Source organism: Pteronotus mesoamericanus, unplaced genomic scaffold (genome assembly GCF_021234165.1).
Source record: "Pteronotus mesoamericanus isolate MK-2021 breed Mesoamerican mustached bat unplaced genomic scaffold, CSHL_Meso_final contig_94, whole genome shotgun sequence".
NCBI classification, from domain to species: domain Eukaryota; kingdom Metazoa; phylum Chordata; class Mammalia; order Chiroptera; family Mormoopidae; genus Pteronotus; species Pteronotus mesoamericanus.
This window is the reverse complement of record NW_026555285.1, coordinates 51,344,451-51,412,725: the sequence shown is the minus strand read 5'-3', so window position 1 is coordinate 51,412,725 and position 68,275 is coordinate 51,344,451. Positions and strand designations below refer to the sequence as shown.

The 68,275-nt window shown below is 54.3% G+C and overlaps 3 protein-coding genes across 8 annotated transcripts; 2 read left to right on the top strand and 1 right to left on the bottom strand.

Moving 5' to 3' along the window:
• Window positions 1-7,766: 7,766 nt before the first annotated feature.
• Window positions 7,767-38,961, top strand: SUPT20H (SPT20 homolog, SAGA complex component). 6 transcript variants are annotated; one of them, XM_054586570.1, is made up of 26 exons: window positions 7,767-7,836; window positions 9,833-9,922; window positions 12,196-12,231; window positions 12,884-12,942; window positions 13,209-13,275; window positions 15,585-15,711; window positions 16,670-16,773; window positions 18,732-18,848; window positions 18,936-18,989; window positions 21,094-21,233; window positions 22,686-22,842; window positions 22,936-22,992; window positions 24,548-24,619; window positions 25,870-26,021; window positions 27,014-27,040; window positions 27,520-27,552; window positions 28,099-28,216; window positions 28,875-28,977; window positions 29,084-29,242; window positions 31,185-31,254; window positions 31,645-31,799; window positions 34,119-34,174; window positions 35,385-35,528; window positions 36,397-36,502; window positions 37,810-37,916; window positions 38,625-38,961. In XM_054586570.1, exons 2-26 carry the CDS (start codon window positions 9,920-9,922, stop codon window positions 38,766-38,768), a joined length of 2,367 nt encoding a protein of 788 aa, XP_054442545.1. In that variant the 5' UTR covers window positions 7,767-7,836; window positions 9,833-9,919; the 3' UTR covers window positions 38,769-38,961. The 6 variants fall into 6 exon arrangements, with proteins under 6 accessions (XP_054442545.1, XP_054442542.1, XP_054442544.1 ...); XM_054586567.1 differs by having other exon boundaries at window positions 30,948-31,254; XM_054586569.1 differs by having other exon boundaries at window positions 15,582-15,711.
• A 75-nt stretch (window positions 38,962-39,036) lies between these two features.
• EXOSC8 (exosome component 8) lies at window positions 39,037-44,833 on the bottom strand. Its single transcript, XM_054586571.1, has 11 exons — window positions 44,789-44,833; window positions 43,670-43,706; window positions 43,375-43,438; window positions 42,715-42,788; window positions 41,520-41,565; window positions 40,896-41,001; window positions 40,773-40,818; window positions 40,104-40,200; window positions 39,711-39,831; window positions 39,521-39,627; window positions 39,037-39,253 (listed from the first exon to the last, which is right to left on the bottom strand). The coding sequence occupies exons 1-11, from the start codon at window positions 44,803-44,805 to the stop codon at window positions 39,138-39,140; spliced, it is 831 nt and encodes a 276-aa protein (XP_054442546.1). The 5' UTR covers window positions 44,806-44,833; the 3' UTR covers window positions 39,037-39,137.
• A 1,063-nt stretch (window positions 44,834-45,896) lies between these two features.
• ALG5 (ALG5 dolichyl-phosphate beta-glucosyltransferase) lies at window positions 45,897-66,911 on the top strand. Its single transcript, XM_054586564.1, has 10 exons — window positions 45,897-46,030; window positions 49,044-49,215; window positions 49,559-49,605; window positions 50,528-50,596; window positions 51,758-51,850; window positions 55,502-55,615; window positions 58,610-58,669; window positions 63,030-63,181; window positions 64,248-64,333; window positions 66,118-66,911. The coding sequence occupies exons 1-10, from the start codon at window positions 45,953-45,955 to the stop codon at window positions 66,231-66,233; spliced, it is 987 nt and encodes a 328-aa protein (XP_054442539.1). The 5' UTR covers window positions 45,897-45,952; the 3' UTR covers window positions 66,234-66,911.
• The last annotated feature ends 1,364 nt before the right edge of the window (window positions 66,912-68,275 follow it).

Here is a 68,275-nt window from a genome sequence, read left to right as displayed (position 1 = left end):
GAAGTATCATGTTACCTGATATCAAACTATACTACAAAGCTATAGTAATCAAAACAGCATGGTATTGGCATAAAAACAGACACATAAATCAATGGAACAGAACAGGAAGCCCAGAAATCAACCCATGTCTATGTAGTCTATTAATATTTGACAACGAGCCAAGAACATACAATGATGGGAAAACAATATATTCAATAAGTGGTGGGAAATTTGGACAGATGCATGACAAAACATTAAAATAAACTACCTTCTCACACCATATGGAAGAATAAACTAAAAATGGATTAAAGGCCTAAATATAAGACTCAAAACCATAAAAATCCTAGAGGAAAACATAGGCAATAAAATTTTGGACATTTCTTGTAGCAATAATTTTTGTAATATATCTCCTCAGGCAAGGGAAACAAGTGAAAACACAAACAAATGGAACTGCATCCAACTAAACATTTTTGCACAGCAAAGGAAACCATCAACAAAATGAAAAGACTACTCCATTGACATATTCACCAGTGATATCGATATTTAAGAGAGGGGAACCCCCCAAAATTGGAATTACCTGGTAGGCAGGTCCCTGGTAGCAGGCTTTGCCTGCTAGGTGAGTGTTCTAAGAACCCATCCGGATCGGGGCACCAGCGGGCGTTGTTGTGAGAGGCTGCGTTCAGCTTCAGTGAATTTTGTTTGAAGACTCTTTCAACCTATTTGCCCATGTCATGACGGGAGAGTTACAAGCGCTCCTGCCCACACTGCGCACTGAGTGTTGTTGACCCAAAACAGCATGGCCCCTGTGCCCCGCGCTCCCTGTTCACCCGATTTCTCCCAAGTGACTTTTTTTTTTTTTTTTTTTTTTTTTTTTACTGGATGAAAATAACTTCTTAAAGGGAAATGTTTGCCAACGTGGATGCAGTGAAACAAAAAAAAGCAGAAGCACAAAAAGGCATCCAAAATGACAAGTTCAAAAACTGTTTTGAGCAGCGGAAAAAGCATCTTGATAGGTGTATGGCATCAGATGGAGCAGACTTTGAAAGGGACTGAAGTTTAAACATGTGAGAATAAATACACAATCTTTTATAAATAAATTCTAGGCTTTTGGGGATCCCCCTTCATACATACCATATCTTATAAAGGCCTAATATCCAGAATATATAAATTATTCTTCTAACTTAACAATAAAGAGACAAATAATCTAAATAAAAGATGAAGAAAAATCTGGGTCAACATTTCTCTAAAGAAGATACAGAAATGGCCAATAAGCACACAATAAAATGTTCGATCAACATCATCAGCCATGAGGGAAATGCAGATCAAACCTGCATTGAGATACAAATTCACATCCACTAGGATGGCCGTAATTAAAAAGACAGACAGTCATAAGTGTTGACAAAGATTTGGAGAAGTCGGATCCCCCTCCAACAGTGGCGAAAGGAATATAAAATGATTCCATCGTTTGAGAAGCAGCCTGGCTCTTCCTCCAAAGGCTGAACTTAGAGCTACCGTGTGACTCAGCAATACCACTCCCAGGCAAATACCCAAGAGACGTGAAAACGCACGTACACACTAAAACTCGCACGTGGATGTTTCTAACAGCATTAATCCAAATAGCTCAAAAAGTGGAAACAGCCAAATGTCCGTGAACTGATGAATAAATAACAGGTGATCTATTCACACAATGGAATATTATTTAGCAACAAAAAGACATGAGGTTCGGGCTGTGCAGGAGAGCCAGCAAGAAAGCCCAGGCCTGCCGTTGGTCTCCCTGGAAGCACTGGGCCGTCCTGGTCCTGCTTTACTCAGACACAGACAGAAGCTGGAAGCGGCCCCGCTGCAAGGGGCCACGCTGGGCCGGGCCGCAGTCTAAACCCTGCGCTGTCCGGGCGCGGCTCCTGCTTCTGCACCCCCGCAGGACTGTAACTGAGCAAAGGACACGACTCTCAGAGTCTCTAAGTTGTTACAGTCACAGACATCCATTGTTTTGAAATCAGGCTTTTTAGCCAGTAATTTACCCTTAGCGTTTCTTGACTGACTTAAATCTCCCTCCCCCACTTGCGAAGAACACAAGCAACAGAGGGCAGCGTCCCCCATCAAAGCCTCCATACGAGGACGTGGAAGAGCTTCGGCCTCCGCGGCTCCCCAGCCAAGAGCGAGGCGCGGTTCCCGTAAAGGCCTCGAGAGCGCGCTGGGCGGCCGCCCGGAGAAGGGTCCCAGAGAGCAAGCCGGGCCGCAGGCGCCCACCACAGCGGAGGTGGGGAACATTCCTCGCTGCCCCTCTCTGCGGCCCGTGCCTTTGTGCCACGGTCGGCTTCCCTGGTGTCCCTGCCACCGTCCTCTCTGTCCTGCTGGCCCATTTGAACCCGAGTGCTGTGTACAGTTAGAGCGGCATATAAATGGACTTAAACTTCCAGGGCACAGGGAACAGAATGGTTGAAAAAGGAAAAATTATATTGCAAAAACTGTATTTAACTTTTTTAAGCAACCAATATTTATATTTAAGAGTCACGTGTATCCGAAAATTCCTAATGATGACACCTTATTAATATAGATTTTTTTTCACTTTTAAAAAAGTCTAGGCTTTTACCAAGTACTTATTTTTCAAAGGAAGTCCTGACCTCTAGTGGCTAAACTGATTTAATTCAATATGTGAATCTACTGAAAATTTTATCATACAGATATTACAGTCTCCCTAACGTAACACAACAGGCAATATACACAGATCCACCTATAAAATATTTGTAGAAAAAAATCAAACCTGAATCTGATGTAGTCTGCAGGTCTAAGCTAACAATCAGGTTAGGGAAATAAGCAGAAGATAAACACCTTGAACAATATGCAACAAGAATGGGAAATTCTACCCAAGAAAAGACCCAGCCTTTTTTTTTTTTTTTTAAAGAAACAAAGAGTATTAAGAAACCTGATGAGAGAACTCTTAATTATGGAAAGGAAGAAGTAAAACTGTCATTATTTGCAGATAACATGATACTGTGTACAGAGAACCCTAAAGATTCCACCAAAAAACTACTCGAACCGATAAATGAATTCAGTGAAGCAACAGGATACAAAATAAATATCCAGAAATGTTGCATTTTCATACACCAATGATGAACTATCAGCAAGGGAAATTAAGAAAACAATCCTATTCCCAATTGCTTCAAAAAGAATAAAATACCTAGGAATAAATTTAACCAAGATTGTAAAAGATCTGTACTTAGAATATTATAAGACACTGAAGGAGGAAATTGAAGAAGATACAACTAAATGGAAGTATATACCATGTTCATGGATAGGAAAAATTAACATCATTAAAAAGACCATACTACCCAAAGGCATGTATAAATTCAACATAATTCCCATTAAAATAACCAAAAGCATATATCACAGAAGAAGAACAAATATTTCAAAAATTTGTGTGGAATCATAAAAGACCCCAAAGGGCTGCAGCAATCTTGAGAAAGAAGAGCAAAGTCGAAGGAACTCCTGAGACTCCGGGGTACGTCAATGGTATAACCCTTGCCGCCCATGTGGGAGATTGGGGCCCCTTCCTGGGCTGTGTCCCAAGCTCTGTGTTGGCTTCCAGGGATCTCTTTTGATTTCTGCGCTGGAAGATAAGCCCCCAAGGCGCCAGGAACACTGATAAGAAGAGACAGCAGAGCTCGCTCTCCTTCCCCCTCCTCCCCTCCCCCGCCCCCGTGAGGAAACAGTGAGAAGGCAGCCAGGCAGAGCACTCTCACCAGAAACCAAAGCAGCCAAGACCTAACCTTGGACTTCCCAGCCTCCAGAACTGTGAGGGAGAATTTTCTGCTGTTTAAGGAACCTGGTCTATGACATTTTGATATTTTGTTAAAGAAATCCAAGTAGACTAAGGCATCTTTCAAAAAAAAAAAAAAAGGAATGCCTAGAAATAAATTCAACTACGGAGATTAAAGACTTATACCCTGGAAAATACAAAACATTGCTGAAAGAAACTAAAGAAAGCCTAAATAAATAGAAAGACATTATGTTCATGGATTAGAGGACTTAATGTTTCAAGATACCAATACTTGTCAAAGTGATCTACTGATTCAATGCAATCCTCACCCAAATCCCAGCGGGCTTCTTTTTTCTTTTTCTTTTTCTTTCTTTCTTTCTTTCTTTTTTTTTTTTGCAGATGGAAAAGCTGATCATCAAATTCACATAAAATTGCATCCAAAACAATATTGGGAGAAAAAAAAATGGGAGGACCTATCAACTTCAAAATTTATTACAAAGCTACAGTAATCAAAGCAGTATGGTAATGGATAAGATAACCATCTAGACCAATGAAATAGAATTAACAGCCCAGAAACAAACCCATACATTTATGACTTTCTGACAAGGAAGTCAAGACTATTCACTGGAACAGAGAACAGTCTCTTCAACAAACGGTTCTGGGGCAACGTGCAAAAGAATGAATGGGACCCCTACCACACAACGTATATGAAAATTAGCTGAAAATGGATCAATGACTTAAGTATAAGAACTAAAACCATAAAACTCTTAGAAATAAGCATAGGGGTATATACTGTACAACCAAAATTAAATTGGAGTCGCTTATATTGGGAACAAAATGGAGTTGGCCAAGACAGGCACATTGAAGAAAATGAAACTTAACCTTACCGACATAAGTTTCATGAATTTACCGCTCTTTTCATAAATCAGGATGCCAGCCAAACCCAACACCCAGGTCTGTTCATGCTGTCTTTGGACTTTCTGTTCTTTTGACTCAGCTGCCTTGACACCAATAAGGAAGAAGACTGCTGGGCAAACAATAAGCCGAAGAAGCCAAATAACTTGAGCATTTACTCATAAAAACATTCTGGTCTATGAGCATCTTGAAACACATTGTTCCCCTAGTCTTGATATTCTGGGCTTGTAGGTAGAACCTTGCAACGCATTCCTTTCTGCTGTGTTTTACTCAGTGAGCAGAGTTGGGTTTTTGACGAACTTGGATTTGGCAACGGATTCTTACGTATGGCACCACAAGCACCCACAAGAGGAAAAAAAACCAGATAAATTAGGCCATCAGAAATTTCAGTGTGTGCATCAAAAGGCATTTGCAAGAAAATGAAAGGACAACCTACAGAATTGGGGGAAATATTCGCAAGTGATCTATCTGATAAGGATCTGGTGTGCATACCATATAAAGAACTCATAACAAAAAGACAAACAGCCTAATGAAAAAATGGGCAAAGAACTTGGCTCAACAGTTCTTTAAAGGAGCTATCCGAGCGGCCAACCAGCCCATGCGAAGAGGCACAACATCGCTGGCCATTAGGGAATGCCAATCAAAACCACAATAAGACGCCATTTTATACCTGCTGGGACGGCTACAATGATAGTGATTTAAAAAGCACGTGTTGGGGAGGCTGTGGAGAAGTTGGAACCTCGGGACATTCTATTAGCATGTAAAATGTCTCAGCTACTGTGGAAACAGTGTATCGATTCTTGAAATTTTTAAGTATAGGATTTGCCATACGGCCCAGCAGTTTCATCCCTAGGTACGTATGGACCAGGAGTCTCTCCTTCACTAAACGTCAGCCAGGCCCCTGCGAGCCAGCAGGCGCCTTGTGGGCCTTGCATCAGCCAGGTGGAGCAAGAGTCCTGCTAAGGCACTGCGGAGAGAAGCCCTACTTCGATATGGGGTCACCCTTGCCCTCGGGTCAAATTGTTACCCCCCCGCCCCCCCGCCCGCCGGAATCCCATCGGCCTGATCTGCTCGGAGTCAGGAAGCTGTCAACCTTGTTTGGCCAGAACGGCCCCCTTGCCCCTGATAGTTCCCTTCCGAATTTTCTGCCCACTGACCCCACTCTGCTCTTTGGCTAATCGTTCCTTGTCCAAGCCTTGCGTGTGTGTGTGTGTGTGTGTGTGTTTTAATTGTCCCCTGCTGTCTTTGGAATTAAGTCCCATTCTATATTGAGGTCTCTTTTCCTCTCATTGCAATAGCTCCTGACTAAAGTAATAAAGTTCTCAGCACTAAAACGGCCGCCAGGCTCTGGTTTTCTGTAACAGTACACACTCTAAAGAACTGACTCACATACTTCCGCACAAGTAGCCATAGCAGCGCTATTCCCAACAGCTCAAAGGTGTCAACAATCCAGATGTCCTTCAGTGGGCGGGACGGATGGGTGAAACAGTGGTATGTACATATAGTGGAACGGAATATTAGCCATAAAAAGGAATGCAATTCCAATAGCTGCTACAAGGTGGGGTAGGCCTGGAAACCATGCTGAGTGAGTGAAAGGCAGACACAAAACGGTCACATATTTCATGTCTACAAATGCTCCAGCTTAGGTAAATCCATAGAGTCAGAAAGGTGTTGGTGTCTGCCAGGGCCTGGGGCAGGCAAGAAAGGACAGGAACTGCTTTCTGGGGTGAGAAAACTATTTTGGAACTAGGTGGACCTGCGGATTGTACAACACTGTGAATGCATTAAATACCACTGACCTGAACTGTTCAAAATGTTTATGTTCTGTGAATTTCACTGCAATAACATCTTTAAATTCATAACTCCACATACAGACAAAGTTGATTACGGGTGCAGAAGTGTTAGGGATGGGGAGAGAGCGAGAGACCCCAGAGTCAGGAGGCCCTTCTCGCCTGCCTTGGTTCTTGTCTCGCCACACAAGAGTAATTCAGACGAGAGGCAAACACGTACAATGGGTATGAAATAGTAAGTTCATTTATGAAACACATACAAGCGCCAAGCTGTAAGCAGGCACTTGGCTTATCTAAATGCCCCACACATAGAGGAAAGAAACTTGTGTTTGTTCTACACACTTGAGCCAAGGCTACAAGTGGGCACTTAGCTAATCTAAGTACCCTGACTATTGGGGTTCAGAGGTTATGCACTTCCCCTCGTTTCCAGGTACCCCTCCTCCTTCCCTTTGGGAATAATCTACCGCTACAAAGACTTTCTTTCTCAGTCAGTAAAAGCTCTTTGTCTTAATTAGTGAAATTGTTACAGAGGCCCCCCTTTTCCTACTCTGTAATTCTCACTTGTGATGTTCAGAGCATCAGGCAAGCTTGGTAACATTGTTACAGAAGCCCCTTCCTCAGCGCGGGCTCAAGGGCTCTCCCCTCTTCCTGCGCTACTTTTGCTTGCCTGGGACACCAGGCAATCTTATCAAACGGAGCTCAGGGCTGCTGAGTCCATCGGTGAGACACGTCTTCCTTCTTGCTTCCAGCCTCCTGTGTTAAGTTCTCTGCTAGACTGTAATGGCAAGGGCCCTGCATCTATTTCCCCTCTGGCCGCTCGTCCCTAGCTGCTGCCTAATAGAGTTACAGCCATTGCAATCCGTGCTGTCTATTCAATGTCTGAATTGTGAACGCCGTTCAGTGAGGGTTTTGTTGTTTCGGTTTTTTATTTTCCTAGGGGTTTTTGTTGTTGTTGTTGTTGTTTTGTTTGGTTTGGTTTGGTTTCTTGGCCACCATGAAATTCATTGGCACTTGATACACTATCAAAGGCTGCACGGCTTGGACCAGCAATGCAGGATTACGGTGTTCCCTTCCCATTGGGCAGGTGGGCCAGCAAAGAAAGGTAGCCCCAGGTTTCCTCCACCGTAAGTTCAGCAGGACCCCCTCCCTGCCCCTTAAACAGTCCCGCATCCTTCCTTGCATAGCAAGGACCTGGAACGCCGGGAGCAGTCCCGCGCGGGACGCCCCCTGGCGGCCGGGCCTCGCCTCTGCGCCCGGGCGCCCAGCTCCACCGCTTCCGCCCGCGGCCTCCGAGGCCCCGCCCAGCACGCCGGCCGGAAGTGCGGGCGGCGGTACGGGCCCCGGGGCCTCTGAGGCGCCGCGCCGGCGGTGGGCGTGCGGAGCGGGCGGCCGGTGGGTCTCGCCCGTCGCGACTAGGCCGGGTCCCCGGCGCTGTAACGGGTCCCGGCGGACCGGGTCAGAGGGGAAGGGCGGCTTCCCGAGTGGCGTTTCGCGCTTTCGGGAGCGCAGTGGGGAGGAAGACAGTATCCCCGGAGAGACGAGCTGGGCTCAGCCGACAGCCCCGGGCCGTCAGCTCCGTTGTCTGTCACGGTGCCGGGAGGCCCGCTTTCCGTTTCTGTGTTGGCTTCCGGGGCCCAGTCGCAGGTATTTGGAGACGCGCGCGAGTTTCGCGAATGCGTCTTCGGGGGAGCGGGTGTCTCGGGGTCCATGTTAAAGCGAGGCCGTTGGCCCGAGTGGTTTCCAAAGGGCGAGCAGTTGGAGGAAACGCCGGTCCGTCCGAGAAATCGGCGGCGTCGATTCCGACGGTAACCGGGATGGGTGACTGTTCGTCGCCATGGTGACAGGGGGGCTCGGCTGTGAGCCGGGGGGCGGGTCCCGCGTAGGACTCGGTCCGCGGCGGGCAGCGGGGTGTTCTCCGGTAGATTCAGGACAGCGCGGCGGCTGACAACCGTGATGCAAGCGGATATCCGAACTCAGGAAAGATGTACATTCATATGAGCAGAAGCGCGTCTTTATTTTAAATGCCTCGCTTTGAACAATGTAAATAGCGGCGCTGGATTGATTGGTCTGAAGGTTGTAGGATTCCGCAGGAAGAGTCTGAGATTAAAAATGGATAGAGAGGCGTCTTCCCGTCGAGCGCGGTCCGAGGGCCCCGTGCCCGAACGACGGGAGGGTGCGGCGGGTGCCCCGCACTTCCGGCGCAGCCTGCGCTCCGCCGGATGTTTGGGCGTCCGCGGCGGCCGCTGGATTCCGTCTGCGGCGCCGACCTCCGTGACGGTCGCCCAGCCTTCCTCACCCCGCCCCCGCCCCGCCCTCCCAGCTGGGTAGCCGGAGATGTCCTTTTGCACTTGAACTTGTCCAAAAAGCGGAGGGAGGCGGTCGGAGACCTCATTTCGAAGGCGGCCCATTCTACCTGTCTGCTGAGTGTCTTCAGCTTTCGATTCCCTGGTCAGAAAAGTCCCACCTTAACCTGAATTCGTGTGAACTCTCTTGTGAGGTCTTGCAGGATGAATGCCTTAATCATTTTCTTTTTTAAGATTGTTTCTGGTTTGGGTCTTTTTTTCCCCTCCTGTTTTCTCGGCCCCCCCCCCCTTTTATTTTAAGTAAAGCTGGCCGAATCTGAGCTTCGGGTTCACCAAACACCTTTTATATAGAAAATACTGTTTTCTGTCCCTTGAAGATGTGCTCTCAGCTCACCTGCATGGACAGACACGCAGGGCACAAGGAGTTAGGTAAAGAATTCGATTAAAAACAAGCCTTATGTAGCGTCTCTCAGCGCGAACAGGCGCCATCTCTGGGGGAGGCAGAGGGGGCACCCCGGTGGACCTCAGGGCAGGCAGCCGCTGGGGACCCGCCCGGACCAGCTCCTGAGCCCCTGGAGCGGGGCGGCCCCTGGTTGGCGCGGCAAGGTCCTGCGGTGTGTGCAGCCGGGGGGCGCGTCCCGGAACCGGGCTTTGCGGGGAGTGGGTCGGGCTGGTGGGAGGAGGGCGGGGCCTGCGCGGCTGCGCTGGGGACACGCGTCGCAGGTGCCAGCGGGTACAGTGAGCGCGTGGGGTCGGGCGGCGGGGACAGGGAGCCGGAGGAACCGGGGGGGGGACGTCGAACCCTTCGGCCTCTTCTCTCCCGGATGGCCTGGCCTGGCCGGCGTGTCTGGAGGAGGCGTGGCGGGGGCCGCCCCGGCACAGGCCTGCGCTGTTCCCCCAACCCAGGAGCTGCGCTTGTCCACGGCGAAGGCTGGGTCGTGGGACGTGGGTTTTGTGGCTGATCATTTAAAGATGTGTTAGAAAAACATCTACCTTAAATAGTTTTCCTCCTTAATTACTGAGTCATTCCGTTTCTTTTGAGAGCTTTAGGTTAATGTGGAGGGTTTTGCTTTTGTTTTCGACAGTGCTGTGAAACCGCCATCGAAGGCATGGTTCTCGCCCTGCTTCATCGGCGCAGCTAGGCCCTCCTGTGGGCCCCTGGTCACCGCGCGATGGTAAGCAAGCTGAGCTCGGCGGCCGCGCTCGCGTTTTAGGGCGTTCGCTCCCTTCACCTCCACAGAAATACCCGTGTCACAGATACGGAGACGCTCTTGTAACCTGTTCAAGGTGCCGCACTGGGACATGACTGAGTAACCACTTGCAAAAGTTTATGCAGATAATCCACCTTTATCCCTGTGAAATACTTAAAAATGTGTACTTCTTCTTACCACAGTCCAAATCATTGGCAAGGAGGATGGTTATTAATAGAAATAGTGTGGGGTTTCCTCCTATATTCAAGTTCCTCTTATTGTAGATTTTTTAAGTTGTTTTCAACAATTGCGACATGCTTACCGCAAATGGCGTTTAGGAATGTCGACGTTAGCCGTCTAACGGCACGTGCCGGTTTTGGTCATGGAGTCCCGGTCACTGAACGTGCTTGGGGTTGTGCATTCGACTTTGGCCGTTACCAAAGTAAAGACAAGGGGGTGACCCCCTTGGTAAGACCTTAAAGCGGCGGCAGCGTTCGACCGGACGCGAGTAAGTGGCCACGGACACCCCCCTCCCACGTCGAATGCGCCTCAGGACATTTGTTTTCCTCCTCCTGGGGGCCGCCCCCGAGCCCGGCTGGAGAGGCAGGCGGGGCTGTGGCCGGGGGCGCGGCCTGGCCTTCGGCGGGGTGTCGGCGGGGCCGCGGCGCCTCCGGGCCGCGTCAGAAGCGGGCAGCGTGTGAGCTGCGCGCAGGGGCGGGCGCGGCCCGTGGGGCGTGGATAGCAGGAGTGAAGAGTTCCCTGGGTATTTTGGCTCCAATGGCTGTCCCAGAGAGTGTATGTGATTTCATTTCACTTTTTTATACACACTTTAAGGTTTTACGGCCAAAATAATTTTAAATCCTTAGGTATTTGTCAAGCGTATATATCATATATCCAGAGCTCAATTTTTGTGCTGGAAAATGCTCTATATTCAGGATTCTTATCTTGCCTCGCTTCATTGGGAGCCAGCTCCTCATGAGACTTTTTAATAAATTGGTACACATGTATTTTCACTGAATCTTTTGAGATGATGTACCTCAGATGTTTTCTCCTACGGCGTTCTTGAGGCCCGAGGGTGTGGGGTATTTCCTACTGCGGTCTGACTGCCCGGCGGCCGGGCTGGCCGGGACGTGGGGCCTCGATCGCCTGGGGGCCTGGCAGTGTTTAGACCCCCTTTCCCCTGGTGGGGCCCCGGTGGGTGCTGGGAGTTTTTACTCCATGCAACGTGGTAAGTGGAATTGTTGGAGTCGACAAAGTAAAACAGAAAAGTTTAGGTTCTTGGAAATAAAAAACTGAAAGTTCTGTGCCTGTCAATGGGATTAAAAATGCCTGCTATTGTAAGTGAAAACATACGCTAACTAGAAGGAGGAATCGGTGGTATATTTGCTTAACTTTGTTTAAAGCCTAGTACTTTTCTTTTTAGGTGTCATTACAAAAGAAGCTTTACAAATGAGGAAGGCAGAGATGACCTTCTCATTTCTCCTTCTTGCCTTAAAGTGAGGGTCTCCAAGTAGTGTATGAAAGATGAGAATCTACTAGTAGATCCTACGCCGTATGTGTAGTAGTAATACCGTATTTCAACTCTAAGGCGCGCCTCTTTTACAGTTTAATATTACTGAGTCAAGGATGAGTCTACAATCGGTGACATCTTACAGTTTTACCTGGTGGCACTTCTTTCATAATGTTGCCTCAATTAATGATGCTTGCTTATAGCTGTTCAATGTAATTTGCCATTTATTTTCTACTAGGCACTGACCTAAAAACATGAGGTTGAAATTTCCTGCATGAATGTACTAGTAATTTCTGCGCTGACGTTAGAGCCAGCACCGTAGCACTCCCAGTTTTCAGGGCTCCTAGCAGATTAAGGGGAGTCCTACCTTGCGTTACTTGACTTGCGTACTCGAGGCCCCATGGATAGCACTGAAGGGTACTATCTTGGAATGCTGAGGGGTTCACGCTTATGCCCTGGGAGCTGTCACCGCATCCAGCCCGTGGCCCTGTGCCGCCCCAAGTGCTGGCCAGAGAAGCCGCCGCAGCACTTAGCTGCACGGTGGTGTGACCGGGCTCCTGCGACCGCCCTTTTCTCCCCCGGTGGCCTGTATCGGGTGTGTGCCTGCAGGGGATGGGGGGCTGGAATCAAGGAAGATGCATTGGGCTCCTGTTAGATAGTTAAATGTGAACACTTATTTATGAATGTTACATGTATATTGAATTTTTTTGCGAAAATAATACCAAATATACGTACTTGTTTTTTACAGCAACAAGCTGTAGAATTAGCGCTGGACCGTGCAGAGGTAAGGCGGGACTAAGTTACATGTTGAATTGTGTGGGCTCTCACTGACGAAACTCAGTTGCCAGAGGTCTTTGTCTGATTGTCAGAGGGGTACGTTAACATTATTTTAGGGCAAGTATGCAAATAATTTTGCTGTGAATATATAAAAATACCAGGTGATGTTTGAATCATCTGTTACTTGAAATCCTCAGATAATAATGCTATGGAATATAAGTTAAGTAATGCTGCAGAGTAAATATTATTTAAACAAGGACATAGAATTTCTAAAATCACGTTTCCCTGTTTTGGCAAGTTTGCTAAATGCTGAATTACAGAGACAAATAGCTGAACAATATATAGAGTCCTTGTAATTGGATATGCCATGCATATTCTGAACAACCATAAAACATACTGAGAATATCTGACCTGTGAAATCACACGTATAAAGCTATATGACTTTGCTTATATCATAGCAATGAAATACTGCTAAATTCCAGTGCAGTTTAAATTTCACTTATTTATAATATATTTAGCACTTAAGTAGTTTTTCTATGAAGTATCATCTAGTATGAATCAGACTGAGGAGCCCTTTTAGCCCTCTCTGTATTTTAACTGTATTCAGTGTGGGTTCGCTACGCAACAGGCCGGCTGTCTCACGAAGATTTCTTTTCCAGTACATCATCGAAAGTGCCCGACAGAGACCTCCCAAAAGGAAATACCTGTCTAGTGGAAGGTATGAGTACGTCGGACCCGCTGGCCCCTCAGACCCGCTGAGAGCCGCCTCCGCCGGGTCCTAGACGGGCTCCCTGCCCGCACTGTCGGGTCTCAGCGGCCCTGCGCGCGTTGGAATCGGCTCAGTCGATGTTGGTCACCATGTCCCGTTCACCCCTCATCTTTGGGAAATTGGGGAAAAATTCTGGGAAAAATTCAATAACATATATTTTACAATGGCTTTTGTAGTCACATTATTTTGTATATTGTCTTTGTTTTAACTTTTAGAAAATCTATATTTCAAAAGCTCTACGACTTATACATTGAAGAATGTGAAAAAGAGCCTGAGGTTAAGGTAAGGATACATTTTTTTATACTGTTACAGCTCTTGAAGTGTAGAGGAGGAAAGAAACTTGACTAGTCACATTTGAAGCGGACACCAATTTATATTTCTGTGCGTGCACCAGCATCTCTCCCAGGTTCTGCCCGCTGCACAGCTGGCCCAGAGCTCTGGCTGCGAGGCGCGTGCTCGGGTGGGGGGTGGGGCACAGTGCCCCCGAGGCGCCGAGCGAGGCCTCTGTGTGCGCAGGCTGGCCCTGAGGTCCGCCGTGCGAGTCCGTCCTGCCGCGGCGACTCCGACTAGACACGCGCACAGCTGGGGACCTGCTGTGCCCCACGCATATACCCTTGTTTCCTCTCCCTCCTGGCAAATGACTTGCAGACTGAAGACAGGAGAGAGTTGCCCTGTTTCCTCGCGGTGGTTTGCCCTGGAAAGCGAAAGCTCCCACAGGGCATGCGGGGAAAGGGGCGTTGCGATAAACGGTGGGCTGGGTCACGAAAGGCGGTTCATGGCCGGGTGAGAGTCGTTCACTTTTATTTAGCATAAAAGTATGGACAGTCAAAATGTAATAGAAGGTGATTTCTTGATATTTGTTGTACCCTTGGGTTGTAGGGGTCTTGAAGGACTCCGTGAGCTCCTGTCATCTCTCTTTAAGTTTGAAATGAATGTCACTTGAGCTCTGGCCAGGTGGCTCTGTTGGTTGAAGCATCATCTCATGCACTGAGAGGGTGCAGGTTTCACACCTACTCAGGGCACGTAACAGACGGCACCTGGGCGATGCTTCTCTCCCTCTTCCCCCCGCCATCCCTTTCTCTGTAAAAATCAGTAAGCAGGTCCTCAAGTGAGGATTAAAAAAAGAATCATTTTACCTTTTAGGTAAAAAAAAAATCAGTGAAATTCCAGTAGTATTTAACTTCTGAAATCTTTACATTAGTAGAAAAATGGTTGTTAAACTATAAATGAACCTTACAGTATGTCTTGTAGAAGTTTTATTGAGGTATAACTGACATATAATAAACTTCACATTAATAAAATAATAAAAGTACACATTTATAAGTTTTTACATGTACACACTCGAGAAACTACCACTGTAATCAGTATAATGAACACATTCTTCAGCTCAAAGACAGAGCGGAGAGAGGAGAGAGCCAGCGATGAAGCCTGTCCGTCGGCTCAGAGGCCCACGTGCGCCGGCCGCGTGGGGCCCCGCGCCCGCTGGGCTGGCAGGGCAGGGCTGGCAGGGCAGTGTTGGCGTGCAGCAGCGCCGCCGGCTTACTGCACAGCAGGCGCCTTCCCTGTGCCGCGCATTCTGGGGTGACACAGGCCCTGCGGCCCACGAGCCTGGATGCTGATTGGTCCCTGAGGGACTCTGTCCTCTGCCCTGTGTGCCCCAGAACAGGGGGCAGGCGGCGCACAGCTGGGGGAGCGCCCCTGCAGTCGGGCGGCCTGCTCCGTCTCCCGCGGGGCCTGCGGGCTTCCCTGCACTCGCCGAGGCTTGAAAACTGTAGTCTCTTCACTAGTGTTTCGGGTTTTTTAAATATCAGAGTGGTTACATGTTTTGCCACGTTTTTAAATATGGCAATGTAGTGTTGTGATCCTTGGCGGCAGTAGGTTAGAATTGATCATTTCTCTCTGCACATAACTGTATTCATATTTAGTGTAAGATACTCAAAACATGGTTTTGAGTTCATGCAAAAAATATTCTTTTGATATCTTTTTGCAAATAAGATTTCATGACAGGAATTGTTATATCTATAATTGAGTTTTATTTTAAATCATACATTTCTAAAGTAGTGGATTTTAATGTATATGTATTATATATTCTGATGGATTTTTTAACACTGGTTTCTAAGGAATAGTTAAATGGAATTTACAGAAAATTGCTTAAATTGCCCACTTCCTCTTAACTATGAGATATTTTTGAGTTTAACATTTCAGCGATTTCGAGCTGTTGAACTCTTTTGAATCTAATTTAGGCCATAAAATATTTAAGAAACATGCACCTGTAACAGTCCAGCCAAAGCAAACACCCCAGAGCCCTCCGTGCTATGGAGCCGCTTCGCTCTCCTTACTGTGTCATGGCTCAGTGGCGCTCCTTTGTGATAGGAGTCAACTGGCGTGCAGAGCGGCAGCAGCAGTCACTCGGTTCACGGGGATGGCGCGCGCTTGGTGGCCGCGTTGCTGCCGGTCCCTCCGCGCTCAGAGTTGCGACATGGTAGGGGCACCGGGCGGGCGATTCCGGGCCGCCTCTGTGCGGCCTGGGGCGGTGTGTTGGTCGGGGTGCGCCAGGTCGTTCCTGTGACCTCTGCCTCTTTTTAAAGCAGAAATTAAGAAGAAATGTGAACTTGCTGGAGAAGCTTGTTATGCAGGAGACATTGTCATGTTTAGTGGTCAACCTGTACCCAGGAAATGAGGGATATTCTTTGATGCTCAGGGGAAAGAATGGATCAGGTAAGAACCGCGAGGGCGGCTGCCCCAAGGCCCAGGCCGGTAGGGTGGGCTCTCTCCCGGGCGTGTCCTCGCCCGCTCAGGGGTCTGGCCTCGTCGGGGAAGGCTCGACGGCGGGCGCGGGTCCCAAACCTCCCCCCACGGGGTGTCCTGTTAGCCTGTCAGACCTCACCTCTAACGTGACCGGCCCTCCTGAAGTACGCACTTGAGAAGTGTTTTTGATTGAGACGGGTCGTTGTAGTTAAATTACAGAAGATGCAAGTTTTAAGTAACTGTCAAATTTTCCTTTATTGCCGTTAATATTTTAAGATAGCATAAGGTGTTTTATGGTATTGTTTTCTTCTACATTTTGAATATGCTCTGAGTCTGAAACATTCAAAATTAAGTAGACTTATTGCCTTTTGAGTAGTTTATATATATTAACACTTTATGAATGTGATCATGAAAATAAAGTTTTAAAATACAGTCTTAGATTTCACTAAAGAAGCATCTAAAAATTTGATATAGTTGATGTTATGAGTTCTACAAGGAACTCACCTCATGTTTTCTTCTGTGGATAATTAATCGTAGAATGTCACACCAAGAGAATTTGTTCTCTAAGTGACCGTTTTTCAGATGAGGCGTCAGATCGTCACTGATCTGCCTATCAGATCAGCTGTGAGCGGCTGGCAGTGTCTTTCCGCGTCCGGGCTGTTGCCGCCGGCTGTGATCCATGTCGTGACCCTCGGCCTAGACGTTTCCCGCTGCCCGACCGGCGGCTCCCTGCTTTCTGACCCGGACGCCTGCCCCGCTGGCCCGGGCTTCTGGCAGCGTGGGGTGACTGTCCATGAGACGCACACAAAGAAGGACTCTGGGAGCACCTCGGCTGCAGTTTTAGTTTTTTGTAAAGTCATTTAAATTATGCACCTAGGCTTTTCTGAGAGCCTCATAGTTTCAGAAACTTTCTATTTTTTTAATTAAGATTCAGAGACCATCCGACTGCCATATGAAGAAGGGGAGTTGCTTGAATACTTGGATGCCGAAGAATTACCTCCCATCTTGGTTGATCTCCTAGAAAAATCTCAGGTAAAGTTTTTTTCTCTTTAACATGCCCTTAGATTTGTCAACTGTACGTTGTTTAGTAACAAGTGATATTTGTATTCTCAACAGTGCTTAGGACAAGAAATGGGACATTATAAGAAGCTATATGGAAACTGGTTTATTGTGGGGTGTCATCCGGTTTTCAGGCTGCGCTGAAAGGCGTAGGTTTAGTTGATTCTTCCAAGGTCGCTGTGACAGTCAGCGTGCCTGCCGGACACCTGCGGTAGCGCGGCAGTCGGGGGGCCGCTGGGGGAGCCGCGCGCTCGCCGGCCACGCCGCCGCCTCCGCTGAGAGAAGCAGCTGCACGGCGGGCCGTCGTCCCCGCATCTCTGTGCCCGCTGGCCCGCCTGATCCGGGAGACGGAGTCTGCTGCTCCTGTACGGCGCCCCCCGCCCTCAGCGCCCTGCTGCTGTGGCCGCCCACCCCCCGTAGGGGCGGCAGGCGGGCACACTGCCATCTCCTACCACAAAACGCCCTCTCCTGCCCGTGTTTTCACTGGACTCTTGGCCAAGTTCAGTGCAAATGGCCAAGTCCCCTTGGAATGGCCTTTGGGCTCCTGAGACATCACACCTCTGTCCGCCCCACCTTGCTCTCTGATGCTGGGGACCTGTGCCGCCTGCCACCCCACCCCCGTGGGCGTGTTCGGGCTTGGGGCTCGTCCCCAGCGCGCTGTCCTCTAGGAATTCTCTCCCTGGACAGTTGCGCCCAGCTTCGTGAGATGTGAAATCACATCAGCCTCTCGTGCTCCCTCTCACAGCGACCACTCCAAACATGAGTTTACTAGGGTGCGGAACAAGTTGTTCAGCCTCACGGGACAAAACAGAGCTTTTTAGTGTCCCGCCCAAACTGGTTCTGTTACCGGCCGTTGGAGCCTGACGGATGCCCCCTCTCCCCGCGAATACTTGCCCCACTGGACTGCCCGCCGGGGCCCCGGGCCCCGGAACGGATTCCTCCAGAGGTCAGGCTTACAAAAGGGAAACAGGGCAGGCCCTGCCCGAAGCTCCTCCATGCCCTCTCGTACCCCAGGCCCGCCTGCCGGCGCGTCCTCCCGTCCTGGCTCTCCCCGCTCCAGCCGCGGGGGCCCAGGGCTCCGCCCGGGCCGCCTTCCGCAGAGGGCGCGCGGAGCGCACAGCCCGGATCAGCCCCTTTTTCCTTTCCTTCCTTTACGGCACTCGCCACCAACTAAACTTGCTGTGGTCATTGGTTCACACGTTCATTGCCCGTCTCCCTGCACCGAGAGCAAGCATGGCCTCACCGCCGTGCCACGGTGGTGGTCTGATAATGCCTGGCACGTGGGTCACGCCGCAGCCACTCGGGGGGTGTTCACTCGGAAGCATGGGCGTGGTGGCGGCCGATGCGGCGGCGGTCGGCGCGCCCACCGAAGGTCCCAGCACAGACCGGCGCTGGGGCGAGCGTGGCCAGTGGTAGTTCGCGAGACTTGAGCCGTGCAGGTTCTACTTTTGGACTTAGAAGAAGGACTAGGAGACACTTTTAACAGATTATTTGAATCTATAGTTGGCTTTCCTCCTCTTGTTAATAAAGACTATCCTTCAGAAGGATCAGCACGTAGTAGCAGCCCTGTCCCTCAGCTGAAACGGTGAGAGGGCTGACTGACAGTTTGTAAGTGACAGAGTGCGCGCAGTGTGGCCGCGAGCCAGTGAGAAGCACGTCCGGGGTGTGCAGCGTGACGCGTGGACGCGGGGGTCGGTCTGCCACAGGGACCCACTTCATACCGCTTCTTGGGTCAGAGCCGTGAACAGGAAGTGGCTGCTTTTCAGGGATTCTGCCCACAGGGGTGAATCCGCTGAGGGGCCCCGTCGGAGAGGGTCGGGGCGGCCAGGAGTGTCGCGCAGGCGTGTACGGAGCCCCACACGCTCAGTGTGAAGCCGCTTGCGCAGGTCCTTGGAGACGGTCATTGACTCGCGTGTTTTCACCTCCCACAGGCCAACATCTTCCACTGCGGGTGCGTCCTGGCGGAGGTCCGGGACTACAGGCAGTCCGGCCACACGAAGCCCCCCGGCTACCAGAGCAGGCACATCTTGCTGCGCCCCACGATGCAGGTGGGGTCGCCCTGGCCTTTATGCAGTGCCTTCCTGGGCTTGTGTGCCTATGCAGTAATGTGTTTTTTAAATTTTGATTTCTTCTAGACTTTAATCTGTGATGTGCATTCAATAACGAGTGATAACCATAAATGGACCCAGGTTAGTTCTGTTTTTTAACCCCAGACAGGCATAACATAGGATAAAACAGCAGTTGTCACTAAGTTAAGCAAAAGAGACTTTCTGCTTGTGATTGCGCTCACGTGTGGCATCTGGGGTGCAGGCCTCTGCAGGCGCGTTGCCCCTGAGGGAGCCGACCGCTTCGGGCCCGTAGCTGCAGGGTGTGGTGAGGTGGGTTAGGAGGGCCTGTCCTGCCCAGGGTTGACGGGGAGGCGCTTAGATTGTTACACCCTCTCAAAGGAGAGAAAGGGGTGCTGGTTGTCCCCTGATTTCCTGTCACCTGGGGCCCTAAAGCAGCCTTGCCTGCTGTCCTGGCCACCCAGGGAGCCCTCGTGCCCCCGAGAGCAGCAGGCAGGCCCGGGCGTGTGAGGTGCCCGCGCCCCGCAGCGTTCACCACCGACCCCCCCCCCCCCGCGGGCACGGAGAGGGGCGGCCGCCCCACCCACGGGAAGCCCCGTGGTTGCCCCTGTCTAACCTGCGAAGCGCGGTTCCGCTCATCAGTAGCTGTCACATGCTGTGCTCTAGCCTGGGGTCTAGCCCTCTGTTTAAAAGCACATTAAGAGCTGTTGGGAGATGTTCAGAAACAAGCTCCTCGGTCACCGTGGAGGTTGTCAGGGCGTCAGCGTCCGGCGCGGAGCCCGATAAATGCAGGGACGGGCTGCAGCCTTCAGTCCGCCGTTCCCAGAGCTGCGCAGCAGGCAGCCTGGGGGAAGCCAAAGGGAATGCTCTAGACAAGTTTCAGCTACCAGGTACAGAAGAAATGATGCACTTGAAAAACCATCACTGGGAAAGCTTAATGAATTAACGGGTTTAGACAGCTGACAATTGTAGGTTTGAAGGGCCATTCCGTTATAGCTCATGGGGATCTGTGTGGCGCAGAGAGCCAGCTACCCACTGGTCTCTCGTGCGACAGGGGAGGCCCCCAGTGGTGCCAGCGAACCAGGGTCTGAAAACAGAGCCTGTGTCCCACCAGGCCTCTGCCCCCAGCAGTGACAGAGAGTCAGGGACAAGGCGAGGAGCGGCCAGCCAGGCTCCGCTAAAAACTGCGCCCTGAGGCAGCAGGCGGGCAGATCTGACAAATCCGTGGCTAAAGGGAGAACAAAGGTGATCGTTACAGACCAAGGGAAAGGTGTGCAAGGAGAGGACACCCAAGTACAGTGTGTAGGGCTCGCTTGGGTTCAGAGTCAAACCCACCAGCCAAAGACACACTCGAGATAATGGGAAGACTATAGCCTGGCCGTGTGATGTCCTGACCCGTGGGCGACGTGCGCTGAGTATTTTCAGGTGAACCAGAACGGTGTTGGAGATGTATTTTAAGTTCCTCCCGCAAAGCCAATAAGCACAGACGAGGTCAGAGGGCCAGTCGTGGGATGGACGCGGTGTCGCCCCGTGGGTGGCCGCACACCTCTGCCTCTGCGTGTTTCTTTTACATCTCCGTGATTAACAGTGGAATGGAACTACCGAAAGAAGGGGGGGCGGGGGCGTTTCCACAAAAAATTTTATTCAACGATATTAACTGATTCATTTGATTTGAAAAAACTTAGAGCTATGAAAGCATTTCGCCGATGAGCAAAAACACCAGGGCCAGCAAAGCTGGCCGCGCGCCGGTGACAAGCCCGTGCACGCTTTGGGGCGGGGGCGGGCGCGGGCGGGTGTGCGCGGCGGTGGCGTGGCCGCCTTTATCGTGGTGAAAGGAGGCTGAGCAGAGAGTGGCCCTGAGCTCCTAGGTGCTGAGCAGGCTGTGCTCCATCTGAACCCTCTAAGCTTTGTGTGAGGAGAGCATTTTATCGGCTTTGTTGGCCGCTGTGCCCCAGCCGCTAGAACAGCGCCTAACACAGAGTAGGCACGCAGTTAGCGCCTGCCGGGTTAGGAAAGGCGTCCCTAGGAGCGGGCCGGCGCGCGCACCGCACCGACCCCAGGAGGTCCACTGTGCTGCCGGGTGTCCTCGCTCTGCCCACCGGACTGGCCCTTGAAATAGCCGTGTCACTCTAGTCCTTTGCCGAGCGTCAGGGGCGTTCTAGATGCAGGGGTACGCTTGATTCGGAGATCGGAAACTCGGGGCTCATGCACGTTTGTCTCATCTCAGGAAGACAAGCTCCTGCTGGAGAGCCAGCTGGTCCTGGCCACGGCGGAGCCGCTGTGCCTCGACCCGTCCATCTCTGTCGCGTGCACTGCGAACCGGCTGCTCTACCACAGGCAGAAGATGAACACGCGCCCGCTCAAACGGTAACTGGCATCCCCGGGACGGGGGGGGGGCGGGGCGCGGGCGGGGGGCGCCCCGGGCACGGCTGGAGCCCCGCCTGCTCTGTGCCCTTCCCCCGCAGGCCACATGCGGGTGCTCTGCCTTTTCAGTAGGGCCTTCAGGTACCTTGTGTTACTTTCTTCGTGTGTTATAATTTTTTAACATCTTACTCTGCTTTGTATTGAATTGTTGCATTCTTTGTATTCTTTTGAAGAAACAGACTTCCTGTAAGTTTAGTATCTATTCCCCGAAAACATAGAGACAAGTATGAACAGAAAGAATAATTTCTTCATTACATCCTGATATCCAGTAACTAGTGTAAACTTTGTTAATACTACTTTTAAAGAAACCATAAAAATTTTATTTTAAGATTTAGGAAAATATCACGGTTTTAGCAGTCAGGTTATAACTAAATGCCTTTTTATAGCATTGTAATTTGTCTTTAAATGTTTAGCTATGTTTTCCACTTACTGAAATAAAAAAACAAAAAACGCATGTAAATTTGGGCTGCAGTTATAGCTGGCTCATCAGCACGCTCTCTGCATAACTGTTTAAGTTGCCATCTTGGGTCTTCCCCGAGCTCGAAGGGGCTAACACGCCGGTCCAGGTTCTGATGCCTCAGCTGGCTGTTGCCGTGACTCAGCCGAGGAGGGGCAGCCCGGGAGCGGGCCCCGCAGGCCACGCCAGGGCCGTCGGTGGCCCCCAGCGGCCGCCTGTGCCCACGCCGCACCGCTGTCCGAGCCCCCCGGCTGCACTTGGCTCCCGCATCGAGTCCACTTCTGGGCCCCTCCAGCTCCGCCTTTGCCCCCTGCCCGGGCCTGTTCCGGGTGGCCCTGAAACCCCTGAGCAGAGCAGACCATGCCGGCGGGTCCCTAAACTTCCCAAAAGCATCGAGTGCCTTGCCCTTCCCGCTAAGTCTAAACACAACATCGTTGATCCGAAAAGCCTTGTCCTCTGGCCGCCTCCTACCTGTGGACCCTGGCGCTCGAGCCACACCCACCTCCTCTGTTTTCAGTGCAGACGGCGTTTCTGCCTCCACACCTTTAACAGTCTTACTCGGCGGCACACACTCGTCTCCTGGGCTTTCCGTAGCTGGGCCCTGCGTGTCATTCACGTGTCCTGTCACATGTGATTCCCTCGGAGCCCTTCCGTCCCCGACGTTGCCTCCCCGTCGCTCACCTCTCCCCTGCCCCTGCCCGCGCCGCTCTCGGCAGCGACCCCGCTGGCTGCCCCCACAGGGCCGGCCCTCATGGCCGCGGGGCTTCTGTGCGTGCCCCCGTCAGTAGCTCCCTGTGCCTGGGGCTTCGCTTGGCAGGGGCAGCAGCCTGCAAATACTCAGGAATTCGCTGCGTACTCGGTGCCTTCCTGTGGAAGCCCTTATGTATTCTGAACCTCCTTTATAAGCTTTGTTTAGTTCAAACCTCTTAACGTTTCAGGTGTTTCAAGAGGTATTCCCGGTCCTCGCTGAACCGGCAGCAGGACCTGTCCCATCGTCCACCACCCCCTCAGCTGGGGCTCCTGGATTTCCTGCAGAAAAGGAAGGAAAGGAAAGCAGGTCAGCATTACGACCTCAAAATTTCCAAAGCGGGAAATGTAAGTACACGTTTCTGAAGTGAAGTTTACTGTCACGCTACAGCCCCCCTGCCTTTGATTTTCTGCCCCTCGACACTGTTTTTGGTTTTCCAGTGTGTGGACATGTGGAAGCGCAGCCCCTGCAGCCTGGCCGTGCCCTCCGAAGTGGATGTGAGTTGGGGCGTGCGTGGCTCTTGCCCTCACACAGGGTCCTCAGTGCAGCTCGGAGGGGCTCCTGCGTCGGCCAGGGAGTCTCACTTCTTTAAAAAATGGCGGGGTGTTTCAGATCGGCGGCCCCACGGTAGGAGCCGTGCTCCTCTGTCCCGCGCACTGTGTGAGGCTGGCTGCCGGGCGCAGGTCTGTGTCCAGAGAGGGAGCAGTAACCACGGGGCGCCAGGCTGCAGGGAGCGGGGACGCGGAGGGGCGCCTGGAGCGCCCGGCCACCCCTCGGACCTGACAGCGGCAAGAATGGCTGGCGCAGGCGCCGGGGCAGCATCTCTGCCCGGTCGCAGCCCTTGCGACTGGAGGCAAGAATGGGGCCCCGGGAGGGGTGACCCTGGCCCTTTTATTTTCCTCTTTGTCCTGCATTCCTGGTTGTTAATTACTCAGCTCTTTATCATCAGTTAGAGGTTTGCTCTTCTTTGGCGTCCTTTTCAGGCTCACTCATGGACGATCTTACTGTCTGTGATTTTATTTTTTTAAAGTGTAAAAAGCACCAAGCCAAAGCCATCACAAGTAGACCACACGCGCAGCTCAAGAGAGCCAGCCGCCCGTCCTCGGTGGCTCGAGCAGCCTCCTCGGAGGCGGCCTGAGAAGCAGGGGGCCGGGCTGCCAGGGTCTGGGCCCTGCCGCCCGCGCTCTGAGTGGCGGGGCCCGGCGCAGAGCCACGCGGTCCGGCTTGCCCAGAAGAGCAGTCTAGGGCAGCGGTTAGACACGGCCTCAGGCCCCGGGTGGCACCTGCCCGCGCAGCCGGGTGCCCAGGGCAGGGACGCGGGCCCCCGGACCTGCGCCCGGTCCCAGGGAGCCTGGGCCCCCCCGAAGGCCCCGGTCGCCCGGAGGGTGAGCGCGTGTGCGTCTCGTGGTCTAGTGCGAAACAAACACAACGCAGGCCCGCAGCTGGGAGGCCTGCTCCGCGCAGTGGGCGGGGCCACCCCATGGGTGTGGTCGGGTGTCCGTTCGATTTGACCGTTCCGCCGAACATGTCCTGCGGTGCAGCTTGAGTGTGATAGTGTTGTGTGCAGGATCACATGCGTATGATTTGTAATGAAAAATGGGCGCTATTTCTGCCGGACCCTGTATAGGGCCTCCGTCTGACTAAAAACGAGAAGGTTCACACAAGCTCTGCCCACTTGAACTTCCCTAGTCTGCTTCCAGTTTTGTCCTGGCTGTTATGCGACGACCTCTGTTCATTAAAAACCCCGGCCCCAGCTGCTTCCCTGCCGTCCCGCGTGTCCTAAGGGACACCCGTGGCAGCCGTTCACGGGCTGGCAGGAAGGGGCGCTGTCAGAGGGTGGCGAACAGGGGTCTCATTCTGTGTCTTTTTAAAGCCAGTTGGTTGGACTCACTGTATCAGGAGAGTTTTGAACCACTTAAGATAAGCAGTTGGCGATATTAGTGATTCAAGGATTCTTGTCCTAAAACGTACACGATATGAAGTCACTCAGGTTCTTCCCTCGGGCCATAACCCTGATTCTGTTGTCTCATGTGTCTCCATGTGGCCGCTTAGGTGGAGAAACACGCGAAGGTGGAAATGTCCGTCAAGCCCGACGACTCGCAGCCCGCCGTCTGGCCGGCCCACGTGAGTGACCCTCGCCGGCCTCGCCTCTGAGGGCAGCGTCTGGGATCGGGGCTCGGGGCTGCCGACGCGTGAAGGGCACGGGCCTGCAGTTGTGTCTTGTTTGATAAAGGGCTTTCTGGGAGTTGTTGAATTAAAAGGAGAAACAACTGTTGAGTTTTGTTTTTCACCAAGTGTGGCTGCCAGTTCAAAAAGCAATTTCAATGCACAGCTACATTTTTACTTCTGTGTTGGTTGCAGATTGGTGGTTCTCCTGAGTTTAGATTCAAGCTGATAACTAGTAAATTATTTCAAGTATGTCTCTTAAGGGAACTGTTCTGGGTGCGTCTCCCTGTTTGCAATGATAACTTCGTAAAGGGAGAGGTAGATAGGCGTAACTTGTTAAATAAGGTGCGTCTAGAAGTGGAACGGTAAGATGCCTTGTGTGTGCGGCAGCGAACGGGCTGCTGACGCGCAGAGACAGGCCTGCCTCTGAGGGTGCGCTTGTTCCCGTGTCTACTGTTCGCACTCACATGTTCAGCCTGCGACAGCCTGCCAGGCTGCGCTCAGACTGCGCTGGTGGCCGACCCCAGGGGACGCCCCTTCCCGGGGGGCCTTGTGGCGCAGGGCCCTGGGCCTCCGCGTTCTCTGGGGTGGGCCCGGCGGCGCCGCGGCCCTCCTCGTGCTGGCGGGTCGCCGAGCCAGGTCTGCCTGGTGACTGCGCTTGCAGGGGAAGGCGTTTGTCTGGGGTCGAGCAAAGAAACCTTAACCCTAGAGAAGGGTTAAAAGAGCTAATCTGAGCAAGAGCGGGGGACCAGATCCGAAGGCAGATCTCAAAGGATCGAGAAGGCCTTTGTGTTTTATGTGTTTCCATCAGAGGAGGAGACCAGACACCAGAGAGGCGGGAGGAGGTGAAGCAGAGGAGCCTCTGGGGTTGGATAAAAAGTGAAATGGTGACACGTGTTTCCTCCGCCTTCCTAGCTGCAGGGCGGTTGGCACTTAGTGTTTACAGAGAACGAGAGACACGGGGCTGCCCCCGTCCCATCCCGGGTGTGGCTCTCCTGGGTCTGGGGAGGGGAGCCCTCTGACAAAAGCGGCGGGTGAGGTCTGCTGGGGGGCCAGGTTCGCGCAGCACACCGGTGTCGGGACGCGACTTCTGTGCACACCAGCTCGGCCGGGGGCTTCGGGGTCAGGACACCCTGTGTGGCTTGTCTGAGTGACTGCGCCCGTCCGGTCTCCCCGTGGTTCACCCCGGGACGCCCTGTCTTTCTCAGGACATGAAAGACGACTACGTGTTTGAATGCGAAGCCGGCACTCAGAGGACGAAGCTGACCATTCTGCAGTCGCTCGGTGACCCCCTGTACTACGGTAAAATCCAGCCTTGCAAAGACGACGAGGACACGGACGGCCAGATGTCCCCTCCCCAGTGAGTTTGCTCACGTGCTGACTGGCAGAACCAGCTGTCACAGCTTATTCAGCAGCTGCTGACAAACCGAGTAACGCTGTCCCCTTGGGGAGTCGCTGGCTGCTCACAGACCTCCATTCCACTTGGCGGCAGGCCCAAGTGAACTTAAACAGCAGTTACCATGTTGGCCAAGAACTACTGTAAAAACAGCAGTTGTTTTAAACCTATGGCATAATCACTTGGCTACTGGCTGTGAGGGATATGCTGTGATTCCCCTCTCGGTGCCTTCACGTGCTGCACGCCTGCCTCTGTCTCTCGGCGTGTGGCGCGCTCCCTGGGACCTCGGCGTGGGTGCGGGAGGGGCGGGGGCAGTCGGCACGCTCGCTGGCTCTGGAAATACGCCCGGTTGGTTTTCCTAAACTTAGGAACTGCACATATTTAGTACAAGGTACCAGTGTTTAGTTTTGCTTTTATTAGTTTTGTCTTTTAATCAAGTTGATGATGTTTGGAGAAATAACAGAGGAGCTCAGAGGAGGAAGCGGGGCCGGGTCTGCATTAAAGCCTTTGTAAAGTCTTTTACCCAAGCGAAGCGCGACCGCCCGCAGCAGAGGCGGGCCTCAGAGCCCAGCGGGCGCCCGCGGCTCCCTGCTTCCCAGGGGCGGGGCCGCCGCTGCAGACTGCGTAGGAAGAGGAGACATGTTGGTTGCCTGTATTTTCAAAAATCTCCACTTTAAAATACACGTCAGTCATTTTAAATGAATTTATTAACTTTTCTTGAACACAAGGGAGTAACATATATTCTCAGTTTTAAAAATCAGTTCAAAAAGCCAAGTGATTAGATTTGTTTAACAAGAACAAGAGTTTCTCGCCTTTGCACCCGGGAGGCACTGCAAAACTGCCCCATGGCTCCTCGCCTCCGGTCGCTGTCTGTGGTCATAAGGTGCCTGAGTTCAGGGCTGCAAGGTTGTGAGCTGACTAACCAGGTGTTCTCTTCTTTTACATGTGCATTTCAGCTCCTCCACTGATGATCATTCAAACTGGTAATTAAAAAATAAACTCACTATTTTAATCTGTTAAGAAATTGCGCAAATGGCAAACTCTTTAAAGGCGCTGTAGAGGCGTTCTCGGCCGGGCAGGAAGCCGCCCTCCGTGTCCAGCAGAGGCTCCGCGGCCCTGCCATGCGGACTGCGGGCGCGCGGCCGGGGCCCAGGGAGGGCGGCTGGGCCGTGCAGGCGGATGCGGGTGCATGGCCGCTGTCAGCCCAGGTCTTGTTCCGATGCTCAAGTTTTGTGCCAAAACTAATCTCCCTTAAATCAGCTAAATTAGTCACAAAATTATTTTATTGCATGTAAAACTTTTCCATTATTTCACAAGCTTAAATGCATTTTTAATTTCTTTCATATCTTGGTAGATTTTAATTTATAAAAGTGTTGTCAATGAAATATGGAAGCTTTCAAAAGTAATACCAGGGCTCTTTAAGAGAACTCTTATCTAATACTTTCTTTTTTAAATGTTTTAGGTTCATTATTGGATCAAAGACTGATGCTGAGAGGTATTTTATTAACATCTGTATTTTTTTTCTGGGTGGATGTGAAGGACATCCCTTTGAAGGGTGAGAGAGCACTTCAGTAGGACTGGAAGTCTGATTTTAGTTATGCCATATGGAGTACTGGGATTTTTAAAAATAGGCTTAAGAAAGTAACAACTGAAAGAATAATGTTTACAATACAGCTTTATTTTAAGTAAAAACCCAGCGTATTTGTGGTAAATAAGGAAGAGAGCTTCGGGGCAGCACTTTAATCAGAATGTTAAGTGAAAGTTAGTGGTAATTATTTGACTGTTTATTGGTTAAATAATCCCTATAATTTCTGCATTCAAAATAAAATATTGAAATATAGCGTAAGATTGTTAATATTTTGAGCATTGGCTTATCATTGAGAAGATTAGACAAGCGCACTTTGAACAGAGCGGCGCATTGTTGAGCTTTACTTCCTGTGCTGATTGTGGCGACAGGTTTAACTGGCAGGCCCAGCCCATTTCCCGCGCGGTCCGCACGTGCGGAGTCGCCTGACTGTCGCCTGGGCCTCCGCTCTTTCAGGGTGGTCATTCAGTACCAGGAGCTGGTCCAGAGCGAAGCCAAGTGCCCAGTGAGGATGTCGCACAGCTCCAGCGGCTCGGCCGGCCGGAGCCAGCTGTCTCCGGGGAAGGAAGCGGAAGTGTGTTTGCTTACCTCTCTGTGCTGTTTTTTTAAATCATCTGAGGATATATTTATTGATTGGGGGAACGAGTGTGTGGAGAGAGAGAGAAACATCGATGTGAGCGAGAACCGTGGTTGGTTGCCTCCCATACCCCCCGACCTGGGACCGACCCTCGCGCCTTTGGTGCCGAGGGCGGCGCTCCAACCCACGGCGCCGCCCAGCCAGGCCGCACTGCTAGTGTTCCGTGCCCAGTGGTTTCTCATGGGGCCTGAGAGACGTTAAGGACTGTTTTCTGAGGGGTGCTTCTAACTTCACCTTCTTACTTAACTTTTTATCAAGGAAATTTTCAGACACGCAAAGGTAGAGTATGCCAGCAGCATACCGAGCACCTGTGTGTGAACCGGCTGTTGCTTTCCTGGGAGAGATTTAGGGACGCAGCCCTGACCCCGTCTTACTTGTCGCCCCTCGCTCAGGCGCCCCGCCCCCCCCGCCCAGGACCCCGAAGGCCCCCTCCACTGCCTGTGCCCGCGGTGCCTCCAGGGGCCTCCTCGCTGGAGACCCTGCTCTTCAGCACGCGTTTTAAATTCTTTCCCTCCGGGACGCGCAGGGGCATTAGTTTTCGCAACAGCGGTTCGACCTTGATCTTGAAGAGCGCGCTTCCTGTCACTGCCCGCAGCAGCCCGAGACCCTGTCTGTGCAGTCCTCCGTGCTGGGCAAGGGGGTGAGACACCGGCCGCCGCCCATCAAGCTGCCCTCGGGCTCGGGGGGCGCCGCCTCAGGTACCCACTGCGCGCTCCCCGTGACCGCGCCTTGTCTTTAGACTTGACTCATCTTTTGACTTGCACAGAATTCTGAATTACAGGAAATAATTTTACATTCTGCTAGGTAACTATTTCACGCCACAACAGGCCAGCAGCTTTCTTAAGTCTCCGACTCCCCCTCCTGCTCCCAAGCCACCGAGCCTCTCTCGGAAGTCGTCCGCGGACCCCAGTCATGCCAGCCTGCTCTCTCCGGCCGCCCTGTCGCCTGCCAGCTCCTCGCAAAGTGAGTTCTGACTTAGATGCGTCCAGGAGCTCTCGGCGAGCCTCCGCGTTGGCGTCTCTTGGACGGCTTTCTCAGCCAGGGAAGTAGTGAGGGCTGGTGTGCCGTGTGCCTGAAGCGCACACAGGCTGTGAGAGGCCTCGGGCAGATCTCTTGTTGAGTGTATGTACTATGTGTTTAATGTAGTTGTACTTGTTCTTCTGTATTTACGTATGCACTCTGTGGATACCTTTCTGAGAGACTCACAACTTACACATCTTTAAAAAAATATGGTAGTTAGAGATGGCCAAAAGATTCCAAAATAGTCTTCACTTCAGCGCACCCTAGGATTATTTGACGTTTTGTATCAGCTGTGCACCTAATATGAAAAGAATGTCGCAGGCGTTCTGGCTGCAGCCCTGTCTTGTATGTGTGAGAAGTCAGCTGTCGCTGAGGCAGTGACACAATAAACTGAGAGCCGGTTTTTCAGAAACCCTCCCACGCTCTCCTAAGTCACTGTCAGTTACCAAACGCGGTGACGATCCTAAAGCGTCGTTCTGGGGATGCCAAAATGTTATTTTTAGTACAGAATACTTTTTTTAACATGAAAGAGTTATACAAGAAATCTAGCATTAGTTTGGGAGAATATCTTCAAATTACTAAATACCTGAGATATTTTGGTGCCAATTTGCAAAAAAAGCCTTCCGGTTTTTTAGGTTTTTTGTAGCTAAGCACAGTGTGCGGAAATTGTGGTGCGCTGCACAGCGACAGGGCGGCCTCCGCATTGGATACGGACATGTCCGTCTTGATGGCTCAAAAGGTGTCATTTTTCTGCCTTCTTGTTTTGCACAAAGAAAAATTTATCAATTTTCTGGAAGTCTTATTCGCACTTCTTACGTTGTGGGTATGAATTGTGTTAGTCTACTGCACACAGTTGTTACTTTAAGCCAGGGTTGAGCGGCAGCTTTTGGACATTCACATTTCTTTCCTTTCTTTCTGCAGGACATGAAAGCTAAAAAAGAAAACACCTCAAGAGCTTTTGGTTTTACTCTTTTGGTTTTTGTTTTTGTTTTTGTTTTTGTTCTTTTTTAAAGTTGATAAACTGTGCATACTTCATTCACAACAGATTTTCTATACATTCTACATTTAAACAGAAGTACACAGTTACTGTTAAAGATGCAGTATTATCTATCAAATATCTGCTTTATTCCTGTGTTTTGTGAATTTGTTTGTCAGGATGAACTTGATGTGTTAGGAATTAAACAGTGTATTTAGGTGCCAAATACAATTGTTAACCACATGTACTTTATTAAGTATGTTCAGAGTTTATCTCAGACTGTTACCGAAAATAAGCAATACTTTTAAGTGAAGTCCTAACATAGTGAAATCGTAAATAACAACAATTAATTTGAATCCTTTTAAACTTTTTAGGCCAAAGGTAGCATATAGGAAAATAGCTTTCGCGTGGGTTCCGCGATAGACTGCAGGTGTGTATTTCGCTGCTCTCTGCCAGCCTCGCCGACGGCGCTTCTGGGTGATATACTGCATCCTTAATTGTAATTGGGTGTAGCGACACATGGGTCATGTGTAGAAGTCAACACTTGCAGTTAACTGCTTTTTAAAAAACTGGAACAAATTGTCAGTGCTAAGTAAGATTCCATTAACCTTATTTTGAGAAGGACTGGCCATTTATAACAAACTAGCAATTTTTATTTTTCTCAATGAGCAGGATCTGGAACTCCTAAGCCATCTACTCCTACACCAACCCCTCCATCGGCCCCACACCCTCCCGACGCCCAGAGCTCCACTCCCAGGGCCCCTTCAGCCTCCCCTCCTTCCCAAGGCTCAGGCTTCACCCCTCAGCCCACTCTGTTAACTCGGTTTGCTCAGCAGCAAAGGCCTCTGAGCCAGGCAATGCCTGTAACGACCGTTCCTCTTTCCACCATGGTGACATCCATCGCCCCAGGGACCAGCGCCCCCCAGGCCACGGCCGCCTCCGCGGGACTTAGCTTCATCGGCGTGGTGGGCTCCGTGTGGTAAGTGGCCGGAGGCGCCCTCGCCAGCCCGGCGCGTCCTTGCCTGCGGAGCGAGGGTGCGCTGCGCGTGCCCGGCCCCAGGAGGGACGCTGGGCGCGGAGAGCGGCGGACGGGGTTCCCTGCGCGCCTCCCGCTTCCTCCGTCCGGCCCCTGGGCCGGTGCTCCCCTCTCCCGGGCGGCGTTTTAACCCGGAGAACCGCGCGCGCTGCTCTGTAGCCAGGCTTGCCGTCGCTTCCCAGCGCAGACGCGGCAGGGGGCCTGGACGTTGGCCCTGCGGGGAGAGTTACCCGATTGTGCTTGCTCAGCAGGTGGCTCGTCTCCTCGGCCCTGGGCGGCATGCGCCCAGGCGCGGCCGCCGCGCCGGTGTGATGCTGTGTCTTCTCCCCGCAGCGGAGTCCAGGCTCTGAGGAGCGGCTCGAGCCCCGTGCTGGGCGGCACCGCCGGCGCCGTCGCCCCCGCCGGAATCAACCTGAGCGGCCTGCTCCCCTCGGGAGGCCTGCTGCCCGGCGCGCTGCCCGGGCCCGCGCAGGCCGCTCCGCACGCAGGTCAGAACACAGGACTCGCGGCCCACGCGGGCGGGAGAATGTCGCTTTACTGCTCCCATTGTTAAAGGCAGCTCCCTTCCTCATTTCGTGTGGTAGCACGTCAGAAGAGCTTTAAAAAATGGAAGGCTTTATGCTGAGAGCGTTTAAAGTTCCAATATCTGAATTGAAAACCACCCGGCAGTGCGCCCGGGAAGGACCGCGGCCAGCCTGGGAGTCCGCAGAGCCTGCCGTGGCCCCGCGCGGCAAGAGCGGGACGTGGCTGGCCTGCCTGTGGTCAGCGCCGTCTTGACCCGGTGCCGGGGGCGTTTGGAAGGCACACTTCGTGTGCGGGGGGCAGCGTGCTGCGGCGGGTTCGGCCCGTTCTGGACGGGCCATGGGGCCTGGGCCCCCGCTGTGTCCTGGGCGCGCGGTGCAGCCGCGGGGTCACCTTCGTGCGTCGCTGTCGTATCAGGGCAGTGGGCGGCGGCGGTGCCTCGCCGCCTCTGGCGCACTTTCGGGGAGGTCCACCAGCGACGTGCTCACGCTGCGCCCGATCTCGGCGACGCAGGGGTCGCTGCCCCGTCGGCGGTGGCGTCCTGGTGGCGTCCTGGTGGCGGGGGCAGTTGCGACGCGGACCGGGGGCCGCCACGGTCGCGTGCCGGGCTCAGCTCCCTGCAGGAGTGTGTGCGGTGCTGGCCCGGCACCATTTGGGTCCCCGCTGCTGAGGAAAAGCTTAATGAGAGAAACCTGATGTAGTAACAAAATAATCAAAAAAACTTTTACCCAAGACGGAGGTTTTTAATCTTTCTCGTTTCATGGCACACATAAACTACTGAAATTCTGTGGCACACCAAAAAAATACATTTTTGACTATCTGACAAAAATACAGCTATAATTTCAATTGATGTACAGAAGAAGAGTTGCCCTGGCCAGGCAGCTCTGCTGTTAGAGCCTCAGCCCTGCGCAGCAGGAGGGGCGGCCCGGCGGGGCCGCCAGTGAGGCACCGGGAGCGCAGCACCCGTCGGTGTGTGTCTCCTGCTTCCTTGCCTTCTCTAAAAACAATAAGTTAGTAATAGCTATTACTTAGCCCTTTTTCCTCCAGTTTTTCAAAAAGTGACTTTTTAAAAAATCTGGTGCCTATACCTGTACGCAGGGATTTCTGGTACCAAGAATTAACCTATGAGATGCAACCTTACTCTGCAACGTGACCAGTAAGATGCAGCTCTGGTACATGACCCACGTATTTGGGGGTCAGAACGGGCATTCCCACCAGACGCTGCTGGCGTGTCTTCCTTCGACCCTCCAAGGGAAGAGGGGAAGAGAGGCGAGCGCCCCAACAGGCAGGCAGTTGGAGCTGAAGGCATCGTGTCCGCCCCTCCCTGTGCTTCCCGGGACCTGTGGCTGCAGAGGCCTTCCCCCGGGGGCGGGGCCTGGAGGGAGCCAGCGGGTGCCCCATCTCCCCACTCCCACCCCACCCCACCCCACCCCACCCCCGCCCCAGCCGGCGAGAAGACAGCGCCCTCTGTGGGTGCGGAGAAGGGCGCCTCCGGGCAGCTCACAGCACAAGAGCCGTGCGCCTCTGATGCGGTCAGGCTGTTCTGGTCGTGCGGGGCCCTGGAAGGCAAGTCCGTGTTGTCGCATATGCACCTGATGGTGCCTCCCAAGTACTTTTCCGGCCTCGCACCTGTTTTAAAATACAGTGACTTGCTTAGAGGACTGGGCACGCTTTATTTCTTGTTCACAGTGGTATATATCATGTGTGTGCTTCGAGACTACCGGGGTCTGCAGGCTGAGCTAAGAATGAGCTTTTGTTGTTGAAGTTATTTTTCAAATTAAAGGAAAGCGAAGAGGCAGGGTGTGCAGCGCTGGCTGCAGAGGCTGCCCCGCTGCGCCGTGCGCCCCGCATTGTCCCAGGGTTGGCAGCGCTGCTTCCTGGCCCTCGCGGCGGCCCCATACGTGGGACTCGGTGCTCCCCGGCGTTGTCAACGTCGGCTCCCTAAAATGCTGCACGGAGCGCGTCGGCTCTGAGACGCGGTCGCTGTGGCTGTCCCCTGCTGTGCCGCGCATGCCATGCCCTGGCGGCCCCGCTACCGTTCCCGTGACCTCTGCACGCACCTGGACCACGTCTGCGGCGGCCGCCACACCATCGGCCTTGGTGTTGGTGGAGGCGGGAGGCGAGGGGCGGGGTCATTTTCTTTAAGGAAATTTTGAAGTATAGAAAATACAGCACATCTATGCAGAAAGTACTGAATGTGCTACATTTTATATACAAAAGCATAAATGTTTTCAGGTGTAATAAAGTTTTAATTCCATATTATAACCACGAGTTGTGTTTAACAGGTGTTCCATTTGGTTTAAAAAATACTTCAAGTCTCAGGCCCTTGAATCTACTCCAGGTAAACCTAAAACACTGCTCTCTGTTAATGTCTTTATACTTTGAAGTTTTTTCCCCACGATGCACACCTGTACCAATGGGCGCGGAGATTCCAAGGCTCGGCCCCCTCTGAGGGCCGATGGGCCCTGCTGCCGTCTGCAGGCAGAGGCGAGAGCGGGCCCCCGTGCAGCCTGGACCGCCACCGCAGACAGCAGGGAGGGACGAGGACAGAGCCACTCAGGGTCTTATCCTGTTTTGCTACATTTATTATCTAACTAGGGGAGAAAGAAACGTTTGACCCGCGGCATGTCGGAAGCCTGACCCAAGGACACCTGGCATTTTTTAATTCTGGATTTGGTGTTTACTTGAGCGTTCCCTTAAGGACTTCAAAGTGCTTATCACCTAAACTCCTAGAGAGTAAAACAGAAAAACCACTTGTTTCCTGATCCTGTGGAATGCCTAGTTTTCATTTTTAACATGGATTTTTCTGAATATCTCTTTAAAACGTTTTTTTTAAGTTTTAATCCATTTACATTCTGAAGGACAGAGCAAGTTATGTTCCAAACTAAACATGGGCACCTCATGTACTTGCTTCCCAGCTTCTCCCTGTGTGGTATAAGCACGCGTAAAGTTCTGGGCTTTGGCAAAGCCCGAGCAGAGTTCGGGAGATGAGTTTCCCCGCCGTGCGTCCAGTGCTCCCCAGCTCCCCTGTCTGTGCTCCCTCGCGCATTTAGTGCTGCTCCGTAGGGAGGCGTGAGGGGGCGGAGGCAGGGGCTGCGCCTGGACCTGTCGCTGGCGTGAGGCGGACTGATTGATGAGTGTTAACGTACCTGAGAGCCCTCAGCAATAACACTTACAAAAATTGTCTTTCAGTGGATCTTTTTTTCAGGGCAGGGGTCTTGTTTTCATTTTTGTTTACCTGTTTCCTCAATCCCGCAGGGGTGTCCAACCTGCGGCTGCGGCACGTGGCCCAGGATGGCTGTGAATGCAGCCCAACACGACATCGTACATTTACGTAGAACATGAGATTTTTTACTGATTCCAAGTTGCAGCGTATCTAACCTGTGGCCTAAAACAATTCTTCTTCCAGTGTGGCCAAGACGCCACCAGGTTGGACACCCCTGTGCGAGCAACGAATGCCTAGTGAATGTTGCAAAAGTATTTGTGGAATGAGGAAATTTAAATAATGTGAACTTGGCTAATTAACTGCTTCCTGTTTAAACTCTGAACAGCTTCCCGGGGGCTCTCTGATCTTCAACACCCTGCAGCAGCAGCAGCAGCAGCAGCAGCAGCCGCAGCTGCCGCAGCCGCCACCATTTCCCCCGCAGCAGCCGCAGCCGCCCGCAGCGCCCAGCCCGCAGCAGCCAGGGGAACAGGTCTGTGCTTTCCCAGCCTCCGCGTGTCCACCGCCGCTGCGGCGGCCCGTCTCGTCTGGGCCAGGCATTTCGAGGGGCCTGCACCCCGTGGGGTTCTCACACGCCGATTTCCTGCCCCGTCTTTCTTTATTAACAAGAGTAGCTGTCCGTTGCCCTAACCCTCACAACACCGCACTGGAGACGGAGCAGGCGTGTGACTTGCGCCCAACCCAGCCCAGGCCCTCCTGCCGGGGCCTGTGTTTCCTGCCCAGGCCTCACTCTTCTGCTCACAGCGTCCCATCTCTCAGAGGGAGGCGCCCCTGTTAGCGTGGGGTGGAGGGAAGAGAGACAGGCTCTCCTGTAATGCCGAGTGGGATGGAGTGAGGGTGGCAGGAAACTTAAGGGAGAAGAAGGAACCACCGGTTTTCCGAATCCCTGCCGTCCATCGGGGGGTGCCTCGGAGGCTGAAACAGCGGTCCCGGGGCCACGCCCCAGCGCCTCTCCCAGCTCCCAGTCAGCACCCAAATCCCGCCGCCCGCCCTGCCGCTCCAACACTCCCGTGCCACCCGGGGCCTTCTGCTTCCTGGAACTCCAATATGGTATTCCAAACTTTAAAACCATCCTGGCGAAGTTCTGCAGAGCAGCTGTAGGAATGATTAGTGGGGCCTCCAACAATACACCAGGACAGATTCAATTCTGAAAACCCGGGCTTTATTTTCTTCCTTTCACAATGCCATAAATTTGTTCCTGGTAATTCCAAATGCTTTGGAAATCTTTGTTACACTACTCTTTTTACAAGACTGAGTCTCATAGTGAGCTGCTTATTTCTCTTTACCAACACAAAGGTGGTTTTCTTTCTGTGCAAGTCACGTGTGGTTTCTCCACTCAGGGCTCCGAACAAGGCTCCGCAGGCCTGGAGCAGGCCCCGCCGGCCCCACCCGCTGCCGCCCTCAGCCTCGCCGGAGCGGGGGGCCTTCTGCAGCCACAGGCCGCTGGTTGGTATCCGCGCCCCTTCCTGGGTTGAGTTACTGAGTGTTAATCGAGGTGGGGCCTCGCCTTTTCAATCAGTTTTCCGTCTCTTGCCAGCATTAACTGGGAAAAAGTAGTTACGTTTAATGCATGTACTATTAAATCAGTTTGTTGCTAGCCCTCTGAGTTTTTTTCTTTGACAATCAAGAATGCTCTGACTTGTGTATATGAAGAGCAGTTATGTTTTGCTTCTGTTACAGTTTGTTGGCAAAATGCTGTCTGGCCGACTTACTGGGGAGCCACCAAAGTGCTTAACGCGTTTCTCTAGGTTGTTGAGCTTGCGTTTATAGGTTGCGTCATCTTTTGTCTCATTCTTGTTGCTTGTACTTGCATGAATTAACATTTAATGTCAGTAACATGAATTCTGTAAGCCACTTCTTTTGTTTGTAAAAAACGAGCTTATACTCAACGGCTTACCAGCTCCAGCAGCAAATGGCGAACTGAGGGGTGACCTTGAAGGAAGATTATCTCATCAGTTGAAGACAGTGATGGCGGAATCGGGGGTTGAGCGGGCGGGCATGTGGGCCTGTCGCACCCTCCCCGGGTTCCCCATGGCGCCCCACGCCACCACCCCCAGGGGCTGAACTGAGCGCGGTCGAAGTCCCCGAACGCACTCACAGCTGGCCGATCCTCGGGCGGGAACTTAGTAACGCGGCCCTCGCGACCCAGGGTGTCCGTTCCCCGAGGCGCAGCTTAGTGGAAAGAGCTCCAGGCTGAAAGGTCTAAGAACGGGCCCTGCTCCCGACCTGCCGCGAAGGGCTCCTGGCCCATGGCTGCGGCCACTGGACCCAGACCCTCCCCTCGGAGTAGCAGGAGGGCGGCACCGACCGCTGTGGCTCCTCGGCTCGGGAGGGTGGCACGCGTGTCCACGGCTGCCCGTGGTCCCATGCTCCTCGTGACATCTCCTGCCTGGGTGCACTTGCCCAGTCGCTGCGGTAGCTTGGCCTTCTCCCGCCCTTCCCCTCCTCCTTGGTCCACGTTTTAAAAGCACGCGTTGCTCCACACTCTGCCAGCAACAGAACGGTGCTGCTCTCGGACCCCTTGGGGGTGCAGGGAGAGAGGGGGCCCCGGGCTCAGGTGCGCCCCCTTCACGTCCGAGCCCCGCGTCACGGTGCCCCCAGGGACAGGAGCCCGAGCGCTGCGCTGCCTGGGGTTGGTGCCCGAGATGACTCACGCCGGTAACGCCTCTGCTGTTTCATTTTCTGTGTCGCCCTCTCCGCGCCCCGGGGCTGCACACGCCTGACGGGCCTGCTCTCCCCTCTCCTCTCTGTAGCGCTGTCTCAGCTTGGCTCTGCCGAGAACCGACCTGAGCAAAGCCTCCCCCAGCAGAGACTCCAGCTCTCCTCTGCCTTTCAGCAGCAGCAGCAGCAGCAGATCCAAGTAATCCAGCAACTTCGCTCTGATTGCTCTTACACACGCTGGCTCCAAAGCGCCTCAGAATGCCTTAGTTTCCTTTCACTGCCTTTTAGGCCTGTGTAGTAATAGGTGAATAACTTAGCACGTTCTACTTTAAAAGCCTGACGTTCTAGCCAGCCCATGCGGAGCACTGAGTGTGTTTTGTACATTTCAGCCCCACGTCTGTTCACTCAAAACCTTCCTGTCAGTGCCGATGGCACATTAACATCCGCTTCCGTAGTCTGCAGTCGATTCTGAAATAAGCAGTTGCCAGTGGTTAACTCACACAGCAGACAAGGCAAGGACGCCAGCGTCCCCACTAGTCAGCGCCATGCCTGTTTGGGAAAGACGGCATTCTGTTCCTGGGGGAGTCCGCGTGCCACGGCTGGCCGTCTTCGCGTGCAGGGTGGCTTCGTATCGCTCTGTCACGCGGGACGTGGTCACTGAAGCTGCTGAGTTACTGCAGTGCAGGCGGGCAGGGCAGAGCGCTCGCCGGACGCGCCGCGGCCCAGAGCCGCTGGGAAGCCCTCGGCAGGCCTCCGGGCCCCGGGCTGTCCGGCCGCGCTGCCTGGCGTGGTGCGGCCCCTCCTGGTTTTCTCGGTGCTTCCTCCTTCAGTGTTGTCTTCACCATGTGCAGGAAAAGCCCCTTGTACCCCTGCCTCACGTAACGTCGTGTCTCCCCCCCCTTTGCAGCAGTTGCGATTCTTGCAGCGTCAAATGGCTATGGCGGCGGCGGCGGCACCAACGGCCCAGCGGCACCGGCACAGGCACCGGCACCCCGGCAGCCAGTCCGAAAGTAAAATGAAGAGAAGCGCGCCCACCACTCCCAAGTTCTGAGTCTGGCGTCATTTTTCCTTTTTTAAAAACAAAAGAGCAGTGACTCAAAAGGATTCTCCAAGTTTCTACTTCATTTCTGTCTTTTAAAACGTATCAGTATTTGACATTGCTAGACATACAAACTTTATACAGAAGCACAGCCCTACGACTTTTTAAATAAAAACTGGAAAATGCTTTAACTATTAGGGTTGGTTTGCTTAAGTCATTGTTTTTTCAGAATGGGTTCACTGTACAGAACATGGAAGTGGCCTAACAAATATTAAAAACATTTTCAGGAGAGTAGTTTGATATTTATTCAGTATAAAAAGGCTTGTGTGCAGTGTGAAACAAATACAGTTTTTTACAAATCTGTTTTGGGAATGCGGTGGTTTATTTGGGCTTCACGCTCTTCATGACTTCGTCCATCAGCTTCTTTACCTCCTTGTGTCTGGTGACTGCTCGGCTCATGCAGTCCTGGAGTTTGGCTCCGGTCAGCCCACTGCCCCCTGCAAAGGTAACGGCCAACGTCAAGTTAGACGAGAGCTGCGCAGCGGGAACCTGGGCGATGGTCTCAAGCTTCGTGAGCTACGCTCTACCAGGACCTCCCTCCCAGTGATTCTAGCACGTGCCACCGGTGTAAGGGCGCAGGCTGTCATCCTGGGCTCGCTGCACCGGGCCGACCGGAAGACACCCCGCAGGCTACTGCCCCCACCCCCACCGGGTTCCCCCCAAGGCTGCGTCTCCGCACGCAGGACCCAACCGAAGGGCCGTGCCTGGCTTGTGTAGACAGCAGAGCCTGCCCGCCTCGTCCGTGACGACTGTCAGGGCCCCGGTCGCCAGGCGCTCCTCCTCGCCGGTGGGGTCCACCACGAGCAGCGTGCTGGGTGAGAGGGGGTGGTCAGGGCCCGCGGAGCGCTTCCGCCGGCACAGCGCCCCGCGCCCGGCTCCACGCCGTCAACTTACTCATCAAACACCGCGAAGGAGGTGGCGACTGGATGGGTTCTGATGGTCAAATACCTCTTTTTCCTTAAGTTAACTTCTGCTAAGGCAGTTTCCTCATTTATGGTAACTTCAGGCAACTGTACTAGAAAAAGGCAAACAGTTAAGTCAGTCTTTCACTCTAGTGCAGCAAATGCGCCCTAAGTGCCTTTGCCCTGTTGAGCTTGTCTAGAAGTGCCCTGTAAAAAATTTTTTTAGACCATGAAAATAAATGTAACATACATATAAACACTAGTTTGGAAACACCGAAATGAATGATAAGCTAAATCACAACAAGACCCTGACGTGGACGGGCCTAACAAAGCAGCGGCCCGACAGCCACGCAGGAACTGCCTCCCCTCTGTCCGGGCTGCTCACCATTGTTCAGCGCCGCTAACAAAGCGAACGTACAGGCGTCCAAAACGTTCCCGTCGTAGTCGAGGCAGATGAGGTCGCAGTAGAGGACCCAGGCGAGCTGGAGGGCACAGGAGGCGGCGGAGGCTCAGGACTGCGCAGGCCAGCCGCCTGCTGCCTTCGCACAGCGAACCCGCAGAGCCGGCCCGCTCGGCGTGAGCCGGCTCCTGGCCGCCAGGCTGCCAAGCCACGGCCCCCATTCCTATCGCCAGGTGCGCAGGTGAGGGGTAGGCTCTCCAAAGCCCCCACGAACGCCCAGGCGCGCTTCCCGAAGACACGGGCATCCCTGGCGCCCAGGTGCTGCCCCCCAGGGAGCAGGCGTGGCCGCACAGGGTGGCCCCCAGGCTTGGAATCCACCGTGTGGATTCACCCTCAACGCCTAGGCCCGTCAGACGCCGGGCACATGCTACAAGAGTTAGAAATGAGTATTATTTGCTGCTGTAAAAGTTGAGAAAAAAATGACCTCATCTTAAGGTAGCACCAAGCCAGGCGGTAACTTAGTCAAAATCAGCCATGTTGTGTGAACAAACGACCGAGCGCGCCAGACTGGTGTCCCCGCAGCGGTGCGAGGCCCGCCTCCCCTCAGGGGACCCCCACAGTGTGCGAAGGCCTGCGGCCCCCTCCCGCACTCACCTTTCCCGGAGCGATGCACAGGTCCTCTCTCCGCACCGCCTGGGAGCTGGGGACGAGGACAAGGCGGTTAGCGAGGGCCGGGCACCCTGGACGCCAGCAGCGCGCGTCGGGCCCGGGGCTTACTTTTCCACGACGTCCGCGATGAACTGGCTGGCTGCCTGGGCCTCTTCCCCGGGCGGCCCCGGCCGGAACCTCGAGGAGCACAGAGGCGGCAGGTCCACGTTGGGGACTGGAAGACACACGGCGGCTCAGGGAGGCCGCCGGCCCCGCGCGCCCTGCCCGCCCCTGCGACGCATCAGTGCCGTCCTGCGTGGTCTGCACTCCGACTTTTCACCGCACAAATAAAACCCAAAAAAGCACGTACTGAGGACTTAGGGCCTCCCCAATTTTCCTGACTTCCTTCAAAATGCCCCCATCTGCGGCAGCGGGGGCGCGGGGGCCGCGGACCCGACTGCCCTGCATTTTAAAATGCGGCTCCTGCGGCGCGGACGAGGAGTCTCTAGGGAAGCAAAGTCTGCCACTGCGCCCGCCACCCGGGGGCTCTGCCCTCGGCTGATGGCACCTGAGCGCGTGAACAAAGACGGACCAAACGAGTTCAAGAAACACAAGTTCCCCACTTTGCGACCAAGCTGCCTCCTGACACCGGAAACGTCAGGACCACCGCCTGCGCGTTTCTGATCGCGATGCCGCACCCTCCCCAGCTGCGAGGCCCCAGCCCGGAGCCCGCGGCGCGGCCGCCCAACTCACCCACGTAGCCCTTGTCGGGGGCGTCGGGAGGCGGCACGGCGAGCTCCTGCGAAGAAACACAGGCCCTGAGCAGGGGCCGGGGGACGCCTGCCAGGCGGGACCGGGGCTCTGGGCAGGGCCACCAGCCGTGTCCGCCATCTCGGCAGCCCAGGCTCTGAATTTCAGCGCCAGTGGCAACCCGCCGCCCGACCCCCAACCCTGCACCCCGGATTTAGGAGTCAGTGGTTCACAACGTGGGAGCGAAGCGCAGGCTCCGGAGCCATCCGGCACCGAGGCAAGGCCCTCGCTTCCGGCCAGAGACTCTGGGCCAGTCGCCTGGCATCTCGCCAGCCAGCTGTCCCGGGACGTTCACGAGGCCTCTGCTAAGGGACTGTCACCCATGGCCAAGCGCGGTAAGGCCATGATGCCCCAATGCACAGCTAGACCGTGTGCACGCACGTCTCGCCGTGAGGCATCGACGGCGTCACGCCGGGGACGCGGCCGAGTCCGAGGCCAGGGCTCCGGGGCCAGACACGCTTCAGGAATCACTGAGCCTCGTGGGCCGCGGGGGCCACAGACGTCAGACTGAGGGTGACTGTTCTGAGGACTGAAGCCACCGACTCCGTGCAGCGCCTAAAACGGGGTGCCTGGGACGCGGCAGGCGCGGGGTGCATGGTGGCTGCCACTCCCTCAAGGCTGAATTCCGAATGGCCCCCACTGTCTACACATCTGTACAGGCGCACAGATTAAATGCCATCGCTGGGTAAAAGGATGTCACCAAATATCGCTCTTAATTTCTCCCAATTTCTTAAGAAATTTAAGATGGTGACAATTTGAAAAATTATTTGACTTCCCTACACTTGACAAATTGTTCACAAATTATAATCGAGTCATTCAACTTGGGTCCTATTATCTAATTCTCAAAGATGAAGGCTCTCGGCGGGGGTGTCCAACCTCCGGCGTCTCTGGGCCACACAGGACACACACACAGGCTAAAGAAAACTGATGAGCAAAAAACAAAAGGTTTTAAGCACATTGACACTTTTGTGTTGGGCCGCACGGACCGTTGGACGTCTCAGCAGGGAAACGGAAAATCCTGACAGCTGACGCCTGTTTGCCCGACTGACCGCAGTGCCGCTGGCAGACGTGACAGCCTAGCAGACACAGGAGGCTACTCTGGCCACTCACAGCCCCACAGGACACACATCAGACCCACCGCTTTAACCCCGCAGATCACGGCCGTGTTCCCCAGCTTCACGAGCGCAGAGCCGTCCGCCGTGCCGATTGAGCCTGGAAAGAGAAGCAAGCAGAACAGGACGGTCCGCAAGGGGTGTCGCGTTCCGCCGGGTTTCGTCTCCCTCCATTAAGTCAGCTGCTTACGAAAAGTCATTACTGGCTCAGGCCTTTGTAAAGTAGCGTAGTATTTGAAACTGCTGTTTTAACCATCGCCCGCCTGCCCTTGAATGGGAATCAATCATTTTTTCATTCAGTCATAGCACTGCACAGATAAACATCTCGACACAGAATTACTGGAATCCCTTCAACGGGGCAGAATGTGGCCAAACCACCGTGTGAGTGGCTCAGAGGACGGAACCTGGGGATGCCGTGCGGGCGAAACTGGAAACCCACGTGAGCAACGGACGGTGCAGTGGGCAGGAAGCCTAAGAAACCCATGTCTTAGAGGCTCAGAAGGAACGCGGGGCAACGGCAGTAACTTTAAAATTCTACACGAAGAGCAAATCAATGGAGAGAATAGTGAGTTTTCTAAAATTTCATAAACAGAAGTTCTGTACTAGTATTCGGAAAGCAAGAAAACTTGTGTTTTCGAAACGGAAGCCAGGTCCGTGCTCCCACCGAGACCTGAGAGCAGCCTCACCTACGTTGACGGTCGTGGCTCTGAACTCGCCCAGTTCTCTCCCGTCCGGACGGCAGTTCTCCTTCTACAGAAACACGCACGAAAGGAGGTTACCCACACGGACACTGCGCACAGAACCAGGGAAAGCACGCCAAAGCCGTCATTTGAAATTACTTAAATTTTAAAGGTATAATTGACATAACATTAGTTTCAGGTGTGCAATGTAACATTCACTATTTGAATATGTGAAAACTGTCTTTATGAGCACAATATTGTTATCAAAAGGCATGACATCTACGAAACCACCTTTACTCACCAAAAACCTCCTGTAATACTCCAGAGGCTCCACAGTTCTGAAAGGTGTTAAAAAAATACATCTGCGGTGAGTTAATGACTCTTCGCATAAACCCAGAAACTGGCATCCGTGAACTTCCATAAACTTCCACGACATGTAAGGAATGACACATGTAACTAATGCTAAAAAGCGGGTCCGACTACAGTCGAGAGGAGAGGCAGATACGAGCCCTCGCAGCGCTGCCTCCCACGAGCCCAGGGCGGAGCCCAAAGCCCGGGCGCGTCTCTAACGGGACGAACGCGGGCGGCCGACCTGCTCGCTCCGAAGCCCGGACTGTTACCTTAGAAGCAGGGGAAAAAAGCTCCACCTGCATTTTTACTACCGTGGAACTGAGAGTCAACATGTTCTTCAGTTACGGCTCCGGGCAATAAACCACGATCACAGCAGCGGTGCCTGCGACTCGCACAACCACACCTGACCTAACAGTCGTCGCAGAGAAGTGCGCTACGCGTCCCTCTTCAGTTCCACGGGTTACTAGACTTCCCGCTAAATCTTGCTGTTTAGAAAGTGAACTTCAGAGCCGCTGCAGGTACAACACTCTATCATCCCCTCGGGAGCCTATGCAAATAGATAACTGTTCTGATCTAACTGGTTTCCTCTGGAATCCTGCTTATCCTCCTCAAGACTTCACCCCGAGAACGAAAACCTTCATGCTTCACCACACACACACACACACACACACCCGCCCCCCATGTAAAAATCTTCCGAACAAGGCACAGTCCCTTCAGAAACAAATTATGGCAAACGGACAATGGAATGGCACCGGGTTTTGACCTAACACTTTCTCAAAACATACAGCCGAGTCTGCTGGGGCTGCGCGCCCTCCACACGCCGAGCCAGAGCGCTCGCGGCGGGCGCTCGACTCTTCGGCCAGCGCTTCTAGCCTCCCGCCTCCCGGCGGGAAGAATCCCCCTTCTGTTCCCTACGACCGCCTCCAGGTCCGCCCGCCCGTCGCCTGCTTCTGCGGGGGGGTGGGAGCCCGGTGAGGTGGCCTCCCCGTGAGAAAACCCCAGCTAAGGGTTACATGAAGCCTCCACCCGCCAGGATACAAACTCGCACCCGCCAACCTCCAGCACTCACTTGAACCCGGCCGCCATCTTCCCGCCTGAGCCTGCGCCGGGGCAACACTGCGCCTGCGCTTGCACTTGCGCCTGCGCCGGGGGCCACACCACGGCTGCGAGCCAGGCCCCGCACTTTCGACGGAGACGCCAGCGCTCTCCTCGCGCTGTTGGACGCGCATAAGGCCCGGACACAGCGACGCTGGGTCCCGGCACGCCTTCGTTTCCACGGTCCCTAACCAGAAGCCCCTCTAGCTTTTCTTGCTTTCCACGCGTTTTGACGAATCTGCTGATAAGTGATGAGCGCCTTTCTTAGGAACAGTCTGGTGGTCATGCAAGCGTTTAAGAGAAAACCGAATTTATAGCAAATTATCCAGTATTAGTGTGACGCATTACAGCAAAGTGTCTGCGTCCTCTTCCCGCCTGTGCTTTAGGCTAGGCTCGAGTTTTCCCTCTCCCAGGTACCGCGCTCCCGGCTCCCGGAGATGATTTAAACGCCCTGGGAGCTCCGGATCGGCCCCAGGTTCCACGCTGCAGGGGCCGGGCGGGCTCCCTGGGAGCCGCTGCTGTTCTCAAGGCTTCCACCTGCCTCTGGATAGGGTTGCCAGATAAAATAGAGGCTAGCCAAGCACATTCGAATGCAGATAAACAAAGAGTTCTTTTTTCCCCTTAGGACGTTCTCAGGACTGTATTTTAGTAGTTGTCACCAGGGACTAGGGGAGCGGGGAGAGTTTTAGAAATAATGTTAGCTGCAGAGAGTCGTGAATGTAATTAAGACCACTGTATTGTACACTTAAAATGGTAAGAATATCGAAAACATTATCACAGTTTTTTAAAATTATGTTACATACCAAACTTTTAAATGGGTGGGTTGTATGGTATGTGAATTATATTCTAATAAGACTGTTAAGAAAAAAACTGTTGCTTATCTGATGTTCAAATTAAGTGGACGTCCCGTATTTTGACTCTTAGGGGGCACCGGGCTTTGGCACGTAGCGTGAGGCACACAATCCTGCGTGTTCCCCGCCTGGCCGCGCGAGGGCGCTGTAGCCGGCGGGCGCCCGACGGCGCGGCCTCTCTGCCGGGGGGGCGGGGCCGCGCGGCGCCCACTGCGGTTGCGCGGCGGCTTCCGCTTGCGTGCAGGTGCCGGATAGGGTGGCCGTGGCGGGCCAGCCGGGCGTGGGCGATGGCTGCACTCTCGCTGCAGCTGGCGGTGCTCTTCGCGGCGCTGGGAGCGGCGCTGGTGACCGCGGCCCTGATACTGGTGAGAGGCGCGGTGGGGACCGACGCGGGCGCGGGCTCGCCGCTGTCCCGGAGGCCCGGCCCGGGCGTGGTCTGCTCCGCGCCACCAGGTTTGGGGTCCCGTTTCCCGGGATGTCCCCGGAGCCTGGACCCCAGATGCCTCTCCTGGGTTACACGTCCCCTTCCTTGTTTATTTCTACTTGGGAGCGCTAGCTCCGCACGTCCCCAGCGCTGGTACCTCGGTTCGCTTTGAGATGTGCGCACCCCTTGCCCACTCGCCCGAGGGTCCGTGGACCCTGTGCACACACCGACCTCCCGGGTCTGCAGCCTGGGCAGCGCCGTCCCGCCCCCGGGAGGTCTTGAGTGCCCTGCAGACTCTCCTCTCCTCATGTGGGTCGGCACACAGAGCAGGGACAGCACCCTCAGGAGCCACCTCTTACAAAGCGGATCCCGTCGGGGCCTCGCGAAGACCCTCTGGGACGCGCGAGGCCTGACGTCAGCATCTGTCTGGGGGTCGCAGTGTCCCGGAATTGAACAGCCTGGAAACGGGCAAGGCGGTAGCATTCACACTCGCGATGTCTGGCCGTCCTTGTACAAACACGGGCCGATTCGTGAGTGAACTTTCTCCCAGTAGGTGTGGGACGAGCCTGCGTTCTGGGTCGTAGATGCAGAGGTTTCCGCTTCCTTGACATTAATATAAGCAGCCAGGAATCCATACAGAAAGGTTACAGTTTAGATGGAGAAGCAGCGCTGCGTCCTGGTTCCTTCGGTGATTTGGTGATTTGTCTCTCCCTTGGTGCTATAGGGAGATTTCGGGGTTTTGAACAAGTCCCGGTTGGCACGGGGCAGGGCTGTGTTGAATCTGTTGCAGACTCACACATACACGAGGCGTTTGTACGGGACGTGTTCGCTGCTCCGTTACTGTATGTTGGGTGTTGCGTTCAGTGTGTAACAGATTGTCCAGCCTGATCTTTGAAGCAACACTGACAGGTGTTATCAGTAGCTTTGTTTGACTCGTGAGGAAACTGAGGCTGGAGAGCAGAGCTCAAATACACAAGTGTCACAGAGCTCGTGGAACTCTGTTTTTTTTTTAAATGCCAGAGCAGGTAATCATTGCAAAAAAAAGAGAGAGAGAGAGAGAGAGAGAGGGAGAGAGAGAGAGAGAGAGAGAGAGATCACACCACCCCACTTCCGTTTGGGCCATTTTGACGCAAATTCAAGATACAGTTTTGTATCTGTGAAGTCTCGGCATTTCTCTCTAAAGATAGGACCCCTTTTAAAATGCGGCAGCAATGGGATCATCACAGACGTAAGCTAACCATTATTTAGTGGTCTTTAAATGCCTATCAGGTCCAGCGCCTGCGCAGGTCTTGGTGGAGCCAATTCTTTCCAGATCGCGTTCCCACACACTGAGCACATCATTCTCGTGTCTCAGCCTCGTAACCTATAGCAATTTCTCTTCCCTTTTCCCCTTCTCTTTGATACATGGCCATTTGTCCTGCAGGATTCCTCGTAGTCTGCATTTTTCTGGTGGCACCTCCACAGTGCCTATTAACATCATACCCTGTCTCCCGAATTTCCTGTAAACTAGTCGTCACCTCTAGAGACTTGATGAGATGAGCGTTTTAATGACCACCCGCGCGGTGCTGAACACCTCCTCTTCCATCGCATCAGGAGGCGCGCAAGGGCAGGTTTCTCTGGCAGGGAGGCGCACCCGCGGGCTCGGGGGCTGTTGGTTGGACCCCCCAGTTGGGAAGTTTGTCGTTAACCCGATGGTGTTAGCCATTGTTGATCACGACCCACATCCGTTACTTCTAATGATGTCGTTCCTTCTCCACGTATTACCTCGAAATGTGTAATGAAAGAGAATTTAATCCTCAGCTTCCAATTAACCGGAAATACCTTTCATGTGTAAAAGGTAAGATAAAAAAACACGTTTTCAAAATAGTGAAAGAGTTCCCTGGCGTCTTACAAGGGTGCTGGATGATGTTTTTACTTGTGGTATCATTGCGATTCCGTGAGTTAGAATGCCTTTCACTGCAGCAATTTGGAGCCAAACCCGCCCATCCCCAGCTAGTGAGGGCCCCTCCTCCTCACGGCTGCGCCCTGCCCCGGAGCCAGCCTTCCCCCACTGGTAGGAGCGCCGGGGCGGAGGGGACACCAGGGTGCCCCGCGGGAACTGGGACTGACCGGTCTTGGCTGCTGCCCACACTCACTCCAGCCGGTGCCCGCGGGAACCTGACGGTGGGCACACAGCGTGTGGCCACGCCCCCCCTCCCCCGCGCTCAGGCATCTCGCCCGATCTCGGAGGCCAGGTGGGGTCAGGCCCGGTTTGCGCTTGGATGGGAGACCAATGGTTGGCAAATTGGCAAAGAGTAACGTCCCGAAAATACGGAGGTTGATTTTTTCGAAAGCAGATGTGCTAATAGGAACAGCATTATAAAGAATAGTTCCTGGCAAAGCCAGCTCCCAGCTGCACAGGGAAGGGAGCTATGTGTTACTGGTACCTACCAGTATTTCACACAGAGCGCACACGCTTCGGACGTTACTCCAGAAAACCCTGCATTCTGAGTGCAAGTCTCGGGTAAGCGCCACGGACCCTCAGGCACCCCCGGGCCCCCTGTGGGGACTGGCAGGCTGCCCTCTGGGCCCGGGTGGGAGGTGTGTCCTCAGCCCAGAGTTCCAGCTACTGCGCGAACTTGTCCCCTGCAGTGTCAGGCTCCAAGTAGGGACGTATGGGGCCCCACTGTGTGCGTCTGCCTGGGGTCGGGGGCTGCGCATCTAGGAGTGACTGCACGTCTGCGATTTGTTCCCCGTTAGATCTGGGGTGACAGAGGACAAGAGACCAAGCGGCATTAGAACCTTATGGGTAGAGGGACAGTTGTCATTCTTAGGACTGGTTTGGGGTTTGGAGTCACCTCCAGGCCACTGTTAATGGACTAAAAACTGAGAATAAATACTCCACCAAAGGGGGAAAATCCCGTAAATGGCTCAGCATTTGACTCCCCCGATCTCTCACACGCACCTGCCTTTAGGTTTCCTTTGTCGCATTTATCACTGCGAAGGAAATGCCTCCCCTTCACCGGCACGAAGAAGAGAAGTTCTTCCTCAGCACCAGCGGACAGAGGGAGGCGCTGCCCAGCTTCGGGGACCCACCCACCAAGCGGCTCTCGGTCGTGGTGCCTTCCTACAATGAGGAGAAGCGGCGTAAGCCCCGGGCGGGCCACTGGGCGAGCTGGGCGGGGCAGGACTCGTATGGGGCTGGGTGCCGCGCCCGCCCAGTGCCCTGCTGCGCAGCTGCCGTCAGGAGAGGCGGGTGAATGGAGACCGTGGGCCGTGAGCAGCCCGAAGGCCATGGGACCCCAGAGTCCTCTAGGGGAGGGAGCCAGGTGTGGCCAGAGGACAGGTGTCCAGGTGGGGGCCACTGCGGGAACATCCCGGGGCCCTCCTTGGTAGGCAGGCCCTTCTTCCCCGCGGGTACAGAGTGTGAGAGCTGGATAGTTCTCTTTCAAGAACAGGTTTTAATGCACCTTTTCTGTTTTTCTTTAAGTGCCTGTAATGATGGATGAAGCGCTGGGCTATCTAGAAGAGAGACAGGTACTAGGTTTTCTCTTTCAATCTGATGTCTCCACTTAAAGCCAGACCAGGTCCCCCGCTGGGGGCCGCCCCGTGCTCGCAGGTGGCCGGGCCCCGAGGCAGGAGGCACCCGGGCAGCCTGCAGGGCGAGCCCCCTCCCACCCGCTGTGCCCGCCCTGGCGGGCGTCCGCAGACCTCGGGACTGTGAGGAAGGCGGCCGTCTGAAAGGCTCGCAACGGGGGTGAAAGTAATTCCACTCTCAGGGCTTTGTATTTCTTTATTATTCTGGGTGTGCACCCCCCCCCCCCGTTTATTTCCCACGTCTCTCCCTGCTGAAGAGAAGGAAGGCCGCAGTGCCCCTCGGGCTCCTTGAAGGGCCGAAGAAAACTCGGGAGCCTGTGGCCTGTTCTTTTTAAAGAGAATTCCGCGTTTCGATTTACTTTGGCTTTTAGGGGTTTTTTGTGTGGAGGGAAGATAGAAGATTCACCCAAAGGGAGGAACCTGTATTGTCTCTTCAAAATCCCATTTAAAGAAAAGAGGAAGAGCACTGAACCCTTATCGCAGGCGAGGCGTCTCTCTTCTGTTACACGGACTCTCCACACCAGCCCCGCAGACGAGCGCTTCTGCTCTTAGTGAGGAGCCAGGCCGCAGATGCTAACTTGCCCAAGGTCCTAAGGCTCCGAAGGGGCGCGTCCAGACGTGACCCTGCGCTCTCTGACTTCGAACCCCAGGGGCCGATTTCTTAGGCGCCGGGAGCACCTGGGGCCCGGGCGGGGTGCTCAGCGTCGGTCCGAGTCCGCCCTCCCCTCCGACCCGGGCTCCGCTTCCTCCCTTCTGGACTTTTCATTTCACATAGTTTGTGCTTATCAGCACCAGACAGTTTTGTTGGAAATCTTCATGGCGGTTATGCCAAATCGTGACCTTTTACTTTTGCTTCTCACAGAAACAAGACCCCACCTTCACGTACGAGGTGATCGTAGTTGACGATGGCAGCAAAGACCAGACGTCGAAGGTGAGTAAACCTGCTTTTGGAATTGCCAGTAGATAAGGAAACAGGATAATTTGGCAAATGCAAGATCTTAGTTGCGCTCATCAGAGACCCCGAGAGCCTTGCTAAGCGCTCAGCATTGCTGTTGCGCGGGTCGCGGAAGGGGCGGGGCGATGTTACCAGGGCGAGGCTGGGAAGCAGCCGCGCTGGTCCGCGCGAGGGGGCTGCGACGTGCGCGCCCCCGGAGGACGTGCGCGCCCCCGGAGGACGTGCGCGCCCCGGGAGGACGTGCGCGCGCGGCAGCGCTGGCCCCGGGAGGCCTCTCTGCCCTCGGCGTGTGGCCCGGCCCCCCACGCCCCGCGCCGGCGAGTCCGCAGTGGCGGGCGAGTGGGGCGGCGCCTTCAGGCCGGCGCTGAGCGTCGGGGGTCCTTCGACGCAGCTCCTTCGGGGCGAGCATCGGGCGTCCCGGGGACTTCGAGTGCTGTCCCCGCTGATGGCTTCCTCCGAGGGGTGCGCTGATTCGGGCGGTAGCACGTGTACTGAATCTCGCCGGTGACTGTGGGCAACGCTTCGCATTTTCTTGACAGTCTTATTTCTGTCAGAAAAGATTCTTTTACGGTGCTGTTAACATTCTTATTAAATAGCAGCGTAACGGACCTTATGGTAAGTGCGCAGGGCAGCACGTGTCCGCTCGCGGGTGCGCCGGTGGTGGGTTTGTTAAATACCAGCTGGGACGGCGGGCGCCCCGCCTCCATGCCCCGCGGCGCGGGGCGGGCGGGGGGGGGGGCGCCCGCAAACGGTGCTGCAGAGTCTGTGGGAAGGAGCGACTGCTGAACGGAAATCCGGTCGGGATTTACCTCCAGCAGCGCGGGGGACAGAGCGCGCAGACTGAAGAGACGGCGTGAGCCGAGGCCGGAGTGTGCGCGTCGGGGGAGACTGGATGCGCGTGCGCAGTGGGCGCGACATGGAACGTGCGCACACAGGCCCTTCCAGCAGTTTACTAATGGGGTGGGGGGCAGAAAGTAGCGGTGCTTGCCCGTCGCTGGGGTCACCCACACGCCCCCCGGAGCGCCGCGGCCGCCCGATGCCTGGGGGCCGCGGCGTCGAGGCCGCCTGGAGCGGCCCCTTCGTGTTACCATCCTGTGGTCCAGGTTCATTTTTTCCTCCCTTTATACCTTTGCACAGGTAGCCTTAGGATACTGCCGGAAATACGGAAGCGACAAGGTGCGAGTGATCACGCTGGCCAAGAACCGGGGGAAAGGCGGCGCCGTGAAAATGGTAACGCGGGGTCTGCGCGCGGTTGTCCGCGATTAGGGGCGGGGCTGGGCCGTCCCTCTTGCAGGTGGCAGTGCGTGTGACTTCTGCGGCTCGCTGGGCAAACACCAGAATGTTTCAACTTAGTGGGGAATTATTTGTAACAGTAACCTTACACGTACATGTGTATTTGGTCAAACCTGAGCATGCCCTGTCTGTAACACTCTGGGTCGTTCGGAGACATGGGTTTATCTTAAAAGTTTCAAGTGCCCACCGTCCCTCTCGCTGTCTTTGGCAGGGTCACTGGATGAGATGATATGATTTTTTTTTAATGTACAAACTGCCTTTGTGCATTAAACACGACCTGTTCGAAGGCCCCGTGCTTAAGCGTGGGGCGTGAACTAAGACCGGCCGGCCGTGGGTCCCCCGCCTCACAGAGAGGGCGGTCGTGCCGGCCGAGGCGCGTGAGCGCGGCCAGGCTAGGGGCCTCCTGAAAGCAGCGGCCCCTCCCCCCGGGGGCCGCGGGTGGGACTCGGGACAGGCCAGCGAGGACACCAAGCCGGGGAAGTGAAAGAAAATTCAAGTAGTAATGGTAACGCCCTAACGGACTCGGCGTTACTTACCCCTTTAGTGCCCCTTCCTTTCCCTGAAAGAAGCCTGGGCACAGGCCAGGGCTCGTTCAGCAGCGGCGCCCTCTCACGCCGGGTCTCCCCGCGCAAAGCTGACCCCGGGGCCTGGCCACTGCACTGTGTCCCGGACGCACCGTGGAAGGACGCGGCAAGGGCGCGTGCCAGCCGTCTGTCCCCCTCTTCCCAGGCCTCCCCAGGCCCGACCTAAACTTCACGGGCAGAGACAGTGTCACGGGGCCACCTCTGCTTGCAAGAAAGGCTGGGAACACTTTTCCGACGCGCCCGTTCGTCGGCGTCGGGCCCCTCGGGGACGGAGGAGGCAGGCGCAGGCCCGGCGTTCACCGCTCGTCGTCCTGCTGAGTGGGCAGATCGGCCGCTGTGACAGAATGGTCACGGGTAACCCTCCGGGGTCGTCCTGCGGGGCAGGTCCTATCATTCTGATTATGCAGATGAGGGATTTGAGGCCCAGGTAGGTGGAGCAGGTGACTCGGCCGCGTGGCTAGTAACTCAAGGTTCGACTAGGTTGGTTTCGGAGGGTTGGGGGTGTCGCGGCAAAAACAGAGGACAGACGCGACCAAGGGCCCAGTGAAGGGACGACTGGCAGTGCTTGTGGCCGGGGGCGGCAGGCTCAGGCTGTGACCCTGTGGCCGGGGGCGGCAGGCTCGGGCTGTGTCCCTGTGGCCGGGGGCGGCAGGCTCGGGCTGTGTCCCTGTGGCCGGGGGCGGCAGGCTCGGGCTGTGTCCCTGTGGCCGGGGGCGGCAGGCTCGGGCTGTGGCCAGGGCGGCAGGCTCGGGCTGTGTCCCTGTGGCCGGGGGCGGCAGGCTCGGGCTGTGTCCCTGTGGCCGGGGGCGGCAGGCTCGGGCTGTGTCCCTGTGGCCGGGGGCGGCAGGCTCGGGCTGTGACCCTGTGGCCGGGGGCGGCAGGCTCGGGCTGTGACCCTGTGGCCGGGGGCGGCAGGCTCGGGCTGTGTCCCTGTGGCCGGGGGCGGCAGGCTCGGGCTGTGTCCCTGTGGCCGGGGGCGGCAGGCTCGGGCTGTGTCCCTGTGGCCGGGGGCGGCAGGCTCGGGCTGTGGGGCCGGGGGCGGCAGGCTCGGGCTGTGACCCTGTGGCCGGGGGCGGCAGGCTCGGGCTGTGACCCTGTGGCCGGGGGCGGCAGGCTCGGGCTGTGTCCCTGTGGCCGGGGGCGGCAGGCTCAGGCTGTGTCCCTGTGGCCGGGGGCGGCAGGCTCGGGCTGTGACCCTGTGGCCGGGGGCGGCAGGCTCGGGCTGTGTCCTTGTGGCCGGGGGCGGCAGGCTCGGGCTGTGTCCCTGTGGCCGGGGACGGCAGGCTCGGGCTGTGTCCCTGTGGCCGGGGGCGGCAGGCTCAGGCTGTGGCCGGGGCGGCAGGCTTGGGCTGTGACCCTGTGGCCGGGGGCGGCAGGCTCGGGCTGTGTCCCTGTGGCCGGGGCGGCAGGCTCGGGCTGTGTCCCTGTGGCCGGGGGCGGCAGGCTCGGGCTGTGTCCTTGTGGCCGGGGGCGGCAGCCGTGCAGGCAGGGAGTAACGACCACTGTTGGGTTATGGTAGTGACAAAACAGAAGAGGAGGACGCAGGTAGGAGGCTTTTAAAGTGAGGCTCACTCAGATCTGGGGGGGAGCTGGGGGGGGCGGGCGGGGCGGGAGTGGCCCATGGCCCTGGGCGACGCTGGAGGGGAAGCGAGTTTCAGAGGCGGGGTGTGGGGCCGAGGTGGAGCCGTCTGTAGTATGAGGCGCCCAGCGGTGGCACCGGGGCAGCCTGGCACGCAGGAAGCGGGCAGGGGTGGGGGGCAGGAGTAAAGGAGGGCGGGAAGAGGCCTGGGGGGCGAGGCCGTGGGGAGGGAGGAGCGCGGGGACGGCGGGGCCGCAGGGGTGACGGCCATCGACAGGAGAGGGAGGGCCGCAGGCACCAAAGACCCCCTTGACAGGCGCGGTGAGGCCGCCTGCGTGGACAGGAGGCCCCGCGCCGCGCCCGTCGGCCCGGAGCATGGCCTGCGGTCGCAGGGCGCCCCCTTGTGGAAGCGCCCCTTCCTTGTTCGTTCGTGCTTCCGCTCTAAGTCCCTGGCCACAGGTTAGGTGCCTTGGAATGTTTTCTCTAAAACTTCGTATCGGGTGTTCGGGAGTTAGGTATGACCTTTTCACTTCTGTTTTTTACCCTTGGTCCAGCGACCGCGGCAAACGTCACAGACACCAGGTAGTAGCCCGGACCGCAGAGCAGACACTCAGGCTCCTGGCACCGGGGGCGCGTGTCTGGGCTGCCGTGGCGCCCTCCGGTGGCCGCAGAGCTGCGTCTGCTGGGTCAGGCCACTGCCGTGCTGGCGCTTGAGCAGCCGCGGGCCCACGGGCCGCGCCCTGAGGGCTGGGGATGGAGGGCTGATGCAGAGCTGCCTCTGCCGTGGATGTGCACCGCCGGGGCCGCATCTCACGCAGGAGGCCCGCCTGTTCGACACTGAGCGGCACGGTTTTCCCAAGCGTCCAGTGTCTCAGACAGCAGCGTATATTTGGGTGTATCCCCGCTTCCTACATTTTAGGGACAGTCCATATTTTTATTCAACAGTTTACTTAGAATACTTTAGATTCCAAAATAAAGAATACAGAATTATCTATGTTTTGATGCATTTCACATCAAATTTGTATGTATTGTGTTCAGTCTGTTCATAAATATGTTCTTCATACGCTGCGCTTGGTAACGCCATGATAAATGCACGGTTCACACACACCACACGTGACACGCATTCCACCTTTTTAATCGCGTTGGTGCAGAATATCTTCGATTTGTCCAAATCTATTTTTTTTAGCTTGATATTTTCCAGCGTATTCGTTGTGTGACCTCACAAAGTTGTTGAGCTCCTGAGGTAGGCATCAGACACGCTTAGGGGGAGCCCATCCATGCAGCTGTTTTCAGCGACCTCCCTGCCCGGGGCTGTGCTCTCGGCTGCTTCAAGGAAGGCAAAGCAGACCCCTACGTCTTTGAATTTAACCCTGACTTTGGGCAGCCTTTTTTATATTGTTTTTGCCTTGGGGTGTTTCCACGCAGGGTGTTTTCAGCTCTCGAGGAGAAAAGATTCTCATGGCAGATGCTGATGGAGCCACGAAGTTTCCAGATGTTGAAAAACTGGAAAGGGGACTGAGTGATCTACAGCCTTGGCCGGTGAGTGTAAGAGTATAGTTTACATTGTATCCCGTTAAGAATATAGGGGTGTAAGTTAAAAACCTAGGGGTTTGGGGGTGTGAAATCCCTGCGTACGGCCCACAGAAGAGCTGATCATTCTATTAGAAGCACTCACTGACTCCCTGAGGGCCACCTGCCAATCACTTACCTAACACCCTGGCCACCTCTCAACCTTTATGCTTGTCACATGCACACCTGTCACGAAAGCGCAGAATGAGGCTCCAGGTGACAGCATGGGATGAAACTGGGCCACAGAGCCTTGGTTTTGATGAGACAAACAGAGAGAGGCAACCACTCCGGAAAGGCCGTGGCAGCCTCGTGCCGTGACCTCGCCCGGCGCGTCGGTGGCTCGTCCTCGCGCGGTGCGGCCGGGCAGCCTGGTGCGCAACTGCTGCGTGGCCCGCTGTGTGGGCGTGCGGCCTGTGTGTGCAGCCAGCCACAGAAGGGCACGCAGGCCGCGGCTGACGTCCCACGGGGACAAACCCCGTATCAGCGTTCAGCAAAAGGAACAAAAGGAACAATGGAGGCTGAGGAACGGAAGAGAATCTGGTGCCACGCCCGCCTTTTAGAAGCTGTTCAGAAAAAGGTGAATTTTCCAAATCCTGAGCTTTGTATGAGATGCTCCCAGTCTGGAAAGAGTCAGACAGAGAGGAGCGAGCGCCCCAGAGGGGCACACTGTGCGCGGCCTGGCCCCGCTCGGCACCCAGGCCTGCCGCGGCAGCAGCAAGAGGAGTCGCGAGGCCGCGCCCTTTCCAGGGGTTCAGGCCGAGTGGGGAGCCCAGCCCCGCGTGCTTAGCGCCCCCCGCTCAGTGCGGCAGGCCCTTGTGCAGGGCGCAGCGATGCCCCACGTGGCAGGGAAGCCGGGGACCCCCAGAGCCGTGCAGTGACCGAGGGGCGGGGCCCAGGGTCCCCGGGGAGAGCCCACCTGTGCCGGCCCAGTTGCCGCCTTCGGCGCGACAGCCACGCCTCAGTGTACAAAGGGATCGGAGGGCGCTTCACCCAGAGAAAGAGGATTCCGGAAATGTAACCCAAGGAAGAGGATAAACACATCCGAGTATTTTTGCTGAAGAAATGACACTTCATAAAAGTCAGCAGCGTGGGCTTTTGGAGGCGAGGGGACGAGGCGGCAGGATTACGTGAAAGGAAAAAGGACGTAACGAGGGGAACACGTCGAGGGCCACCACCTGACCGGCGAGCAGAGCCCTTCGGACGGGAGTGGCCCCGACTCAGAGCAGACCACCGCGCGTGACCGCTCCCCTTTTACTCCCGCAAACCAGACAATTAAGAAGTAACACACACACAGCCCGTTAAAGCAAAGCTCCAACAGCCAAATGTAGTAATTACAAAAACTCACCTCCTATCCCACTTCCTAGAAATAACACCTGTTTAATTTCCTGGTGTGTGGATCATTCTGTGTCTCTCTCCACTGTCACCCACTCTGCCTTTCTTCCCAGGAGTTTTTATTTAAAGATACTAAGTGACTTCGTATAATTCTCAGAAGAATTAGTTCTGAGGATACCTCTTTTACCAGTGCCATTCAAAACAGTAGCTATTAGCCACGTGGAACTCTTTACATTTAGATCAATTAAAATCGAATAAAATTTCAGCTCCTCTGTCTCTCCAGCCACACGGGTGAACACGTGTGTCCAGGTGGAAGGCGGGGGGCGGGGGCGCCGTTGCCGCCCCTCCTCTCCTGCCGCATCGCTGTCCCACGGCGCCGAGGTGTAAGGAGCTGCAGCGCGCGATTAGGGTTCGGGCGTCCGACGCGGTCGTTCCAGCCTCGGTTGAGCCTGTACCGACCGTCCAGCGTTTTTTTAGAACAAGTTGGAAGTGGGAATCAAAAGCTTTAAATAATGCACATCCATTGACCCAAGTTTGAGAAACTAGTCTTAAGGAAAAAATGACGAATGTGTGTAAAAATAAGTGTGCAAGGATTTTTGCTTATTTTTTATGTGGCTGTGTCTTTTAATAAAAGGGAACAGCTAGAAACAATTTAAAATGCCGCATTGTTTTACTGATTGAATTTAGAGAGAGAGAGAGAGAGAGAGAGAGAAGGAGGCGGGGGGAGGGGAACATGGGTTCGTCGTCCGCCTGTTGGCACGTCCGCGGCCGATTCCGCCTGTGCCCTGACCGCGGCCGGCACCCGCAGCCCTGGCCTGTTCGGCCACACTCCAGCCAGCCGAGCTACCTGGCCAGGGCCCAGGAAGGCCAGTATTCGGCCACGTTGGTCAAGTGAATTGTGTCGGGTGGCTTTATTATGCATCGCTAAGTGAGCAAAGCACATTTTAAACATCTGGAGATACATGGGGACGTCTCTCTCTCAGTAAAATGTGTTGACATCAGGGATCTCTGGGCGGCGGGAGGGTAGGTGCCTTCAGGTTTGTTTGGTTTTTTTTTTAGATTAGTTTTATCGTTTGTTTTTAACGACGAACCTGTATTGCATTTAAGGAGAAATGATTTTTTAAATCAGAACTCAATGTCCTTTAACGAATAAAACTTTTCCCTAAGTCAGCTCTTTGCTTCATCCTCCCGCAGTTTTCGTTTCTGCCCTTCCTGGGTGACGAGGACTGATTTTGCTACCTGACTTTTCCTGCTTTCTGCATTGTTTTCTGCGTTGTTCCCGCTTTGTCTCTGCGCCTCGACCACGTTCGGAGTCCGGGGCCGGTTTCCGTTCCCTTTTCGCGGTGTTTTTAGCTTTGGAGGCGGCGTCTTCGTAATTATAGTAACGTAGTATTTTTAATCAGGAAAAGTTGTACTACGGGAGCGTTGAAGTAGCGCACGCGCCTCCTGTTCAGCCCTGAAGAGCAGGTGCCCCCGGTGCCGCCCGTCGGCCTCCGGAAGCCGCACGCATGCTCGGCTCCTCAGGGGACATGTAAGGGTACTCGGTGGCACTTCTTCAGAGAGTCGGTTCCTGGAAAATGAGTCTTTCCGAATAAATGCTGGACGTACCGTGACTCCCCGCTGTCTCCGCAGGACCAGATGGCCATCGCGTGCGGATCCCGCGCTCACCTGCAGGAGGAGGCGGTTGCCCAGGTGAGGCTCTCTGGCTGAGCAGGTGGGTCAGCGGCCCCTCCTTTTGTCCCATGCGCATTAGTGGGAAATGCGCTTTTCTCCTTCATCTCCCAAAAGTGGGGTTCCTCTCAAGGGGGAATAAAAGCATGTTTATTTTGGCAAGTTTATGAAGGGCTGGCACTTGTAGGAGTTGATTTTTCTGTTTTTCTCTTCTTTCCTAATGAGGACAAGAAGGGTGTCGGCCCCACTCTGACCTAGGGTGCAGGCGGCTCTTTTCCGCTGGTTTTGTTTCTTTTTCCCCTTACAACGCGGAGGAGGAGCCCCCACGCGGCCGTAAGGTTGGGCAGCCTCCCAGGTGCCGCCCTCGAACCCGTCCCTGCCTCCCAGTCCCTCCGGGGACGCACACTGGGGACTGCGTAGTGAGTTTCACACAGAGTTTACCCGTTTTGTTTTTCTTTACACTTTATTTCTCTTAGAAAAACACTATAGCTTAAAACTGGACCAGCTGTAACTGCCATCTTTAGGGTATTTTTTTTTTTAAACTGAAGACATTAGGTTCTTCATTCTGTAATTTCTGGGTGAGGTGGAAACCTGGAACGGTGTGAAGTGTTGTTAAGGACTTACTCTGCGCAGTGTTTTCCGGAGGCGGGGGGGAGGGTTACATTTAAAATAATTTCCAATTATTGTTGATGCGGTATTGTTAGTTTCAAGTGTACGATGTAGTGATTAGGCAGTTTTAACTCAAATTATTTTTTCATGTACAAACTGTAGGCTTAGTGTGTCAAGTCCACTACCTGCCCATTACGTTCCTCACCGTTCACCCGCTAGGGCGGCCCCGGGGGGCGAGCGTCCGGCTGCATTTTTCAGGGCACGGTCAGGACTCTGCGCAGTTTCTTTGCCGAGTGCGTGTTCCTGGCCGGTCCCAGACCCGCCGTCAGACGGCGGCCCAGGGCCCCGCGGGGCCCACCAGGTAGAGTGCGCGCCTTCGCCTCAGGATAAGCTGGCGGCGGAGTCATAGACCCTCCCCAGGGTCATGTTTAAATGCGGAAGCCTGGACTCCCCTTTTGTTAAGAACTAAACTATTCCGGCATCTTCAGCATGTAGTTCAGAGCTCTCTATCCCTATGGACTTTCATTGGTATTTGAAAAAGGTCTAATCTGTTAACCCCAGGGACTCTCGGATTTAGGACTTTAAAACCGGAAGAGTTCAGAGGTTAGCCAGTCCAGCTTTATCACTTCACAGATACAGAAAGAAGAATGTGTGCCCAGGGTGTTCAGCACGTCAGCTTCACTTACAAAAGGCTGGGACCTGTAAACTGCTGCGTCCCAGCGCTAGGAAACGTAGATGCTTCCCCTGGACGGAGCGTCACACAGGCAGTAGTATAGATGAAGATGGAGGCTGTGGGGAAGTACCCAAAATAGTAAGTTGTATTTTTTTTTAAATATATTGTAAACGCAGTATAATTGTGCAAAAATATCCATACAAACAAAAAACACTTCATGAGAATAGACCACTATTAATGTAATGGTTTTGAGAGTAAAGTTTTTCCTTTAAAAAAAGAAAATCACCGTAGGAGAAGAAGGACAACCCACCAGGTGAAGGACAGAGAGCGCGCGGCGCGGAGGAAGCCGTAGGGAGGACGCTGTGGGGGGTCAGGGCAGCGCGAGCTGGGACCTGTACGCGCTGGGGGTGGCCCTGGAAAGCCCCCGGTTTTGGTGTGGTTTGTAAGGCTGTCCAGCAGCTGGACGCTCCGAGTTTTCCCTGGAGCCGCACGTGAATGGGCTGTGCTGCGGCCCAGCCCTGGTCCCAGCGGACGTGCAGGCCGCTCCCCCAGGGTCTGCGTGTTTCTGGCGCTTCTTGTCACCGCCCACACATTTCTCCGTCCCTAAATCTCAGAGGTTGGCCGAGTGCTTTTGGGCCCCACGGAATTGGCTGCTAGGCCGTAGAGAGCCAGGGCGGCCGGCCGCGGGCTCAGGGCCGCAGTTCCCACTGCAGATGCAGCGTGCGGCCCCAGGGGGCCCCGCCCCGCCCCGCGCAGGGCCTTCCGGGCAGCAGCGCACGGCCTGCCTTCCGCGCCCGAGCCGCTGGGGTGCCCGGCGCACTGGAGGCGGTGGACAGTGACCCGGAGCTCCGCCACGCCAAGGTCAGATTTCCTGTTTCTCAGACCTGTGGCCGGGGCCCTGGCGCGCCCCCCACGTGTCCCGGTCCCATTGTCCTGTGTGCCAGTCCCACAGCAACGCTTACCGGGTCGCTGGGCCCAAGTTTATCATCCATAGAAGATTCCAAACGGGATCCGTTACCATTTCGTGTCCTCAGATTTCCTTTGACGGCTTTCTGCCTAAGTCTCCACACTTCTTTGAAGGTCTTATTGTAAGATAATGAAAGTACGAGTCCGCTTTGAACATCGCCCGAGTTCCCCGTCTATATTTCATCAGCACTAGAGAGAGCGCTGTTAGCATGGAAGCAGCGAACGCCTTTCCCCTCGTGCTTTGAGCTGCCCGCCTCGGCGGCTCCGGTGCGGCTCTGCGCCTCCGTTGGCCCCACTCGCCGAAGTCCGCCCGATGGTGAACTTTCAGGCGCCTTCTAAACTTAAGCTGTTTTTCCACGTTTTTAAAAATTAAAGATGCTCCTCTTTGTAGTTTATCCGTTCAGATATGCTACAAATCAAATTTAAGGTATTCATGTGAACTCCACATGTTTCTAGATTTTATGAAATAGCCGTTACCCTAAACAAATGAGTCTGCTCTTCAGAGCCAAGCAAAAGCCGTCGTGACTATTTTTATTTGCTAAGTAGTAAGCTCACTTTAATCACATCGAAAAATCGTTCAAGAAGAATAGTGTATGGCTATTATTTTTCTACCTTTTAATTTTCATTTTTCGATCTTTGAATTTCTATTTTTTCCTTTCCTAAGCGTAAATGCTCTTTTGGAGGTTGAATCAGTCAACCAGTATTTATTGGAAGTGTTTTATGTGGAAGGCCCTGAGCCAGCTGCTGTGATATGCCCAGACTATTTTAGGATGAGGTTTCTGCCCAGGCTGCTTAGAGAGAAGAGGTAAGACGAGTTTACATCAACAGGTAACCAGCGGTTCTCTGTTGACGACTGGGAGGCGCTAGATCCTCCTAAGAGGTGTGGTTTGCAGACCGTGTGGAGGGGTGTTGTACTTCCTTCCCGTCTTGCCCTGTTTAATACACGAGAGAAACTGGTCAGAAGGTTGAATTGAGTTTTCAAGCTTTCTTTAAAAAAAAAAAAAAAAAGTTGGGTTTCTCTTATGTCCTGTGTCAGACACTTGGCTGACAGCTTTCGTGTTCTCTCGTGTAACCGTCGGGAGAGCGTCTCCCTAAGAAGGCGCTTGCAGCCGCGCGCTCAGGCGAAGAGAGGGCGACTCCGCGAGCGGCAGGGACCCGCGCGGGCGGCGCAGACCCGTCCGTGGGGCCGCGGCTCCCGTGCAGGCCTCGGTGCAGCGGGGTCTCCCCGTCGCCGGCCCGGCGCCCGCGAGTGTGTGCGGGGGCGGGGGCGACGCGGAGGGTTTCCGTCGCGACCCACAAAAGCCCGAGGGGGAAGGGAGCGCGAGTGAGTCGCGTGAGGCGCTGACCGTTCTGCGTGGACTCTCCACAGGCGGTTCAGGGGCGTGGGTAGCGTGTCGCTCCCTGCGTCTGGTAACCGTAACTGTAGGAAATGTTAAGGGATCCAGGTTTTTAATCCCAAACGTGAAAGTCTTGAATACAGTGGTAATTAACTGTTCAGTGTTTAATGACTAATGGGCTACTGTGTCCTGTTGCTGCCACTAATAAAATTAATCACTAATAACCAAAGTGAATACTCAGGAATAAAGATGACTTTAGTATCTGAAATGTTAAAGACTTTAACTGGTAAAACCTATTTAACCAGATACGTGTCGTACCTAATGAGACGGTTTTTGGTTCCTTTTTCGGCTGTGACTGTGGTGCCATCACGCTGTGCCGCTTTCAGCGTACCAGTATTTTTACTAGCTCCTCATCAGGTTCAAATGTTACTGTTTTATGTGTTTTCAAGCTACTCCGGTAGCTGTCGCCTTTTTTGAGAGTGAAGTGTATTTGGAACAAAGAGACACAGAACGCGTAGGCGACTGAGACGTCCCCTGTGCTCGCGACAGTGGCGTTTTTATACATTTAAAACGAGAGCGGCCGGAGAGCCCGGCCGGCCCCGCCCGCGCCGCGGTCCGTGACCGCGACGTCGCACGTGCCCGGCACGCGGCGGGTGGGCCCCCGACTGCGCCACGCGGCCCCCGGGAGGGGCTCCGGGCCTGAGACGCCGCCTGCAGGCTCCCCTGTCGGCAGCCGGGGCGTGCGCGGCGTGCCCGCCGGCGGTCGGCGGGGAAGCCACTTTCCGCCTCCTTCCAGCGCTCCTACTTCCGCACGCTGCTCATGTACGGATTCCACTTCCTCGTGTGGTTCCTCTGCGTCCGCGGGATCAGGGACACGCAGTGCGGCTTCAAGCTGCTCACGCGGGAGGCGGCGTTGCGGACCTTTTCCTCGCTGCACGTCGAGCGCTGGTAGGTGCCCCGCGCGACTGGCACGGGGGTGTGGCTCGGGGCGACCCTCCGCTTCACGCAAGGCCACAGCGCGCTGTGACCGCCCGGCCTCTGTGCTCTCGCTGGGCGGGGTCTCCCCTTGAAAATCGCGGAGCAGCGCGGGACGGGCCCTGCAGCCGCTCCCACCCCGACGGCGCACACCGGCCGGAGGAGCCCGGGTCCTCCAGCTTTTTTTCCCTTTGGGGAGAAAGGGAAAAGCTCAGACGGATCCAAGCAGGAGGGAGCGCCCATTCCTCTCCTTCCTTTCCTGGGAGCTGGGCTCCGTCCGGCCTGGGGCGTGTCCTCTGACCCCCACACCACCTAGTCCTCCCTCCAGGGACCTCACTGCTGGTTTTGCCCCTCCTGCCCTCAGCCACGCCTTTCCCACAGTTGGGGAAAACAAGGTTAAATTCTCGTCATTAAAAAAGATAAAAAGGACCCCCCCCACTCCCCGTCCCGGCCTGGGCCTCCATCCCTGTGCAGCGACCTTGTCTCACGTCCCACTCGCCCTGCGCGCCTCCACAGGCAGGGCCCCCGCCCGCCCGCGCTGGGCTGCCATCGCGTCCTGCACGCAGTGGCCGCGGCTGCGGCGGCCCGCTGCTGGCCCAGCGATACTCAGAGGCCAGTCCACAGCGGCCATGCTGCCGGCGCCGCGCAGCCCAGGGTGGGCCGGGAGGGGGCGGGGGGAGACAGGCCCGAGGACCCTGTGTGCGGGAAGGAGGCCCTGGTCCCCGGCCGCTCTGCCAAGGCCTGGGAACGGCCCCAGAGCCGCTCTCGCTCTGTGCCACCCACTCTGGCCCCAGCGGGGAGGTCCTGGGTTGGGGCTGGGCTGCAGCCATGGGTCCTGAAAACCCCCAAAACTGGGCTTTCTCTGGGGGCCCCGTAGGCCATCCCCACCTTGCGGGCTTCTCTTGACCCTGTGTCAGCCGGACCATCAGCTTGGCTGCGTAGCTTCCCATCTGCCTGCGCGTTTCTTTAGAACACGCCGAGGCAGAGATGCAGGCGCTCTGTCTTTCTGAAAGCAAGCGCTACGCCCCCTCTGTTCCAGGGCGTTCGACGTGGAGCTGCTGTACATAGCGCAGTCCTTCAAGATCCCCGTGGCCGAGGTTGCTGTCACGTGGACCGAGATCGAAGGTGAGCCTCTCGTTCTGTTGTCGCTGCTGGGCTGCGGGCAGCTGGCTCCCCGGGCCCGCCCCTGCAGCGCCTCCGCCGCCGGCCAGCCCGCGTCCCTGGGCACAGCCCTTGCTGCCCGGAGAAGCTGATGGTGCATGAGCCCCAGGTGTCCCGGGGCCGAAGCAGGTGAAGAGCCAGCCTGGAAGCGGTGTGAACAGCGCGGCCTGGAGGGAACCCCAGCCTCTGGGAGGCCCTGGCTCCCTGGGTTTGCAGAAGCCCCGTCCCAGCAGCAGCCCGGGGCAGAGGGGCTGGAGACAGGTGACGGACCACTTGGGCACAGCGGGCAGCTCTCTCAGCTCTCGGCATTGGGCTGTGCCCGGCTCAGGCGCCGTGCGAAGCTGATGGGGGGAAAGTGGAGATGTGTTCCGTGTTTGTATCTTTTGCTCATTTGCATCACAGAGATAGTTGTATCCTAACATGGATTATGCACACCCCAGATTCCTAATTGGTGCTATGAAGATAATATTTGCCCAGACCGATAACATAAAACAAGGCAGTGCGACCAAGTACTGGGACGCTAATGTCTCAGAAGGAGACAGCTGCTGTGTGAATTCAAAGCAGGGAATAAAGGTCGTCCTCGAAGACACAGTGTAAGGAACGTGGTGATGGGGTCGTGACCCTCTCCCGGGCAGGGGTTCATTTGTCTGCAGGGTGGGACAAGTGAGGAGTGTGAGGCTCCTCCCCGGCGCGAGTGTCACGCACGGCTAAATGGCGGGGCCTGGATAGGACCCTGCAGTCTGAGCACAGGCTTCATTTTGCACCGTTAAGATTGGATGCATCGGTAGATCCGACCTTGTTTCTCTCCATGCCGCATCTCCAGCCGTCTTGCAGACGTCGTTTCTGACGACCCGGCAGGCAGAGGCGGCTTGTGTCGGCCGTCGCCTGAATCCTCGGCCGCGGGCGGCCGGGCCCTTTTCCGTAGGTAGCACCCCTGAAGTGGTCGAGTTAGACCCTCCCAAATGCACTGCCCTGCCGGGCGCTTCGTTTTTGGTGTTTTAGAAGAAACTGCTCATTTCTACATGGAAGAGATTTCATTCTTTTGTCTGTGGCGCAATTGAAATGACGGTGGATGTGTTAACTTGATCGTGGCAATCATTTCACGGTGGTACGCACATGAAATGATTACATTGTACATCTTAAATAGATTTCACCTTTGTCCACTGTACCTCAGTAAAGCCAGGGGAACGTGAAAGAAAAGAGAAAGAAGCCAGCGCATTGGCCTTTAACCTGTGACCTGGGCCGAGTCACTTCCCCGCCCAGCGCCTGTCCCCTGACCTGTCCCCAGAGGGGACCGGCGGCTGTGCTCCCGACGCGCCCACAGGGCACTCTGGGGGCGAGACCCGGGAGCGGGGGCGTGGAAGCCGCTCCGCGGGGGGGGCTGCGTGCGGCCGGCCGGCCGGGCTGCTCGGGCGGCGTTGGCTGTGGCCGGCTGGGGCCTCAGTAGACGTGGGGTGGACGTCAGGTTTTTGTCTTCAGTTTCTTATTGATCCTCTGCAGTACGTGTGAAATTGAAAGTAGTGTGTGAAACATAAAAATTTGTCCGCCCCAAAATTTGTAAATGTACAGATGGAATTATTTAACATCCTTACTTACATATATGTACATAATATAAATAAAATGAAGGTGACTAGAAGCTCCCAGAAGTCATGCAGACTGACTTCTAAAATAGAACTGCACAGTGACCTGACGTGTGTTCTCCTGGGTGTGTTGAAGCTGACTGACTTTCCGTTACTTTCCGGTCGCAGGCTCCAAGCTGGTCCCGGTTTGGAGCTGGCTGCAGATGGGCAAGGACCTGCTGTGCATACGGCTGCGCTACATGACCGGGGCCTGGCGGCTCGAACGGACCAGGAAGACCAACTAGAGTGCTCGCTGCCTTTGACTGTACTATATATGAAGATATTTTTCATCTGAATTAAAATTTCATGTGAAGTCAGGATAAACCTGTGCCGTTGTCTCCGCCGTTTGATAATTTAATGAACCAGCTGCTGTAAGGAAAAATTTGTAGACATCTTTTGAACAAACAAAAAAAAAAAATTTTTTTAAGGTGTTTGTAACAGAAGTCAGATTTTCTTTTGCTTTAGCAATTTTGTTTATTTAGATTATAACTATGATTCTGGGAAACATAATTTTTAAACAAGAAAAGCAATTATTTTTACTCAAAAGTATCTTTCATAATTCTCACGAACTTAAATGTAAACCACAATCATTTAACAGTGGTTAGGGATTTAAAAAGAAAGTTAACATGTTTATGTTTTTAAAGGCATGGAAATGTGTGATTTATTGTTTTTATTTAAATCATTTTTTATTTTTCCATTACAGTTGACATATTTTATTAGATTGAGGTGGACACCCCTTGAGACATTATGTAATAAGCGATCCTCCCAATCAATCCTGTACCCGTCTGACACCATACACGCTGGCTGCATTCCCTGCGCTGTACGTTACGTCCCTGTGACTGTTCTGTAACAGTAATTTGTGCTCCTCACCCCCGTCCCCTCTCTCACCCATCCCCCCCGCCCCCCCATCGGGCGACCACCACGTTCTCTGTGTCTGTGAGTCTGTTTCTGCTCTGCTTGTCCCTTTATTTTGTTTTGTAGATTCAGTTGTTGATAAATACATATTTATTGTCATTTTATTCATATTTTTTCTTTCTATTTTCTTTTATTATTGTTTATATTTTTTATTTTTTTCTTCTTCTTAAAGAAGACCAAAGAGACAAGACAAGACAGAACATCCATACAACAATGTGATGGCAGACTTAAGCCCTAATGTAGCAATAATATGTTGCATTAAATGTGAATGGTACAATTTCAACAAGTAAAAGATACATTGGCAGAGAGAAGGTAAAAATGAAAACATAACCCTGCTATATGCTGTCTGCAAGCAACTACACATACGACAACAGAGGCAGGTTGAAAATAAAAACATGGAAAAAGATAGATCATCATAAACCTTAATTAAAGGAAAGTGGAAATGGCTGTTTTAGCAGATAAAATAGTCCAGATCAAAGATAATTACCAGAGACTGAGAGGGGTGTTATATAACAACTAAAACGACTCAGCCCATCAGGAAGACAGACGTCAAATGTGTGTGCTCAGAGCAGCATACAAAACAATACGTGAAGCAAAGCTGGAATAATTGAAAAGAAAATTAGACAAATTATAGTTGAAGATGTTAATACTCCTTTGTCAACAAATTATTTTTTTTTAAACTACAAAGAAACTCAGCAAGAATACAGAAACCACCACCATCAACCAATGGAATTCTAATAGGCATTTATAGAAAAGTCTATCCAACAACAGCAGAACATGCATTCTTTTCAAATGCTTGTGGGACATCTATCAAGACAGATCGCACCTTGGGCCACGAGATGCACCTCAATGTATGTAAAAGAACTGAGATCACACGGAGCATGCGCTCCACCCGCAGCAGAGTCAACCGAGAAAAGAGCAGAGACGTAACAGGAACATCTCCACCCAAACCCTTGGAAACTGAACATCACATTGTTAAATGATCTGTTTAGCCTCAAGTGAAATTTTAAAGTATATTGAACATCCCCGGCTAGATGGCTCAGTTGGTAGTTGCATCGTCCCATAACCAAAGGGTTTAGGGATCGACTCCCAGTCAGGGCACATACCTAGGGTGCCAGCCCGACCCCCAGCCAGGGTGCCTATGGGAGGCAACTGATCCATGTTCCCCTCTCTCCCGCTTCCTGAACTCGGTCTCATCTAGTCCCTGAAATGATTCCCAAACAGCATTCTCCTAAGCAAGAATTTGAACAAATGAATAAACGATTAATCCGGAATTTAGCTGAAATAGTACAGGTGGGTCTCAAAATGTTTTTGAACAGGAGGGCCAAGAACGCGCGCTGACGTGTTCATGGAGCGGCCGCGGAGCAGCACT

What these genes read in the sequence shown, in the direction of transcription:
- SUPT20H (XM_054586565.1), top strand. An exon ending in ATAACCATAAATGGACCCAG is followed by an intron (nt 18,990 to 21,093) that starts GTTAGTTCTGTT and finishes GTCTCATCTCAG; the next exon opens with GAAGACAAGCTCCTGCTGGA. An exon ending in CTCCGGGGAAGGAAGCGGAA is followed by an intron (nt 28,217 to 28,874) that starts GTGTGTTTGCTT and finishes CACTGCCCGCAG; the next exon opens with CAGCCCGAGACCCTGTCTGT.
- EXOSC8 (XM_054586571.1), bottom strand. An exon ending in ATCGCGGACGTCGTGGAAAA is followed by an intron (nt 40,819 to 40,895) that starts GTAAGCCCCGGG and finishes CCTCGTCCCCAG; the next exon opens with CTCCCAGGCGGTGCGGAGAG. An exon ending in CTGCTGTCTACACAAGCCAG is followed by an intron (nt 39,254 to 39,520) that starts GCACGGCCCTTC and finishes TTACCTTTGCAG; the next exon opens with GGGGCAGTGGGCTGACCGGA.
- ALG5 (XM_054586564.1), top strand. Translation starts at nt 45,953, where the DNA reads ATGGCTGCACTCTCGCTGCAGCTGGCGGTGCTCTTCGCGGCGCTGGGA. An exon ending in GCTATCTAGAAGAGAGACAG is followed by an intron (nt 49,606 to 50,527) that starts GTACTAGGTTTT and finishes TGCTTCTCACAG; the next exon opens with AAACAAGACCCCACCTTCAC. An exon ending in TCGCTGCACGTCGAGCGCTG is followed by an intron (nt 63,182 to 64,247) that starts GTAGGTGCCCCG and finishes CCTCTGTTCCAG; the next exon opens with GGCGTTCGACGTGGAGCTGC.